Genomic DNA, 67,940 nt, shown 5'->3' with positions numbered 1-67,940 from the left:
ACTGATTTATGCAGCTTAACCCCTTCAAGCAGAGGAGTGTAAGATGGACACAATTAACTTGAGTGGATTCACACAAGAAAATCCAATTACTTGGTTCTGACCATTAGATGAAAGCCCTTCTTGCACACAAAATACATGAATTGCCAGTGTTTGTAGCAGAAAAGGCATTTACAGAGGAAAATTGCACCAGTTTGCTCAAGTGTACTAAACTGTAAAAAGAGCTACCTAGAGCAGTTTTTAGATAGAATGATAGATGGAAGAGTATTCTCTCTTAAAAAACCTCCCACCCAGTTTAAAAAAAGGCCAATTCCACAGCAGCTAGGCACAAGTCTAGGAAATGTTACTATCATGGGCAGTATCCACTCTACTTCAATTTGCACAGCTTCTCACTGGAAAACATATATTTGTTTCAAAGACAGACTTCTTTAAATGAGTTAAGGACCATACTTTATGTGTATTTTCCTTGAATTAGCAGTGAACTGCACAGCCTTCTTGGCAGACAAAACCCAACCAAGTGCAGACTACAAAAAAAAACCCCTAAAAACTTTATAATGAAAAATGTAAAATGAGGTTTCGTTCACCTTTTTTTTCTGACCACTGTAGTGAAAAGATTGGATTACAGGGAGTAAAAGTCTGGTTGGCCAAGTAACATCTATTGTGCCTCCTGGAGCCATCCTGAACCCTGCTGTGTCCTTATCCTCAATATTTTACAGTAGCTGATGAATTGCACTGAAATATGTTCTAGGGACAGCTTCAAATATTGCTCTTCTTTGTTATTGCAAGATCCATTTTCATTCCTCAATATTGTAAAAAGGCTGACAGGAGTTAAGATTCTTTCTTCTTTGTAAATTCATCACATCTTATTTCTCTTTTCATATTATTGTCTTTTCCTCATTAAGCCAATTTCCCACCTCTTAACGATGTAGTTCCTCTGTTTGGGCTCAGCCTTTGTCAATATAAACAATATAACGTCAATATAAACAATAAAAATGTTACTGAGTCAGCAGTGATGAATGCAGAGCTACAATAACCTCTTACCTCGGTCTAACACTTGTAGTGCTGTTAAACCCAGTAATTCCTTTGCCCCAAGAGAGAAATACCCTCAAAAATAAAGACACAGGATTCAAAACGTTTGTCTCCGTTTTGGAACCTTAATGATTTGCTCTGCTCAGGTTTTCTGCGTGGTCACAGGATGATTAACGCATTTGACATAAAACAGGCAGGGCTCCCAAGCAATATCTTGGCTGGGGAAGGCAGAGCAGCACCACGAGCATGGCAATGTCACCCGCTGTAATGCAGCTCCTGGCACTCCCCTGCTGTTACATTGACAAATAGCACAGGAGCTCAGCTCCAGCTCTGCCAGTGTCACACAGCCAAGCACAGCACAGCCTCGCCTGCTTCCCGAAGCCCAAACAAGGCCAGAACATCCTGATCCACAAACTGAGGCAGCAGCTGCTGCTGAGGTGGGTTGGAAGCATGGCAACTTCAGAAGTGCTGGGTAACCACTTTTAAAAACCCTGATCTGGTATAATTTCAGCTTCAAACCACATAAAAAAATGTACAAATATGCATAGCCTGTTTATTTCTGTCTAGTTACTGCACTTTTAGGCATATATATGTGTGTATATATATGTAATGTTGGGCAGTGTATTCATAGATGGTATTCTGAGAAGCTGCATGGAGGCAAGCTCAGCAATAAACAGATGTGTCTCTCACTTAAATCCTAACCAGTGAGTTGCAAATGGTCTTCAGTTTGGTCTGGGACACTGCAGGCTCCTTCCCAAGGCCACCACCCACATCCTCAGCTGCTAAATGACATGTCCCTGCTCACTCCCAGAGAGGGGTCACGAACAAGTCTGACCTTTCTCCTTCTAACTCTGCCTCAAGGCTATTTGTCACACAAAAATTGACAGAGCATGGGGAGATCGATGCTCCCCCTGCCCGTGTGCAACCAGTTCTATAAATATGAAGCTGAACTTGAGGTCTTTAGCTTTCAGATTCACAAGATGTGTTTCCCGGGAAATAAGAAAAACTTCTTTAAAAAGCTACCTGACAGTTTGTAACCATGACATCAGAAACTTTTCAGAGAATCAATCAAAAGCTGTGGCCTTGAAGAACTGCCAGACTGACCTTGTCATTTATATGCCTCCAAAATATTCAATGGGTCTGATGTTGTGAATTTGGAGTGGCTCAACTTCAGACATTAGGAAATAGTTCACCACAGAGCAGGGCAACTACTGTTTGTCACAAAGGTACTGCTCCTTAATAAAAAGATATTGATGAAAATGTTTAACAAATACAAGACAATATTTTAGTTGGTTTTTTTTTTAATAAAAGATACAAGCATTCATACCACATGATGAAGTCAACCAGTAATTTTCAGTGTTGTTTTCCCTTAATTTTTAGTCTAAACAGTTTGTCAGCAGCCAAACTTTGGAGGGAAAACCACATTTCTGGGCTGGAGACATGAATCCAGCCCACATCTCCTATTTACCATGAACCAATGGCAGTATCTTCTCATGTGATTCTTGGTAGGTCTTATGGTCTGCCCTTGCCACAGATTCCTCAGCTGTATTTTGGAACCTGTGACACCTGGCAGTGCCACGGACATGCTGTGAGAGCTCATGGCTTGTGAAGTTCACTGACATACCATAGCCACAGTAAACATTAACAGCAGTTTAAGTATCTAAAAGAATGCACAAGAGAAGCAGCACACCTGAGGAGTTTCTGGAAATCAGAGTATGAATCTGATCCTACTGGAATGGTAAGAAGAGCTTGGCAAGTGATTTTAGCACAAGACATTTAGCCTCAGGTACCCACAAGGTCCCATTAAAAGAAGTACAAAGATCCCTCAAAGATTTAATTCCATGCTCATGGGAAGTGTGGAGCACTGTAAAAATTCTCTCTGGCTTCTGGGGTGAGAAACCTCACGGAGCAGGTTGGTACCTCTGCAGTTATGGCCCTGTTTTCAGTTTCACAACACACCATCTGCCACACCTGTTCCATTTGCTTTGCCCCATCACCCTTCCCAAGCACTACAGAAACACTTCTTTTCAGAGGGAACTGGGCTGTGAAAAGCACCTGTCAAATCTCATTAGACAGAATGGGAAATGAGTGTTCAGGCACCATCCAGGCATAAAGGGAAAATCCAGCAATAAAACTGGCAACATCTTCCTGTTCTGTCACACTTTGCTTGTGGGTCCAGAAAGTAAATGTGCAATACAGCCTAGACTTCCATGAATGTACTACCTAAAAGCTGTTCTTTAAATAGCAGATATTTGTGCCAAGAAAAACAAAATATTATTGTTGTTGGATTGTCAAGGCCAAAGAAAGCAGATGCTGGAGACTACTGCTACCCACAGTGACACGACTCTTTTGGTTACTAACTCTCAGCAGTCGTACAATATTTCTTCTGATTACTTTAGCTCTTATGATGATTCAAGAACTTAAAGTCTAGGGCACAGAATCGGTGCCAAAAAGATTTTATCAATCAAAATGCCTGCAAAGTGCTAAAAAAGCAAAACACATGCACAAAAAAGTCTCTCTGTATTCCTTCTTGGGTTTGTAACACTATTCATTTATAGTAGTCATTTGAAATACTTGGGCATTTTAATAAAGGGCTGCTTTACAATCAGACTTAAATTCCAAACATGCTCCAGAGGCTATGGAGCCCTAACAGAGAAGAAAGACAGAGGTGGGAGGAGGTGAGAAAGAAGTAGGCTGGAAAGCTGGCTTATGCCTCTGCACAGAGACAGGGGACAAGACTAGATCAACACCCCTAAATATAAATTCTCACATGGAAGTACATTTGTATTTAGGCTTTTAAGTTTGAAATCTGGCTTTTATTTCTGTGCATCTCTGAATCCTGCAATGGTAGCACAGGAGAAATAAGTTACTTACTGCAAAGGGATAAGTTAAAACTTAATTCTTAAGAATGTAACTTCGATGGGACCTTTCAGTATTATCCTAAACAGCAGAACCAGCATAAACAGCATCACTTTAAATGACTGTTTTCAGGGTGTGAACAATCTTTTCTTGAATTCTCTGGTTTCATCAGAAAACAGGTGTTTCAAACCACGTGCTTTTGTAAGAAACTCCTTTGAACAAAGACAGTCAGTGTATTTGCTGCATCACTGTTCCCTCTGAGTCAATGTTCACCTTAAGTCACACTTGGAGTTCTGCTTCATCATTTCACTTTTTATGATACCACTTTAAAAGCTTGAGATAGAGGTTTATAAGGTAATAATTTTATTCAAAACTAATGTTTTAGTGAGTTGGTCTCATTCTTACAAATTCTCCAGTGTAAGACAAGCCATGGATCACTGAAAATTTATTAATTACCAAAAACCACTCAAACTTTACAAAGACTGGTGCATGAAGTGTTCCCTAAACACATCCACTTTTGCTCTCATAAAAATGACTTCTCATTCTTATCTCCAATGTGACTTAAAAACAGCATGAATAAATAGAAAGAAACTGTTAATAAAGCAGAATAAATCAACAATAAGTGCGAGCTTGAAACTATTTATTGGTGTAGTCTTCTGACTTGTGCATTCTGAGAGAAGCCACAGCAGCTAATACATCAGACAAAGTGAAATTAAAAGCAGTCTGAGATAATAGTGAATAACAGTGAAGCCAGAGAACAACTTCATTGCTTCAGTGTTCAGACATGGATATCATGGGCATTGAGAAGGCAATGGGAACTTCAGGCTCTCTTAACAAAAAACCTGAAGCACTTCAAATAAATTAGAAGAATAAAAATAATTGAGGTGGGTTTTGGAAATCTGAAACCAAAAAAGTTGCCTAATAATAATGAATCAAACTCTTACTGTGTGAATTGAAATATAATTTGCTTACTGCTTCTCTATTCTCCATTGTGATCTTAGAATCACACTCAGCTTTTTTAAAAATTATTTTTTTCCCTCATTGGCACAGCAATTCCATAAAGCCACTGATGTGAGAAGGCTTAAGGACATTTTAAGAGTATTATACTTGCATATTTTACTACTTGAGAGAAATTTGCGAATGTCTTTCCAACTTTAAACCTTCGTTGTCTGTTTTCTTATTTTTGCTGCATTAATTGTAGAAGAATTCTATGTAGGAAAGACAGGGAAAAAAGCATTCCCTGGGGGTAATATAAACGTGGTAGGAAAAATGGTAACATTAATTAAAATATCAAAAACCAGGTAATTTAAAAAACTCTGTTCACCCCAGGATTTTCTACCACTTGATTAAAAAGGAAACGCTCCCAGCTTTAGCCTATTATTAACTTTTCTTTCCCAATTCTTCAGGGCAAAGAAGACAGAAAGTAGAATAATGGAGTAAAGAAAATGTCTAGGCTAGACAAACCCCTTAAGGCAAAGACATACAGTTTCAAGTTCAAGGTGTTAAACCCACAAAATGACGCAGCCAAATTGTACCTTCAAATGCCAGCAGCAAACACGGCATTTTAATGAGGAGTAGGCATTTTAGTGAGGAATCAGGTACAGCAACTGCAGTTCCTCAAGAGCAAACGCTGACTCACACCTTTTCTCAGCTTATGAGCCCTCTCACATGGCTGTCTGCGAGGCACATCCTCACAAGCCACGGGGTTACACACCTCGCCAGGACCACCTGTCAGCCCCACTGTCGGTGTGCATGCTCAAGCCTGTCCCAGCGGCACAGCAGAACAGGTTAATTAGCATCACGTGCACCACATTAATTTGTTTCGCTCTGCAAGCAGGAAAGGCAGGCGCCTGCACGCAGTCATTTGGCTCAGCTGACTGGTTGCAGCTCTACGTGATGTTCAAACTCTGTTGCTTGTAGTCAGGCCATCGTATTCCTGCTCCATCAGGGGAGGAAAGATGAACAAAAGCTTGGATGATGAGAATATCAGGTGTCTCAAACTGCAGGCAAAGAGCAGCGCTGAAATCCAGTCCCTTTTGGCTGTGGGGCAGCAGGAAGCACAGTCACTGTACAAGACAACAAGCTTAGAAATACACTCAGATATCCACAGAAATTCAACTTAGGAGGGGCAGACAAGGGTAACAGCCTTTAAATCCCCTATCAAATACCCTGGGCTGTGGTATTACAGCACTGTATTCCTACATGAGGAAGGGAGGCTCAACCAGTGAGATTTCCATTTCTGCAGTTAGGTGAAAGACTTTTCTCCGAGGAAACAATATTATAGTAGCATTAAATTTTCATTTTCTCAGTGAGTTTACTCACTGGATATATTTTGAGTGATTTTTGTTTTGTTTTCAAAGCTCATGGGAATGTAAAAAATGAAACACCAAACTGGATTCTGCTTGGAAATAAATGCTGTTAATGCTGGCACTGCATGTTTCCATAAACGAGTTTCATCACTCAAAGCCTAAGAATTTTTCCCCACAGGATACTGTAACAAAAGTTAAGTTACAAGCTTTTATATGTGTCCTTGAACACTAAATTATCACTAATCTGGCTACAACACATGGCTATGCTTGTCCTGTGCTTCCTCCTTCCTATCACACCCACGAGAGCTGGGCAGCCTGTCAATGCTGCAGCAGACAGAAATCAGCTATTCTGCTTTTATCAGAAAAAAAGCTGCACTTATTTAAAGTGTCAAATAATTTTTACTGCAACAAATAGCTCAGGATTTCAGAAAACAAATATTTGTTTCGATTTCTGTGAGCATGGTTTGAACCAACTGTGCTTTGCTTCTTGAAACACACCATCAAAACTTGACTAGGGTGCAACAGAAAGCTGATTCAGTCTATGCTGAGTGGTTGATTTCTTCCAAAGAAGAATCCTTAGGATAATAGACTCTTCCCTTTCCACACTGTCCTGTTTTAGTCCTCCTTGTGCCTTAAGAACACGGTAAGAAATACACCTCCCAACCCTCGCTTTGCAGCCTCTCTGGGGCAGGTTAAGACAAGGCACTTGTCCTTCTGCCCAGCTCTTTTCTGACATCTCCCATGTGATTGTGAGAGAGCAGTTTGTGCAATGTTAGTTTTCAGCCTGCTCCCAGTGCTATTTAAGATGGGTTTGTGGAATATTGGGTGAGAAACATGATCAGTAAATTGGTACCCAAACTCTTTCTCCTCTCCAGTAAGTGAATAAGATGTGCTGAAGGAGGGAAAGGGGGAAATTAAGAATTTATAACATATGAGAGCTATTTACTGAGTCTCAGAAAAGGATGCATGGTTGTAACTACAGATTAACTACATTCCTACAGGTCCTACGTTCCTACAAGGGCTTTTATCTTGTTACCACTGAGTCAAAAGAAACTCCTTACACTAGAACAAACAAAAACCCCAAGGGGAGCATGTGTGAGTTGTGTGATAAACTTATAAAGAATTGTGCCATTGAGTCTTTCCAAAGCTGAAAGTTACTGCTGATTTTGCACTGAAGAAAAGGATACCCTCTGTTCTCACAGATCATCAGACCAGAAAGTACCCATAATACGCAGTTCCATAGCTTGTTTGGCTTGTATGAACTGACAAACACAGCCAACAATCCTTGCTGTGTCTGGCTCATGGCAAAACCTGTACCAGCTCTGCACTAAAAATAAGGGTGTGAGCTACCTCTAAACACTGAGGATTTAAAAAACACTACCCTCGGACTCTTAAATCCCCTTGAAATTTCCAGGACATCAAAGTACTTCTGAAGTTGTTAATGTACCAAAGCGCATCTTGGAGTTCAGAAACATGACAATTCAATTTGGGAAATATGTGAGAAAACCAGAATTTAAACCTAAACATAGTAAGACCATATTGCAACTTTCCCCAAGTACATTCCTTTGAAGAGCATGCATACTTTCCTCCAGAAAGCTGACTGCTTAAAATAGCTGTAGCTTTCTAAAGGGAGTGATTAATTCCACTGGAGTTATTTCTGCTTCCAAGAGTACTACTAAATTTAACTGACAATGGGGAAAACTGCTGCTAATGGATGCTTCACATATTTTAAATAAAGCCCACAGTTATGCATTGCTAAGTGTGTGGTTTTTTTGTTTTTTAACTTGATTTTCATTATACAACTGATCAGTCAGTACTTATAAAGCACTGACCAAAGCCATTCAATGGCTGCTAGTGACCAGTTAGTAACTGCCTTGTAATTGCCTCACAACAAGTAACACCTGTCTAGTAATTCCTAGAAACTCCTAGAGCTAGTAAGCCCCTAGTAACTGCTCAGTAACTACAATAAGAGCCTCTCAGTGACTACTAGGAAGAGTCTAGCAACGCTGCAATAACTGTGTGGTAACCACCAGTAACATCTTAGTACCTAAGAACTGCTAGTAATGACTCTGTAGCTCCCTATTATCTGCATAACCATTACTAAATTACTAATTACTGCCTTGTAGCTGCCTAGTAAATCATAGTTACTGCCTAGTGTCTGCCTAACAGCTGCTAGTAGCTACTTAATACCTGCCTAATAATTACTAGTAACTGCCTTGTAACTGCCTAGTAAATACTAGGCCTGATAACAGCCCTTCTCTTCATCACCCCATTGATCTACCCCTCTTCAGGGCCCAATTCCCCTCAGCCCCCATTCTTTCCATCCCCGGGAGAACGAGCTGAGTAATTTCCCCCCAGCTGTCCCTGCTGTTGCCCCAAAGCAGGGGCTTCATCCAGATCAGGGCATCCCCTCACCCTGTGAGGGGTCGCATTGGGTGGTTAAAGCTGGATTGCAGTAACAGGATGAGTCTGAGGAGCTCCTGCTTGGCACAGGGATTTTTTTTCCCCTTTTTTTCCTCTTTTTTCCTCTCTAATTTGTGACTTGTCTGAGATCTGCTCACAACAGTCCCAAGGCTGCTGCCATTACATTTGATAAAATCGTGCTTTGGGTAATTTTTAGAGGGCAGCAGAGGGTGCTGTTAGTTCTCCTGTTGGGAGGATAGGGCTACTCACCCCTCCAGCCCCGAATCCAGACAGCCCCAAAGCACAGAACAATCTCCTGCTGAGGGGTCAGCCTTCCTCCATGCTCCCAAATTGGCATTTTTCTCCAGCTGGCTTTGAAATTCAGTGTTTTTTCACGGGGCTCAAAGTAGGTTCACTGCTCTAAATACAGATAGAAAAAGAAGGAATCCCTGATATCCTGGACCTACTTTGAAAAAATAGATTCTTTGATATAATTATACTGTTTGTTCTGTTATTCTGTTCTATTCTGTATTATTTGTTATCTGGGAACCAGAAACAGTGCTTAGTGTGATTAATGACTCAGCTCAATATAGCCACACTCCAAGTCATGTGCGTTTGAGAGGAAAAAACCAATCAGCACTGATTTTGAGGTGCTAAAGTCCTTCTGGCAATTTCTAAAAGATGCCTACAGCCAAGGGAGTAACTCGTGAATAACAGATGAGACCAGAGCATTCTGACATCACCTTTCACACATGTAGAGCATTGCAGCTAAAATTGTAATTGCTTGTAGGAGTTAATTGCCTGTAGTGACTTTTCAAGGCTGCTCAGTGTGAGCTGGGAGGCTCATGCTGATGGCTCTGGGACAGCTCTGGCCTTCCTCAGGAGGAGTGGAGGTGTCTGGCTGTTTGTGGAAGATACTGCTCATAATCACATGAACAGCCAGATCACCCTGAATTTATGGAGCTGTGGATTGATACTGTTTGTGCTTGGCACACGCGGGCAGGCTGTAAGACAGGGTATTTGTTATGATACCAGACTTAATTTGCAGGCAAGGAGCATTGCCAGAGGCTTTTAGCAAAAGGTGCTGAGCAGTTCTGTGTCTTGAAGAGCCTAGTGGTACTTCCCACTGCCTTGGAAATGTAAAGGATTTATTTTACTGCCACAGGATGTACAGGATTTACCCTCTTTATTTCTCCGCATCTCACTTTTGCTGTTAACCAGGCAGATTTTTCTATGCAGCACAGAGATGTGGGAAGAGGTTTGCAATCATTCTTATCTGCACAGTGCTTAGAGATGGAGGAGGAAACAGCATCAGGTTTCCTTGAGGTGGAGGGTGAGATTATCAGCAACTAGCCCAGTGAAGTCCTACTAAATGATAACAAAGTGCTGAATGGCAATCTGGGCTGGGTTCAGCTTTCACAGTGAGGTTCATTCTTACATATGATGGCCTTTTCTTGTGTCTCTCTGAACTTGCACTGGAACAGAGAGTAAAGCCAGGGCCTTGCTGCTTGTGACTTTAGTCTCTCTGGTGGACCCTCCTTTTCCACTCAGGTGGCTCAGATGCTCTTCCACAGCTGAGCACTGGAGGTGGGGACAGCTCTCAGGTGCTGTTTCAAACAGGTTTAGTGCATCCAAGATGGTGAGAGGATCTAAGATGTCCTGCTTGTTCCTGCAATTTGTGCTGAACTGTTGGTGTCCTTCCAGCTCCTTCCACACTGCTCTGTACATGTGCTGCCACTGGCATTTGGGAAGTGAATTCCTCTTTTCCTGGTGGTGACAGGATGCTGGGAATGTCAAGGCATGTGTTTCTCTGTTATCCCTGCCTCTAAACACCCTGTCCATCTCTTTGAGGGTAAAAATAAAGCAGCTTTGTTTGATTTCTGGAAAAAGCCAGACAACAGTGCAGGGGTCAGAAAGAGGCATCCCAGCCCTCCCCATCCCACTGTCTCAGCTGTTGCTTCCTGAGAGACAGAAGCATGTGGTCGCTAAAAATACCCTGCAAAGAGAATACACTCTCCCTCCAATGGGAGAGGGTAAATTAAGCCGAGTTGTAATATATACAACTTCTTGTGGTTGGGAGAAACTTTTCCCAACGTTTTGGAGAGGGTTTTCCTAATGAAGCAGAAATCCCAGCCGTGTCCCATCCCCGCATAGGTTGGCGATATTGTGCAGAGCATCTCCGGTTCCTGCCTCCTCTGCTCCCACCCCCTTGCCCTCCTATGGGAATCGATGTGGCCAGGGGTGGGGGGAGACCAGCCCTCCTCTTATAAGCGTGGCCTTGCAGCACGTCCAAGTTGATAGGAGTGACGGGAGATTTGGCTTGCTCCAAGATACCCACCTCCCAAGCCTTGGGGTCCCCTGGGATGACCAAAGGAGGAATGGAGTCAGTGGAAGTGTTCACAACTGAAGGCAAAGGCAGGGGTTTGAAAGCCCAGAAGGAATTCTTGCCTGGGGATGTCATCTTTGCAGAGCCAGCCTATGCAGCCGTGGTTTTTGACAGGTAAGAGAAAAGCGCTTGTAAAACTCAGAGGGAAAGTAATCTCGCTGCAAAATTTCATCCGACTGGTTGTATAAAAGTTTGGAGGTGTCTGGATGACATCAGAGAAGGGATCGGAGGGAAGTCAGAAGCACTTCTCTAAAGACACATTCACAGCTTGTAGTGAATGTCCTTCCCGGGGCTCAGATCAGCTTTTTCACTTTTCGTATGGTGCAGTTTGTTTCCAGGGCGTGACCTTGTGAGGCGCTTGGTAACCTTTTAGAAATGCAGTGAAAGTTGCATGTATTCAGTGCCTCACAAAACCAGCCCCATGCTACACTGCAGTGAACTGCTGGGAGTTAGTGTAATTCAGGTGCACAGGAATCTCAGACTGACTTTGCTGAAGTCTGTCTCTGATGGGAAATACATGATAAAAATGAGTTCCATTGTGCTCTGCTCACGTGTGCCATCCCCAGCTGCACTTGCAGCTTCATCATCTGCTGCCCTCCAGCTAGGAGGTGGTGGGAGTCAGCAAGTGACTCTGTTTGTTACAGAGATTTAGTATTTACTGCTGGCTGAGCTAACTGGAGACAAGTGTCTGCTTTTGCTCTTTCAAGAGACTGGTTTTAAATTTATGTTCACACTGATGTAGCCACACACTGAGTTCTGGTGCAAGGATATTTTTCTTTTCTGCTGCTTGTTTTAATCACAACATTCACTCAACCTGCGCTGCTGGTGTGGCTGGTAGGTGCCCACTTCTGCCCTTTGAATCAGTGGGATTCACTTAAATAACCTGGAAGAGAAAAGATGCAAAGAACCAATTTCTCTGTTGATCTCCTTTGGGCTAAATCTAAATTAAAGCCTCTGACACAAACGGAATTTGTTCAGCATTATAGCATGCTAACTGAGAATAGAATGTGGCCTGAATTTTTAAACTGAGGACTTGGATGGCAGCTGAAGGTTTCATTCTGAGCTTAGGAAAGTTGTAAGTGTTCTTCAAGGGCATCATGGTGAGTCCTGAGGCTGAATTTTTAGCCCCAAACGGCCAGAAACTTTAGTAAATACCCTGTACACTAAGCAGGGCTGTGAGCAATTCTGTTTAACTGAGTTTTCTCTGATTAAATCAGCTCTGTTAGCGAAGTCTGGGACACAAGCAGAGGTCGTGCTGCTGTTTTAACCCCGGTCATCTTGCAGCTGAAGCTGATCAGTGCCACTGTGTGATCTGACAGTAGCAGAGAATTGGGTATTAAATGGAGAGAGCAAGAAATAAGTTTTTTGTGTCTTTCACTGTTTCCTTGTCCTTTAACTGTCAGTGGGTGAACATGATTATGAATCTTTGCCATAGCAAGAATGACACCTTTAGTTTTTATTTTAATATGTCATTACAAGAGCTCACATTAAAAATGTCATTTTTCACTTTAAAATGTTGAGTTCTTGAAGTCTTCACCCTGAGCTCAATTACAGGAGTTGGTGACAAAATCATTTCTCCTTGATGTGTCCTTTTAGATCTCGTACTTCAGTTTCACTCGTGTCACTAGCTGGAATTTTGTGGTGATTTTCTTCGGAAGTGCCTATGGACAATTATTTCTCTCATATGCCTTATTAAAAATACTTTTTTTTCTTAAACCACTGAAACATTTAGACTTTTGATGGTGGGTTAAAAACATTTTTTGTTCCGTGTGAAATATTGCACCATGCATAGAGCAGAGCTGCCCATGCTGAGGAGCTACAGCTTTGCTGCTTTTTCAAATGTCACTTATGTAACATGAGATAAGGGCAGAAGCTATCACTGCATCAGCTCTTAGACTGCAGACTGTGTTTTAGGCTGAGGTTTCCAACAGAAAACCTCAGATGGGGGGAGATGTGTTTCCCTGCTTCCCTCCCTTCCTCCCCATGCTGGGCTTGTTTAGCTCCCAGAGGGCAGGTCTAGAGGTTGAGCAGCAAGGAGTCAAGGTAAACACAACCCTTCTCTGCAACTGTTGTGCAATAATAATGGATTCATACCCTCCTGTGACACATTTCACCCCAAAGCACTGAGTATAGGTCAGTGGTGAAACGCAGTCCCAAAATCTCTGAAAGAGAAGAAATGCTTGTTGATTAGTGCTTGGCATGGCATAGCCTGGGCCTGAGATGTAATGGAAACACACATTTTTCTTGTGGAAATCACCCTGATGCTTTTCTTACACACCCAGGGCTTTGGTTTTAAAGGTACCTCCTACTGCTGTCCCAGGGTATTCAATTGCATCAAGCCTCATTGAATTGATTTCTGTCAAAGAAGGGTTGCCTGCATCCTAGTATTCTTTATTCCTGCAAGAATAAATCCACACCTGGCCATGGCAGCTGATTTTACCCTGAAAGAACTGCTGTTGTCTCTGCATGGATGAAGAGTTCAGGGAAGAGGCATGTGCTTTTCCTTGTCCTCAAACACACATGTATAGGTCCTAAAATTGGTGTCTATTAAAAAGGGCCTCCGCCTGCACAGGCAAACCCAAAATCCAGAGTCCCTCATCCTAACTTGACTCAGTATCTCCCATGTCTTGCTGAAAGCACTGTGTATGTGTACTATGGAAAAGGGATTCAACTATGAATGATTGCTGGGTTTAAGTGTTTGGCTCAGGTCCTACCAAATATGTGACCCTATTTTCCAGAGATCTCAGCTTTCTTTGTGCATAAAGACCACACAGAAGCACCAGAGTGTTTGCAGCCCTTTGAAGAACTCAATCCTTTGGGAAGTCTGTTCCCAGTCTGTGGGTGTTGACCCCCTGATTTTGCTGTTGAAAGCTATATGGAAGGCAGTTGTACTGCAGAGGTCAGTGATCTGTGTGGCTGCATAGGACATGCAGGCAAAGCAAAGGTCATTTTGAGATTAGCAGGAGCAGCCCTACAGAGATACAACACAGTTGTGCTCTCTAAAACACAGCTTGAAATGGAAATCAGGCTGGGATATCAGCCACAATTTACCTGGCCAATAACCAGGTGGTCAAGTTTAAAGTCAGCAACAAGTTACACGTGGGAGCTTTGACAAGCTGCCAGGCAAATAAAATGTGATATCTGTACTTACTGCCCAGAAAGTCAGACCTCAGGGTTGCTGTCACTGCTGGAAGCTGCTTGGAGAGGCTCTTCCAGGGCAACTGGATATCACAGCACAGACTTCAGCCTGACTTATGTATGTAGATGGAGATAGATGCACAGAGAGATGCAAGGAGCTGTTGAAGCAATTTGGACCTGAGGTTGTCACCCCACTGCACTTTATAGGTGTCTGTCCTCCAGTAGGAGGCTGAGTTTGAGAAGGTGTGGAGATTTTATTTTGCTAGGAAAAGGAGAAATGTTTTCTTTGACAAAACTCTATCATCAGATGTCCCTGCAGAGCCTGACACTGGACTCCTGTGTCCAGACAAGTGAATCCAACACTAAATGCTGACATAATCAATGGAACCCTATAATGTGCAGTGAACACAGACATCTACCTTTGAGCTGAATGAATGAATCTACCTTTGAACTGAGTGTGGTGGTGTTACCTCTACTCCGACACAGGGAGTACAGATGAGCACATCTAGGTGTCTAAATCTACAGGCTGCATCCCACTCTGGAAAGCCCCTGAAGGTCACAGGGACCCTGGAAGTCCCTAAAGTCGTTAAGGCTGGTGAGGGCTTGTACTCTTCAGACCAATGATGGTCATCTGAGCAGCAGTTTCTTACACAGTGTCAGAGAGTTTTAATCTAGAAGTACATAAAACTCAAAGAAAAATGAGGTTCCTATAAACATCAGTCAGCTCATAGTTAGATTTTAAGGCCAGGGTATGACTCACTAGGCTAACCCTGGTCATTGGAGGGGGGGTTGGACTAGATGACCTTTAAAGGTCCCTTCCAACCCAAACCATTCTTATTTTATGATTCTATAACTTTGTCCCTTAACCCAGTGTTTACTGGATGTTGACTCCTGTATCAAGCCTGTTACTTCTACCTGAATGAGAGGAGGCTGCTTAAAGAGATGGTGAATACTGATTAAAAGGGGGTGCAGAACTCTGTGTGATTTCCAGGATAAATCGTAGACACAGCCTGATCTCTGTTTGATTCAGCCTTGCTGTTATCAGCTGAAATACTGCTCTGAAAACACCACTGTCAGGCCTGCTTTGCTCTGAAGTAGAAGCAGAAAGCTGGAAATACATCTCAAGCAATTTTTTGCTTTTGTTGCGGTAATTTTTCAACTTGCAAAGCCTCTGAGCCTCTCACTGAAACTTTCTCTAATCCTTCCTCCCTCTTTGCTGTCTCCTTGAAGAACCCAGGTCTCCTTTCCTCTGTCACCTTCACGGTGACAGCATTCCCAGTGCCTGGGCTCAATGTACTGTATGGGACCTTCTCCTCTGACACATCAGTTGGCTCTCAAGCCTGTAGGAGCTTACATTTCCTAAAAGCAAGGGGATGCCTCATATGTCTCTGTCAGCCTTTGCCAAGAGAAGGTTTGCTCTTTAACCCGTGGGGTTTGAGGGACAGTAGTCAAGGAAAACAGTGTCATGTTGTGGAAAGCCAAGATCATCTGAAGATCTGCTGGATGAGTGATCTGCAAATTGCTAAAAACTGACATCATGCAATTTTTGCACTTCTTTTTGATGTATGAAAGAGGCTGAAAACATTTTCCGAGAAAACATGGGGAGCTCTGTTATTGTAGTTGAAATGACCTAGAGATATAAGAAATCCAAAATTTTCCATAACAGCATGACTGAAAAGATTGTGGGAACAAATTCGCTGAGTTGATACTGATAAAAACTGAGAGCTAATGTGATCATATTCACATTTTAAAAAATGTTCTGGGGTTTGATTTCTTTATTATTATCTCATTTGTTCAAAACTTTAAATAAAACCTGGGAGAAAACCTAGCTTTTTTTAAAGAAAACCTCCCCCACACCTCTAAGAAGAGGCTGGGAAATCTTGTAATGAAAGACTAAAAATAAAATAGTCACAATTTATTCTAAAATAAATCCTCCACTCAAATCAGAAAAACTAGGATATGTCATCCCTGACATTTTAAAGGAGAAAATACTAAGGTCAAACCCTTTTTAAAGTAGCAAACCCATTCTTATGCTAATAATTAATCTTTAGGTAGCAGGTGCATTTCCTTAGGCTGTTGTTTTTACTGAAGTGTTACAGCCCCTGCTTTGAAAGCCAAGGAGACTTTGCCTACATCTTAAGCTGTTCTTATGCTGTTCTCTGTAGCAGACTGAGGAGAGAGTTGCCCTGCCAAGCAATAATAAGTAGGACTTAGGTATAAGTTAGGCCATCTGTGTGTATCACCTGTGATGCACAGAATAGCATGAACCCATGTTAAATAGTTTGTGAGCTACTCGCTGTGTCCATCAGCTACGCAATGAAATCCTCCTCTGTTCTTTGCCCTAAAGCCATCTCACCTGGCTTTTCCAGGCCAGTGAATGAGATGTTGTGGGTGCTGGATGGCAAATGTTTGGGTTGTGCATGTCTCAGAGATGAGGCTAATACATTTCCTGTGACAGTGCTCAGCCCTCTGTCCTGGCAGGTCCAACAGACCTTAATCTGTCTGAATCCAGTCCAAGCAGTCACAAGAGATATTTGCTTCTTCTGCTTTCACTGTGAGCCGTGCTTGCAGGAGCCATGGTTTAGTTGTCAGTGCTGTTACCTCTTGCATTTGTTGGCTGGCACACTGAATCACTGCTTTTGTCCTTTAATCCTGCTACACCCAGGATTAGCTGTGGCTGTGCCTCTCACCTATGTAACTCCAGAGAACGTGAGCCCTTCAGAGTTCAGCTCGGCTGATGCTTGGGTGGGAGGCCAAGGAAACCTGAGTCTCCCCAGAAAGTCTTTCAGTGAATCTGTCAGTGGCATCTGCCCTCTAAGTCAGTCCCAAATCCCTGACCTGGCAAGCTTGTGATGGGCTGGAGGCATCACTGTAGTAAGGAAGATCCTGCTTTTGGGCAGGGTGAGAAGCAGTTCTCACTATATGTGGAAGAGGGCAGTGATCACCTCAGAGGCCACGGCGTGCACAGACACAGCAGAAAGCAATTGTGTTGTTGTGTGGTAAAGCAAGGGAAGCTGAGCAGCAAGAGCCAGGGGCTTCAAACCTCCAGGGTTCCTGGGTAGGTGCCACAGCAGAAGTCACCGCCCCAGGGTTCTCCCCAGGAGCTTTGAGGCTGCCTGGCCATGCAGCATCCTGACGTGTGGATGTGGGCTGCTCTCTGTACTGGGAGGAGAGGTCTGGGATACCTGAAGCCATTTTGGGTTGTGTTAAACACTTTCTAGACCAGACAGAGGTTTTACAGACCAATGATTTCCACAGGCTGAGAGACTTAAATTTAATCTCAGGCTGCTTCACTCGGAGAACCTTAACACTGCAGAGAGAGGAGGCTGTGAACACTGCGAGCCTTCGGTGTCTGGGTGTTGTCTGTCTCCAGGACAGATGGTATCAGAACCCAGCCAAGGGAGATCCCCACTCTGCCATTCCCTTTTGGGCCATCCAGCTCTGAGCTCCTCTGACACAGCAGGAGTTTGCACAACTGCCAAGGGGCACGTGGGGGATTTAGGTGCTTGCAAATGCTTAAGCGATGTTAGTTGAAGATTTAGGCAACAGATCTCAAATACTTGTGTCTCCTGACTCTTTTACTGTTCCAAGAGTTGAGCCCAGGTCTCTGGAGTCCTGGTAACACACTGTATCAATAAATCCAGTCTTGTTTGACACCATTTTGGGGCACGGAGGATCCCATAATGGTTTTGTAAGAGATGCAGTATTTCTTACACCTGCCAGTCAGATTAACCACGAGTAATTGTCTCTGCAGTTTCAATACCACATGGGCTGTTCCTTTGCTTTCTCAGAAAGTCTTGTATAACTTTTTTAGTGCATTTCTGCATCTCCTCAGAAATGAGGGATTTCCAGAGCTCGTGGTAGGTTCTGCCAGCCAGGTTTGCTTTGCAAAATCTGGACACCCTGTGCAATAAACAGCAAAATGCAAAGCCAGCATTTCAGTATTTTTTGGTTCTCAGGGAGCAAACTGAGGGGAGAGAAGCACCTGTTGGAGGACTTGGGTTTTTCTGCACCATGCTCCCTTCCAACCTGTCATTCCTCTCTACAAGGAAACTTCTTTTTTTTTTTTTTTTTGCTTTCTGACTGCCCTTAAAACACCCCAGTGGCAGGAGGGACCCCCATTCCCCATGTGAGATATCTCCCTGTGCTTGCTGGCACGACGTAACCATGTGGGTTTTATCAGCTCTCTGGCTCTGCTTTGCCTTACAAGGAGTGTAATCTCTCTTGCACCTCTCTGTCCCCCTGACCTGACAGCTGACAGAGCACAGCCTCACATTTCTCACCAGCTCTCAGCTTTTCCATTTGACAAAGCAGAGTTGGCTGCATCCCCCTTCCCAGACATGCTTCCCCCTGCCCCATCCCAGGTGCTTGCCTTGCATTGGGCTCCCTCCAGCACTGCTCACTTGCCTAAATCTCATTTTCCAAACCTCATTTTTGCACATGGTTTTGTCTGCTGGGGGTCATCCTGCTTTTAAATCAGTGGCCCTCTTTATCCTGCAAGAGCCAAGGCACACGGTAGATTATGTCAGCAGCTCACATATTTTCACAGAAAAGAAAATGCATTTTAAATGGACTGTGATATAAATATGCATATATATGTGTGTATATATATATATATATGGGTATAGTAGAGAGGCAGGACAGTCTTTGGGCTGCATTCTCTGGGACTGTGAGTCTGATTCCTGCTTGTGACATATCCTCCTTATGGGATCATCAATAATTTTTTTATTTCCTCGTGCCTCAGTTTCCCCACTCTGTGTTACGAACAATGATAAATGTGCCCTAGACCATGAAGCCTCTGAGGTCCCTGAGCTTTTTGCAGTGAGGAGAAGCTCCCTTCTGGCACCAGCAGTGGCTGAGTGATGGGAATTTAAATTCTCCTGTACTGTCAAGCCTGGCTGGAGGCCCAGAAGAAGTGGGCGGTTGCCTGGAGAAGCAGACAGCTGGAGACACCAAATCAGGCAGTGAAAAGCCTTCTCTAGCAGCAAGGGGAAAGTCCCAAAATTTTTTGGACAGGAGACGAAAGTGTCTCCTCCTCCTTCTCAGTGAATTAAGTTCTAGGAGCAACAGCTGGACATGTGAAGGGGCTTATGGGGGAGGTTTTCCCTCAGTCTGGGACCCTGGACACTCTCAGAGGGAGGATGTGAGGTCAGATTTCTTCAGCAGTATCCTCTGACGCACCCCTCCCTGGGTCTGGGTTATAGTTACATGCATACAATTGAAATCCTCTTTTGAATCCCCCAAAGATGAAATATCCCTTTTGAAGGAGTCCCAGTTACTCCATGACCATTTAACTTACAGCAACAACACTGGGCAAGAACACAAGGATTAAGCTGGGTGGGATGTTTCTCCATCCTCCCCAAAAATCACGAAGAGTCCGTTTTAGTGGCTGCAGGGAGCCCAGGGGTGCAAAGCTGGCGGGATCTTTGCTGGGCAGAGCTGGCCCTCGCTGATCCAACGTGTCCTTCTGTCCTTCCAGCCTGATACACGTCATCTGTCACACCTGCTTCAAGCGGCAGGAGAGGCTCCACCGCTGCGGGCAGTGCAAGTTTGCCTATTACTGCGACAGGACCTGCCAGAGAGCGGCCTGGCTCAACCACAAAAATGAGTGCTCTGCCATCAAGAGGCACGGCAAGGCACCCACCGAAAACATCAGGTGAGAGCTGGCCCCGGCAGCCCAGGAGAGGACAGGGCATCCCGTGGCAAGGAAGAGCTGGGTGGCCTGATTTGGGCAGGGTGGAGGTGGGAGAAGGTTTAGGAAAGTCCAAGAGCATGCTTGAGTTGAAGGGATAGGGACCTGGAGGAGCATCAATGGTGCAAAGGATGTGCTATTTTTTTTCTCAGTTCTGTGCCCCAAAAACTCTGAACATGGTGAGGCAAACCCACCCTGGATAGTTTAGAAGGTGTGGGAAACTGGGGAGTAGGTGGAAAAGTGAAAGAGGAGATGGGCTCTTCCCCAAGTTGCCTATAGGATACATTAATTTGTCTTCATGTTCTGGCCCTACCATAAGAAAATGAGAGGGATCCTCAAGGAAATGGGAGCATTTGTGGAGGGCTTGGGACCTTGGGGCCTGTTGCACTTCTCCAGGTGAGAACACAGGTGCCGGGACAAAACCCTGCATATCTCCCTTTCCTTCAGAAGGCTGGGGATGGTGACCATCCATCACCCATCTGATGCTGAGCCTGTCTCAGTCAGTCTGCCTGCACACCCTTTCCCGCTCCAGGAGATGAATTTTGATGGTCCTTTGTTCTCTCCTTGTGGTGGTGGTGCTGTAACACCTGTGGCTGTCTCCTGGCCAGGCTGGCTGCCCGCATCCTGTGGAAGATCGAGAGGGAGGGCGGTGGGCTGTCCGAGGGCTGCCTGGTGTCCATTGATGAGCTGCAGAACCACGTGGACAGCTTTGGCGAGGAGGAGAAGAAGGAGCTGCGCATGGACGTGGAGAGTTTCCTGGAGTTCTGGCCACCCCACTGCCAGCAGTTTGGGATGCAGTTCATCTCCCACATATTCGGAGTGGTATGTTAGAGGGGTGGGAGTGCAGATGGGGGAGGGTTTGTAATGCCAGCTTTTGGGAGGAACTCTCCAGCAGGTCTGATTTGAGGATGGGTGACTTCATCCCATTCCCCACCTGCTTCTCCTCTGCACTGACACTGGGAAACTGAGGCATGGCAAGGGCTGAAACATTTTGGCTGTCTAAACATGCAGACAAATGGTTTGCTGAATCATAGGTGCTGCATTTTCATCACAAGTCCCACTGGGCATCTCTCTGCACCTGGGAGAGCTGAGAAAATCTGTTTTTTAGTAAATAAATCTAGAATATATTTGAATATAGCAGATCTGTTTTAGTAAATACATTAATATCTATTGATACTGTGTGCATTCAATTTTTTGCATAGCCGTAATATATAATAAAATCAGTAAAAAATACTCAATATATTTAATAATATCCATTACTAACTTGTTAACTACAAAGTTTTGTTCTCAGTGTAGCAGGGAGGGAAATTCCAGTTAAGGCTGAGTTGCTCTGCTCCCAGCCCTGGGTGTCCCTGCACTATCCCCTCAGCTCCCAACACTGCCAAGAGGAGACACATGCTCTGCTCACCCCTCTGCAGGGGCTGCTGTGCAAGACAAGCTGGCCTTTGCCAGTCCCAGTATAGGGAGAGGACACAGCATCCTTTGGTACCCACACCACAAAGAAAATCCAGTCCACTGGACACAGAGAGACCCTATGTGCTAGTGACCAACACAGCTTCTCTGTGGAGAAGCAAGGAAGTACCGAAAATCTACAGAATCAGTTCACAAAGGAAATAAAACTATTAACCGGGTAAAATAATCAGTGACTGAGTTAATTATTTCCTTTGGTTTATTCTATCACATTTTCTCTTTGCAGATATTGTTTATGCTTGTGACTGAAAACTGTTCTGTTCCTATGTGATAATACTGTATTATATAGGAAAGTAAAATAATTCAGTCTTGGAATATATGTCATGCAAAAGTCATCATTCTGAAAATTCACAGCAAAGACTAGTAGCTGCTTTTTATGAGCTTTGAGGGCAACCCAGCAAACATGACTGATGACCAGGTTGAATGCAGCAGTAAAGGTTAATTTCTAACTGATACCTATTTTCATGAGTGTGAACTTTGCTTTCTGCTGGAATTGCCTCAAAATCATTGTCCTATGACCTTTTTCTGAATTATTTGCAGGAACCAAATATATGGAAATCAATGCACGACCAAACCAAATTTATCTTAGACCTCCCAGGTGAACACTGACAGCAAATACTCCATAATGTTTACTCAGCTCTGCCTTGGGCTGGTCCTTCTGCATGAGTCCTGCTTTGCTTCTCTTGATGTTTTTTCCTGACTGGAGTGTTTCAGCTTTTTCTCCTTTAATGCTTCTTCCTGCCTGTGTTTTGGGACTAGATCAGCTGCAATGGCTTTACCCTCAGTGACCAAAGAGGACTGCAGGCTGTTGGTGTGGGAATCTTCCCCAACCTCTGCCAGGCCAACCACGACTGCTGGCCCAACTGCACTGTTGTCTTCAACAATGGCAAGTGAGTGGATTTCTTTCGTTTGGTGCAGCAGGCATGCATCCTAACAGGCAACTCAGCAGGCTCTGTCACCCCCAGAGTCAGGTCCCTGCCCCAGAAAATCTATTCTTTCTTATTTCCTTCTCTAGCTCAGGAAAAAAAGCCTGAACAGTATTTTCTTGCTAAAGACAACCTGGTTTCTCTCCTTGTTATTTAAAAAATTATCATCTGATACACTGACAAATACACCAGATTTGGCCCCAAATCCAGCAACCAGCAAAGAATTTTTCCCTGGTTTCTTATCAGTTTTGTAATTAGACTCAAAATAGGTAGATAAAGTAGTGAGTAGCTGTTTAACTCACCTCTCATATTGAAGCTTCATTTATAGATAGTTAAGGAGTAATTTCATGGAGTAAATTATTAAGAATTATTCTAAGTCCACAGTCCAAGAGTTTCTCATAACCGAAGCTTGCAATCAGCTGTGTATCAGTATCTGCTGGTGTGTTTATAACCATTCCTAACACAGTCCCCATCCGGTGAGACTGTACCATCCCAACTAATCACTGATTAACTCTTTAGCAATGAGACCTTAATGACAGAAGTGTTTGTTATCTGCAAGCAGAGTCACCTGCGAGTGCAGGATGCTCTCAGCCTCTGGGCATTCCCCATTCCCACCCAAGTCCTGTAAGAAAACCTCTGCAGGACAAGTGAGATGGAATAGCATTCAGTGGGAAATGCAGGGATGTTTCAGCAGAGCTGGGAGTGGAGGTAGCCCACAAGAGGAGTGCTCTGCCCTTCCCAGTTTCCAAGCCATGGCAGGTATAAACTGCTGTTGATTCAGAAAGTTGCAGTGTGTGCAAGACATTAACTGTGGGAAATTGCTTGCCAGAAACTGCACAGCCACAGGATTTCCTCTGAACTTTCCACCGTGATTTTACAGCTACCTGTCTTTACTAAACTTTAGTGCTCTAATTTAACCCCCCCATCCCCAGCCTCTCCTTTTTTGACTAACACATTGCTTCTCCACTCTAGTTATCACTGCTGGTTTTCCCTGATAAAACTACACCAGCATTTACCAAGCAGCTGGTAAATGAGCCAAGAGAAAACAAAACTGCATTAGGATTATTACCTTGGTGGGAAATACGGTCTGATCCAAAGTCAGGTTGGAGTCTGTACTGTGATATCCAGTTGCCCTGGATTGGATCCATAGTGGGGTGGTGGGAGAGCCACTCCAAACAACTTCCAGCAGTGGGGCAGGTAACCAGCAGTGATAACAACCCTGACTTTCTGGGTAAGTACACGAATGGCATTTATTTGCCTGGCAGCTTGTCAAAGCTCCCACATGTATCTGGTTATTGACTTTAAACTTGACCATCTGGTTATTGGCCAGGTAAATTGTGGCTGATATCCCAGTCTGATTTCCATTTCAAGCTGTGTTTTAGAGAGCACAACTGCTGATGTCAGTGGAGACCTTTCTGTGCAGGAGATTTAGTTCCTGCCAAATGTCAGGAGCAGGTTTTGCACATTCCCTGACCTAGACCACTCCTAAACTCACAGTGCCAGGGCAGCTCTTCATCAAGTCCTCTATGGCCCAGTGATGGACAGTTTGGTCCTGGCAGCTGCATAGCAAAAGGGAAGTTCTCACGCAGTGCCGCAGGAGCCAGGAACAGGGAGCTCCCTTGTCTCCTGTCAGTACAATGTCCAGTGCTATGCCATGTACCCATTTTATTCATTGTTGTATGTGTGTAAACTGCAGGTGTTTGTTTTGTCTTTCAGTCATGAGGCTGTAAGATCAATGTTCCACACACAGATGAGGTGGGTTGGTCTTGAAAGCATCATTCTCCTCCCTGTGCCCCTCATGCCCTGTGTTTAATGGAAAAGATGCAAAGACCCCAAGGGGCTCCCTCTGCACCAAATTTCACTTTCCCTGTTTTCTAAACTTCCCTCCTCCCCTGTGTAAAGCCCCACTAAACCCAAACCTCACTTAACTCTGCATTTTGTAGTAAATTAGAATGACAGTGGTAATACTATGACTGTTTTCCCCAGGGTGAATTCCCAGTCTGCCTTCCCACCCTCTCCCTTGGCTTCCTCTCTGTCAGTATTTCCCCTTTCCACTCCTCATTTCTCCTCCCCTGACCATGGCAAGAGCATCAAAATCAGAACAAGGTCTCACTAATCTTGTGCAGCCCAAAATAAAACCTTGCATATTAGGAGATGAGAAATGACTGTGCTACTGACACACTAAATACTCCACGTTTCTTCTGCAACAAACTGTGCCCGAGGAATGCGTTGCCTACAGTAGCAGTACCATGAGATGTAGGTTTCAATTCCTTTTTATCATAATCCATGATTAATGTTCCACCTTTTAATGATGCCACTGTTACCTGATCCGAACTAAATAAATCACAAAAATATGTGCAAAAAAATGTCTCTGCTTAACTCATGGCATTTGGTATATTATAATCAGTGTTCTTAAGGGGACACGGTTGTGTTTTAAAATTTAATTTCAAGCGGGCATGGAGTTTCCCCAAAGAAGATGTGAAATACATTTGAAGTGCTCTTCTTCACAATTGAATCTTATTCAGTACATTATAGATAGGGCCATAAAAAATGGGGCAAAAGTTTCACTTCTGATTAGCATTGCTATTTGGGGCAATTTGAGTTTTGAGCTATCAGGCACTCGCTGTGCCTGTGCATGCAGCTATCAAGGTCCCTGCTGCTCATGGCAGACACTGGGGAAAGAGCCCTGGACAAGCTCAGTGGTGTGCTCCTTGCTGACAGTGGCTCTTTAACTACAGTATTTAAAATATGCCATGTGTTTCCTGGCTTACCCCAAAGGCAATCAATCCCCTCCGCACAAGGGATGGCTGCTTAAAATACTCCTACAGTGCTTGGGCTATCAGGGGCATCATGAAAGTCAGAGGCTTGCTTTTGCTTCTCTGGTTGCATGACTCACTTCAACGAGCATCCTGTTAAGTGTGAACAAGAATGTTTATAGTGTAAACCTTTAGGATGGGAATTGCTCTTTTTTATGCACTTCCTCCTGGAGGAGCAGGTTGCACCTCTCTCTGTCTGGCATTTTCCCGTGGTTGTGACATGACTAATAGCTGCCCTTTGTGACAATGGCATGTTTAGTGATAAATTTTGTACAAAATATGTTGCTGTTATGACAACACCCAGAGAAGGTCAAGACCAGCCGAGGAGAGGAATTTTGACAGCAGCTTTAGCAGAGCTGGAAGACTCAGAGCAACACCCATGGTGCTGAGAGCCTGTAACAGGGATTCCAAGGGAAATAAAAGGGAATTACAGGAGAACTACAACCCCTTTGCAAAATCATGATCACAGAGAATAAGTCATGTCCTCCCCAAAATACTTACTTTTAATGCACCTGGTGATACCTGTGAGTCCTCTGCCACCTCTGCCTTTAGTGAGGCTTTTGTTGGGTTCCACCTAAAGCACCTCATGTTCAGATGGGAGCCAGCAGGTCCCCCTGAGGTCCATCTCAGGGCAGACATGGACATTAAACACATTGTTGAGCTCACTAGTAGTTGGGAGAGGAGATGGACACAGAAGAACCACCTCACAGTTTGTATTTGATGGATTTTTTTCCAATTCTGGCCAAATTCTCCAGCATGTTTAGCCCCTGCAGCTGAGAGATGGCCCAGAGTAACTGGGAGATTCAGTGTGTAGAGTGAAACAGCACAGGAATAGTTCTGAGTGCCCACATTATTTAAGACCTTTTGCAGGGAATGACATGACAGAAAGGCAGGTACAAAGGTCTGGCTTTCCAAATCCTGTCATCAGGGGCTTGCCGTGGATTTCAGTAAGAGACTGGCAATTGAATTGTGGTAATAGGTCAAATGAGCTATTTGAAAATAGACTCTTTCCAGATAATTATTTCTAAGCTTTTATGTGGAAATGCATGAACATGGTGAAAGCATCTCTTATGCACCACCCAGGGGGAATTTGTCTTAACTTTTCAAAGTGAAAACAATACCGAAGGCAGCACAGCTCGGGATCTGGGAGTATAGCCAGGGGTGTGTGGGTAGCATGCAAAGCAGTACTTAAAAAAAGACCCCAAATCCAAACTGAGCATTTTGGTGTGTATTTCTGATCTCAGTGAGGTTTTTTTCTGGTGACATCTCCTGCAACAAAATAAAAGTTGATGTCTAGGTTCAGCCCCCATCTGGATAAATTAATGAAGCCATAACCTGTTTATAGCTCAGACCTTTACATATCCCTGCCAGGGACTTGCAGAGGGGCAGGAAAAACTGGTGTGAGTGTGTTCTTGCTCTGTATTCAGTCAACCAGACTGCTGTTCACCTCTGCACTGCCTCCCTGAAGACTTAAAGCAGTGCCTTAGGGCGAGGGCTCACCTCTGCAAGGCAGGGCAGGACGCAGGATTTGTTCCTGATGGCTCCGTGGCTCCACTTCTGCTTCTGCTGCTTCTCCAAGTGCACATCCCACCTCCTCTGCCCTCAGGATTGAGCTGCGGGCTCTGAGCAAGATTTCTCCAGGGGATGAGCTCACTGTTTCCTACGTGGATTTCCTCAACCTGAGCGAGGAGCGGCGGAAGCAGCTGAAGAAGCAATATTACTTCGACTGCACGTGCGAGCACTGCAAGAAACAGCTCAAGGATGACCTGATGCTGGCAGTGAAGGCGGGGGAAAGCAAGGTATGGTTTGTCCTGCTGTGTCCAAAGCCAGTGGTGGCTGCATCTCCTCCACCAAGGTGTCTGCAGGTCTCCAGGACTGTGGTTTCTCAGCACGGGGACACTATAGGAACAGAGTCAGATTTTGGCAAAAGCATGACTAATGACAATAGGTAAAATGAGAACAGAACTAAACCTTGATTGGACACACCACCAATTCAAGCCCACCATGCAACGCCAGCTTAATCCTTACTATGCAAGATAAGCGCAGTTTTTAATTTAAAAAAGCCCCCAGAAGGTGCCTTTAACCTAAAAGTCCATCAACAGACAGAATGCAAAAATACTGGAAAATTAGGTCTAGAGCTAAGAAAAATGCTGGCATTTAGATCGTGGTTGGGTGGTTTTTTTTTGGTTGCTTTTGTTTGTTTGTTTGTTTGTTTTCTGAGAAACTGCAAGGGAATCTACATTTTGAGCAGCAGAAAGAGAAATGTGTTGCAGGTGATTGTGGCGACAGGACTGTTTGCTGCTGAAGCTCTGTGGTTTGTACCATCACACCAGCTCCAGGAATGTGGGAAGCCCGAACATCCAGTCCCTCTTTGCAAAGGCCTGTCACAGGGAGTTTGCACCATCGCTTGACGTTTTTGTGTGGTTGCTGTGGGCAGATTGACTGTGAGGAATTAACATGTTTAAGTGCTCATTTTTAAGTAATCTCTCTTTTCCTGGGAGGTCTCACAAGTCATCGAGCAGGAGGGTATAAGGCTGCGTCTTGCTGTTGGCAGTGGGAAGTGCTCCTTGGTCAACTGCTCCAGTTTATGAGTGTGCTGGCAGCTCTAGGAGCTTCTTTTTAGTTCCTCTACCCAAGGATATAATTGCTCATAGGTTTGTGCTCTCTGGCAGTGTTAGCTTGGGGGGTTTTCCTCCTGCAAGCCTTATAAAGTGTATAAGGGAAGGGAAAGCGAGGCAGGGCAATTAAATATATCATCAAGTCATTGATCTGCGCTGTTGAGCAGTCACACCATGAATCACAGTGCAGCCCAGGGAATGATGTGGAGCAGGTGGGAAACCAAACAGAAAAGGTGGGATGAGGAAATGTGACCTCAGACCAGCAGTGCCACCAGGAGAGGCCCAGTGAGAGGCACCTTCCTGGAAAGGAGCACAGAACCCTCAGCCTCCCACTCAGGAGGTGCCAGGAAGCCAAGCTCAGTCTTGTAACTCTTCTTTCAGAGAGATGGCAGCCAGGAAAGGCTGATTATTGCAGAGTGTAAATCTCTCCTTGAGAAAGGTTTAGAGAAATATTATCAAGCTGATATAAGGGAGCTCCCTTAAGGGAGATAGGACATGGGATAGAGGAGACCCTTTCCTTGCTGGGTCAAGTTCTCTAGTGCAAAAGACCCTGCTTTATAACTCCATTTTAAATTATCAAGCTTCATCTTACAGCTAATCCTGGCTACTGTACTTCTCCACTTACAATATAAAGCTGTCCCAGAGCTCAGTTCTCTGATGCAGAAGGATTTTTTTCTGGCTTTCTGCAGAAATATTTTTGAACACATTCCCCAGTAGACAGCACAAAAAGATTCCAACTCTCATTCAACACCTGCTATCAAGCCTTGACTGAACAGTGAAACCATAAATCACAGAACGATTTGGGCTGGAAGGGACCTTTTAGACCATCTCCTTCTGTCTGCCCTGCCATGGGCAGGGACACCTTCCACCAGGGATGCACCATCCCCTTTTGGTGAGCATTAGAGGTGCTGTGTGGCACACAGCAGGAAAACACATGCTTCTGGGGGAATGTCCTCCACAACCTGAAGTGCTTGTGCAGAAAAAGCCTGTTAGCATGCAAGGTACATGATTTCAGCTATTAAAAATACACCCCATCCACTGACAATAAGGATCCAGGCTGACCTCACCCACAGAGCACGTCGGCTGGGTCGCATTTCCTGAATGCAGGCACGCTTGCCTGGGAGCAGCAGCACTCACAGCTGCTTGGAAAAAGTGCTAGGAATACATGGGAGATTGACAGCTTCCATCCTCAACAGCTGCTCCGACCTCCAGTCCTTCACCTCTTCCAAAGAGTAGCAAAGTTCCCATTGTTTATAATGGTAACAGACTTACAAGTCCAGTAAAGGCAAGGGAGGATTTTTATTAGACAAAGCCACCATGGAAATGCTGTTTAAGGTCCCTATTCTGGGAGTCTTGACTCAGACAGCCCAGCACTGATGTTAACATTGCCTTTGGATGTACTCTGTGCCCCAGGGTACCCTGTGTGCTGCTCAGACAGCTGCCCAAATCTGATTAGCTACAATAGCTTCAGTATAAGACTATAGAAAAATAAATCATAACACAAACGTATCCATAAATAGATGGGAGGTAAACGGCTCTGAAAACTACTGGTTTTCCCTCAATACTATGAGGAGGATTTCCCAACTAGATGAATTTCAGATTCCTCAAAAGTCTAATTGACCAGGTGTAGGAAAAAAGACAACAGGAGAGTCCTATAGTCCTACAATCTTTGCATCCTTCATTGCAATGTTGGGTCTCTGCTTTTGATCTACACCCAGAGGTCCTTCCTGGCTGCTGGCTCTGCTGTGTGTCTCCACACCAGGCTCTTCCCAAAAATTCCTGGAGTCATGTGATTGTGGGCTGATTTCAGGTGTCTCATTTGTGAAAAGGAAGGTCATGATAGCTAGAATAGATGGAAAATGCAAACTTGAAGGGCTCAGAGAAGCAGAAGATGAATGGTTGTGCTGGATATTATGTTATATTTCAGTATTAAAGCAAGAAAGAAGAGGCAGCTAATTATGAGCTCATTAGTGTTTTGACAGGTGTTCCTAAATGTGCTTCACGTCTCTAAATGCATGGTGAAACACAAATTTCTTTGAGGTGTGCAGGAAAACACATTTCCCTCTCTGGGTGCAGCTGGAATCTGAGCTCAGCCATCTTAGGGTGTTTGGAACTAATGACAGCAATTCTCAGGGTAGGTAAAATTCAGGGATCTTTCCTATTCCACCCATCTCTGACTCAAGAGCTTCATTTCTCTCAAGCAGCTGTACTAGGAACACCTGATACTCACCAGCTGGTGGCTTTCACAGCCTCTTTGGTATCTCACAAGACCTCTCAGTGGCAGGGTGAATTTCCAGAGGGGAGGAGTGGCAGGGAGAGTTGAGGAGCCCAGTCACACTTGTCAGAGACATGGCCACTACCCGGATGGGCAACACTCTCGCTGAAGTCAGCAGGACCCATTTCAGCTCATATCAGCCTTGGGCAGGTCTGAGGGACACGCTGGTACTTTCATCCAGCAGTAGAAATTGGGTGATGTGGGAGACATCCCACTAAGCTGATTGGGGCCAAGCACGCTTTCAACCAATATATTTTGGAAGTGTGAGGCAGTGTGTTTTCCTCATTGGTTTTCCTAATGTTGTCCCCAGCCCTCTGCAGACACGGTGAAGGAGGTGATCCAGCTCTCCAAGGACACACTGGAGAAGATCAACAAGGCCCGCATGGAGGGACATTACCACGAGGTGAGTCCTGGTCCTTTTGCTCTCTTGCTGCACACACACTGCCCAGGAAAGCAGGCCTTGTCCCCCTCTACATTTGGGATTTATGGATGAAACAACCTCCCCATTGCTGCAACCTGAATATCCCCATGTGCTTCCTGCCCTCCTGGAAGCTCAAATTGAAGAAGCTGACACTGGTTTCTGCCCTCTGTAAAGGACAACCGTGTCTGAGACATCCCAGACTAACTTCTTTTGTAGTGATGACACAAGGAGATTCAGGTGACTTCAAGAACCTCTGACTGACACGGGTGTTGAACCAAGGGCCTCCTGGTGAAAATCATGAGTTACAGGGCAGGTGTAAGAAGTCAGCTCTGCCAGGTAGCCTCACAAAAAGAAGGACTGTGGGTTTGAGAGTGGGACAAGACTGTCAGGGGTCTTTGCCTGTGTTGATCTCTTCAGCACCTTGTGTTGCTCATTTGTCAGGTGCTGAGAATAGGTGTGTGGTTTGGTAGAAACATGTCCCATCTGGGGCAACAAAGGCAATGGGTGACAGAGCTCAAGTAATTTCTTTTTTTCTCCCTCTTTTGCTCACCCAGGAAATATTTAATTGTTCTCCTCAGAGTGCACTCGAGGTTGAGTAACAACCTCTGGGTTTTAACTGTCTTTGGGAAAAGGCTGAAGCCTAGAGCAGAAATCAGGACACTGAATCACGGCTAGGTCAGGCATGGAACAGTGCAGCTCTGTGTCTCCAGCCCCAGGGGGTCATTGAGAGTATTCCTGTCACCAAGTGCTTTCAGGAGGCTGGGTGGATGGCACTGGGGTGTAAGAGTCCTGTAGGCACTTGGTACCTGACAGTACCCAGCCTCCTGGAGTCTTTCTTCTGAGCAGAAGACATCACGTTTTCCTCACCAGTTTTACGAGTGTAACCTTGGAGAGAAATCTTTGAGTGCCAATCATTTTGCTCGGCTGATGTTTCTTAACAAATCAAAGCACATCCTCTCTTCCCCAACCTTCACAGAGGCTGACTTGGCCTCTGGGACTGGTAAGGACTGTCCAAACCACAGGGCTTTGGTGTGGCAGCTTCAGGCCCAAAGTTGCTTGGACTTACTCTTCCTCTCCCTGCTTCCTCCACGCTCAGGTTGTGAAGCTGTGCCGTGACTGCCTGACAAAACAGGAGCCTGTGCTGGGGGACACGAACATCTACCTGCTGAGGATCCTCAGCATTGCCTCCGAGGTGCTCTCCTACCTCCAGATGTTTGAGGAAGCAGCTGACTACGCCAAGAGGATGGTGGATGGCTACCTGTGCGTCTGTGCCCTACTTCTGGCAGCTCTCTGTGCTCACGCAATGTTAAGCTGTGTGTTACAGGAATAATTTTCTTAATCTGCTCCCATCAAGGCAGTGGTGATGAAATTCAGATGGGGACTTTTTTGTACCACCAGACAGACAGAGACCCCTTCTTAAATGCACAAGAGCTCCCAAACACCTTGATGTACTAAACTGGAACTGGCAAATGGTTTAGGAACATCTTTCATTAGCCTTTTTGTTTGGTCTCAGAAGCATCTCAAGGCTGCCCTGATAGCAAGACACAGAGCCTCGGTGCAGGACAGAGAGGCTGTGACTGCAGGAGATGGCCTGTTCCCTGCACCCTGCAGGAAGGAGAGGTCAAAGAGGAAAGAGAAGCCATGTCAAATGGCTGTCACTCAAGACATTCCCTCACTCTTGAATAGTACATGGGTTTTGTCTTGGCTAATTCTATAGTCCTGTGCTAAAAGCTCAGTGAGAATAAAGAAATTCAGATTTAGTTCACATAGATCCAGGGTAAATCTCACATTAAAAATTATGTGCTTTATTATTACTGAGGTTTTATGACAGGAATGATGAGTATTTAACAGGAAAAGAAGAAAAATAATGGAAACTGTAGAGAAGAGAGAAAAGCCCAATTCATCGTATCATTCACTCTCCTGCTGAGACCATCTCACACTCATTGCCTGTCTTTTTGGTCAGTTCTACTCCAAAAAGCCTGTGATATTTTGTTCTTTTGCAGAGGGGTGACAGAGTCACCTCCCTGGCTTGCAGGCCTGACAAGCAACTTCATGTCCCAGCCCTGGCACTGAACTAATTGACTGACACAGAGGAAATTCCTTCCCCTCCGTGTTCCTCAGTTTCTCAGGCCACGGTAGTTTCCTTTCTTGCTTTAAGTGCCAATTCAAAATGCCAAATAAGCCCTTGAGGGCAGGTTTTCAGCTAAGTCCAATCAGCTTCTAACTCTGCTTCAGCTTTTAAACTTGGATGCAGAGGAGTGGTTTCAGTCTTCCCGCCTTAGGCACTGACAATTCCCAGGTGTAGGGATGCATCTGCAGAGGGTGAGATGAACATTTCTGGAGTTTCTGGAACCACCTGTTTCTCTTCCCACTTTGAATGAGAAACTGGTGATTTTTGCATTTTCACTGCTCCAAGTGTGTCAAGTTAAGTTGGTGCCACCTGAGCTGTGGGGTCAGATCTGGGTTCTGTTTGTGCCAAAATAATGACAGAGATTGGTGTTCTCTTGGCATAAGATGACAGACCTTGGCTTTCTGCAAGCCAGGTGTTGAACTTTCCCAGTTCACATCCCATCTTTCACAACTTGTGCCCCTGTACAGCTCTGTCCTTGAGTAATGTGTCCCTGACCCTTTCTAAGAAGGGGACATTTCAGGGGAAAAGGCTGCAACAGGCTCTTCACCTGAGTAAACTATCTGCTCTTTGGCAAGCATATCATGTCAATGACACTTTTGGGAACCCAGATTTCTCCTGAACTAAAATTACCCAATGTTTTTCCAGGAAAATATACCATCCCAACAACGCACAGCTGGGGATGGCCGTGATGCGGGCAGGAGTGACTCACTGGCATGCTGGCCTCATTGAAGCTGGCCATGGCTTGATCTGTAAAGCCTATGCCATTCTCCTGATAACCCATGGACCTTCCCACCCAATTACCAAAGACCTGGAGGTAGGTGTCATCTCCTGTCATCTCTGTTCTCTATCTGGACAAGATTAGAGTCAAGCTGTGGAAACAATCATCCGTAAGGGCTGAGAGATGTATTAAGTGCTGACTGCTTCATACTGGTGCTGTGGCTTTATCTAGATTATGTTATATTCTGCTGGGAAATGCATGTCCTTTCTTATTGGAAATTTTCTTCCCTGAAAAATACCTCTTTTTCTGCACCAGAACATACATTAGAAATGGCAGCTGAGCCCCTGACTCTTCTTTGAAACTGCTGTGCCCAAAGACAGAGCCTCCTATTCTTTCAACAGCCTGATTTCACTGCTCACAGATGGATGACATTGCAATTTGAGTACATCAAATTACATATGGTGGATGTTTACCACCCGATTTTCTTTACTGGTGTCCACTCTTCTTTATTTACCACTCCCCATTCCTCCTAAGCAGCAGTGTATTTTTCCCTCAGATGACTGATGGCTGCATTTCCTAGCTTAGAGTCAAGATCTTGAGATCCCAGGGAATTACATCTGCTCAGATGTGAGGAATTACTTACAATTTCAGCTGGGAGTCTATCATTTCTTTAGCCTTTAATTCACTTGATGTGACCTGTTGGCTTTATAGCATTCTCCTTTATTACTCCCGAAAAATTATAGGATACCAGATGAAATCCTTTATTGATGTCTTAGTCCCCATATAGCAGAGCTATAACCTTTATTAGTGCAATTTTATATCTTCAGAAAAATTAATATCTACTACCTCAAGCCAATCTGTTCACTGTTTCCATATGTGTAGCAAAGGATGAGACACAGCACCTCCATTTCTGTGTTTCCTTTCACACTTTAGGAGGAAAATAGTGGATATAAGGCACATGCTTATCTCTGCGCTCCTAAACAAAGGGTTGAATAAATGCACAGAGGGGTGTAAAAATGTATCCTAAAACCCCTTCTGATCCTCTGCTGTAATGCAGCAGTAGGAATGACTCTGGTGATGACGAATCCTGGGGTGTAAAGGGTGCAGCTGTGGGACTGAGCATCCCTCTCCTCCCACCTGAGGTGACCCCCACCCTGGTGATGGGCCAGGCCCAGGGTGTGGATGGGAACTGCACTCATTCCCTGGCTCTGCACAGCATCACCTCTAGGTTCTGCATCGGTTTTGGGAGCATGAGGCTTCCCAGTAGCCTGTGGAAAAGCTGCATGCAGGAAAGGCTGATGCCTTCCTCAGTACACAGGCAAATGGGGTTGGAGAAAGAACAGAATATCTGTGTCCAGTCAGCTTTGGTCCTGCTGGTAGGACACCGAGGGCACGGTGCCTCAGTCATTGCATGGCCTAGGACATCCCCTGGGGACAGTGCCTGCTTTCTGGCAATGTTTTATTCACTTGCTTCGAGGTCCCCTGCATCACAGGGTTTGTAACCTGCTGTGTTCCTCAGGTCATGCGTGTCCAGACGGAGATGGAGCTGCGCATGTTCCAGCAGAATGAGTTCATGTATTACAAGATGAGGGAAGCTGCCCTCAAAAACCAGAAGATCCAGGTCATGCCTGAACCCACCAATGAGAATGCACCAAGCCTCTTCCACAAAAAGGAATAAACCCTGAGCTTGACACCAATTCATGCCTGCTGGGTAACATCACCTGTGGCACTTCCAAACATTGGGAATATGATACAACAGTGTGATATATCCATAAGGACTGTTTCCAAGGGCACAAATCTGACAGCATGGACCTGCTGGGGGAGCATCCTGAAAAATCTTCAGAGGGCTTAAAGCAGAAGAGGTCCTGGCAGAAACAACACTCTTTTTCTATCACTAAGGCATTAAAAATCAAAGCAAAAAACCCTGTTATCAAATTATTTACATTTTTATTGGAAGCCTGTTTCTCTCTAGCCCTTATTCTGAATTCTTTTGTTAAATTTTAATTGATTTTTTCCTAAGGGGTTTTATTGCTTCCTTGGGATAATTTCTTTCCAGTAGTGTCCATGGGATGGTAGAAGTGGGAAGCCAGTTCCAAGAAGTGTTGTGTACACCTGTGGGCAATGAATGCAAACTGAACAAGACCCACCCAAGGTGGTGTTTTGTGTTAAATGATATTTTTCTGATGAAAAACTGCTGGAAAATGATTCTGCAGCTGGCACAGGTACAACATCAAACTGTAGGCTCTTTGCAAGTGAGACTAAGTGGAATTCTGACATCAAGATAAGTTAATTGGGATAAATTATTCTCCTTAGTTACAAATCAGAAAATGTCTGCAGTGATGGACATGGGGCCGTGCCAGAAGCCACTTGTTGTGGTTTGATGCACTGGCTGTGTGAATTGCTCTAACTGGGCAAGCAGTTTCCAAGGAGGGCATCTACCTTTGCTCACCTTCAGGGTGAGCTGGGGGCTCTGATGCATTTCAGCACCTGCCTTTAGACTTAGGTGCCTAATCAACAAAAAACTGAGGAAAAAGGGATAGTCCATAGATCAGCTGCCAGTGGACAGCCAACAGAACTAAGGAGAAGTCTAATGACTAAAGCTGGATTTCTAGATGAAAAAGGGATTTGCTGTCTCACCATCTGTCTCAAAATCCTACTAATTTCCTGCAGACTTTCAGTGACGTCCAGGAGAGGAAAAGGTTTATTCAAGAATCCCCTACCTGCTCTTCAGCAGCGTAGAAAGAAAACAAAACCAGGGCTTTTCTTCTCTGATGTTTCTCAGTGATTTTGCTGATGTTTCTCCAGATCTGAGTTCACTAAAGACCAACATCTACTTTTTAGGCACTGTTCAGCTAAGCCCTTCCATTTGTCCGTGAGGTGCCTCTCTGCTGCCCTGTGTGACAATCCATACTGGTTCAGTTCTTGGCCTGAGGATCAATGTTGATCTGTGATATGAAAACCTTTCCTGGGCAGAGAGGAGTCCTGGCAGAGATGCATGTGAGAACAAATTGGTCCTTTGGTGGCATGTGTTGGGGTTTCAGAAGGAGGTGGGGGAGCACTTGTGGTGTTTTCCTAAAATCCTGATCAGCTTTGAGAGGTTGTAAGAACTTCATCCCAGCTAGATGTATCACGCAGCCATGTATTCATTTCCCAGTGACAATTCCCTATCATCACCCAAGCACCAGCCTTGGAAAAGGCAGATAAGAGGGAAGAGTTTTCTTTCCTGTGTGCAGCAGAAAACTGCATCTCCATTTGGCCTGAAGTGCCAAGCAAGAGCATGGGAGATGAGTTTGCTCCCTCTGTCTACACTGAGAACAACCAGCCCATCTCCTGCCAGGAGACAAAAATCTGTATTTCACCCTGGAAGAAGTGTTTGATTGCAGTTCAACCCAATTTATCAGGAGCAGCTTGGGGTGAAACACACACTGGACACCTGAAGGGAGTTTGTGGCCCTCCTGCTGGTGGGAAGGGGTGAGGAGGAGATGAGGATGGGGTGGCCAGAGCCTATAGGGATGGATCCTACTTCAGAGGTGTGAGGATAAAGACTGCAGCTGCTAGCCCATGCTGGGTGCTTCCTCAAGGCAGCTCTCCAAACAGGAGCACTGGCACTTCCTTGACTCCACCTAAACCACCCCATTCTTTGGCCCTGCTGGTCACTCTGGTCACCTTGGCCATGTCTGTAAGGAAAGGGAACAGAGTCCTTTTCCTGCCCGGTGCTCCCCAGCCAGATCAGCCATGGGTACAGGACCTACTGGGACATCCCCCGCAGGATGCTGGCACCTGTCCCCAGGAAAGGGCTGGAAGAACACTCATCAGCATCGTGAGTAGCTCTGAGCCTGTGCCCTGCCTCAACTCCATTCCCCAACCTCAGCACACCCTTAGCTCAGTTTGTTGCCCAATTTCTACCATTGCTTCCATGAGCTTTGGAGGCTTGTGTCTATTTATAGCAGCAGAGAAGAGGTTGATGACAATGAAGAGCTTCAATAAAATTTTATTTTAATGGACACATTTTACATGGTAAAAAGATTGGCATGTGTAAGGTTTCTAGATTCTCTTGCTGACTCTCTTGAAGGTGAGGTCACCCAGGGTCATTGTCTGAAAAAGAAATGGAAGGTGTTAGCTTTTTATGAATTTGTAGAGTCATTGAATATCTCAAGTTGGAAGGGACAAGTAAGGATCATCATTGTTTTTAGCTCCAAACTGTACTTAGGATGTGGTCTTGCAAATCAAAACAGGACTGATCCCCAGCCTATCTCTTATAAACTGAATTTTTAAAGCTTTGGATTTTTTTCATGGATACCCCAAAGCAGGTAGGGATTATCTGGCATCCCTCAGCTGGGATCAGTTTGCCTCACCTCTCTTCTCTAAGAGTGCCAAGCCCTGGCACATTCCTGTTCCTCTGGGTGAGTGAGAACATGCCCTCATTACCTGAATCTTTGATCAGCTCTGCCTAAACTGGGGTCTTAAAAGTACTTTTTGGATTATACTCTAATGAGAAACTGCCTTCAGTGCCTGGCTGCAGAGCCTGTGTGCAAGCACATGCTCTGCTCCAGCACCTCCCCAAGGTGCCCAGCTCCTCTGTAGTTTCCTAGGGCCAGGCCCCTGAAGGCAGCTCTGTTATTCCAGCCATGGCTCTTCTGCACTTACGTGGGTGATGGTGTCTCCGTTGAGCTCTGTGACAGATTTCATCCCTTTCAGCTGTGTGACCAGCTTGTTGTCACCCTCCATCTGCACAACAGCCTGGTGGAAGACAGAGCATTCATGTTATTGCTGGAGACCACCTCGACCCCTGCATTTTGTCCTTCCCCTGCTTCAGTAGGAGGGGACTGCAGAGCCAGCTGAGCTGGGCCAGGGTGTGTCACAGCATCTCCTCTGCACCACCCACCTACTGCACACTGCTGCAGCAGCCTCCTTTGGGGTGAGGTGTCTGGGAGCTGGATGACAGTAAGGGGCTGGAGCGAGTCTCAGTCAAGGTGGGAAACTATTTAAGGAGCTTTCAGAAACTCAGACATCGGTGGAAAGTTCATCAAGGGACAGGCACATCTGCTGAGTCTCTGCCCCCTGGGAGCTGCACATCTAAAAAGGCTACAGATAGCTGTCCCAGGGCAGCTATCACTGATCAATGAAATTAAACAAATAAATAAGCCAGCAAAGCCTATTTCTGTTTATCTGTCTTGCCCAGCTATAAGATGTGTTCATTTGCCCTTGAGCTGCTGATGCAAAACTCTTTACGCAGAGTGTAAAACTCTTCTAATAACTGTTTCCCCCTGGTTTATGCCAAAGTGATGCTGGAAATCGTGATAGCTCTCAGAGCCCCATTCACGGGGCATTTCTTTGCTGATCACCCTCCTGCTTTCAAAAGTCCCTGCAATACCATCTTCTCCTGAGGTAGAGGTGAGAGGCCGTATTTGCCAGTGGTGCTGCCTTGACGTTCTGTGAACCACTGGAAACTAATATCCAGGAACAGGAGCTGACCCAAGTCCAAAGGTGATAACTCCTCACCTTGCCAAATCATCTCACCCAGCATAACCTGAATCAGTGGGAAAGGCTAGCAGAGAAGTTAACAGCTACTGGGACTTAAAATTTGAGAGATTTATTGGTTTATGACTGATTGTCTGATTTTCCTGCACTACTTTTGAATCAACAAAATGGAGGCAGAGGTATGTTTTGTGTTGCAAAAAGACACAATCTTTTTCCACCTCAAATCTTTCAGAACTCTTCCTGTAAAAAAAAATTTACCAAAGCATCTCTATCCCCCTTTTCCAAATGGGATATTAAAACACTGGCTCCCAGTGCTTTCCAAAGTGACTACTAAAATAGTTTTAGAAATGCAAGGCTTCTTCTGCAGGAAGTGCAGTACATTAATTAATACCTGTGGTATGGTCAGTCCCTTTGCTCATATGCAGAGGGAATGGCTGGAAAGGAAATGTAATGTCCCTGAGCCCCCACAGCCCTGGAAGAGGAGGGGCTGCTCACTCACCTTCACTTTCTCTCCATTCAGCATCTCTAACTCACTCTCCTCCCCAATGGTGAACTCGTTTTTCATCACTTTTGTGCCAGTGGTCACAGTAACCTTGAACTTTTTCCCATCCTGCACAATTTCTGAGATGCTCTTGATGTCCTTGCCCTTCTGGATCTGGTCCTCAGGGAGCCCTGCCCAGGAACAAGAGACATGGAGTGAACGGTGGAGCCATCTGTGGGCAGATTGTTGCTGCTGAGTGAATGAATGTAGCAGGATTTGGGGACCTACAGCTGGGAAAATTTCTATTCCAGTGCAGAAAAACATTTCAGTGACGATGCTTCCCCAAGAGCCACAGGTCCCTGAGTCTGCTGGGGAGGAAGATCAATACTGTCATCCTGGATTTTGTGTGGGAACTAGGCATGTCCCATGTCCACTGAGCTGACTGGGAGAACAAACATCACCTTTGTCTCAGAATAAAGAGACAGGGTCTCAGAATAAATCCTGCTTTCCTTCTTTCACTGACAGGCAAGGAAAAATGGATTAAATGAAGACAGAACAACGGAACAAAGTGGGTTTTTTACGAGCTTCAGGGTTCCTCAGGACCAGTTTATAAAATCTTCTCCCAAAGCCTGAAGGTGATCTGACAGGTAGAGCCCTTCTGGCACATAATTGTGCAGTAATAGTACAAAGCCCCCTGAATCCCTGCAGGACCACATTCCCTGTGACAGACATGAGTGGAAATCTATCAGACACATTCATCATTTAGCATTTAAACAACACTAACTATTTTTCTGATGAACGGTGAGATTTGAGGCTTTGCAGCATCACAGCACAGTGGCTGACCAATGTCCTGCTTGCCCTCAAATTTCACAGCTTGATGGAGCAGATCTGCAGTGCCCCTAAGCCACCAAGGTCCTGCTGGCTTATCATGTGTGTGCAGCACTCAGCCACACTGGCCAGTGGCTGCAGAGCCTGCCAGCACTGACTTCCTGCAAGCCATAAAACTTTACCCATCATCTCTTGACCCCCAGCCCCCAAGACAGAGAGGTGCTTTCTCTTCTATTTTGAGATCATATCTCCACACATATACATTTAAAAGCCCAACAATTACTAGGTGAGAGACAGAAATAGGAAACCTAAGAGATGTCTCAATCTACATCATCAGCACATCAGAACAGTTGGCTGCCAAAAATCATTGGGATCTGAGGGGGCAAAGCAGCACATAGCACATGCAGGCACTTACCAAGGGCTTTCATAAAGGGCTCAAAGTTTTCCTGGGACTGGAGCTCGTACTTTCCAGTGAAGCTCATGGTGGAAAGGGTCTCTGTGCTCCTAACACAAGAGAAGGTGCCTTGCTGGTAAGCAGAACTTGGTTTTATATCATCCTTCTGCCTTAAAAGTTGGCCAGAGGTAAGATGATGTAATTAGTTTATGGGCATGTTCAAACATTAACGTAAAACTGGGCAACGGTCAGTGATAAATTGCCCTACAATTTACAGACTGCAATTTACAATGTGGGGGCAGGGAACACCCCGTAAGATCCATTTCGTGGAGGCCGCAATGTGGCATCCATAAACAAATGATAAAAAAAATAATAATTGTGCAGAGAGGTTCGTTATCAGAGGAACGAGCCAAATCATCTAATGATCTTGCAGCGTGGAAGCACGCACCTGAGGAGGAGAACGTGGTGACTGTTGTCCCCTGGAGCTGACACTGGGGGGCTTCTGCTCGCTGGTGGGTGCACAGTGGGTCTTTATCACTGGCAGAATAGTGGCTGCACACTGCCAGGGACTGACTGGCTCACAGACCTGTTCTGGTGGGGTTTGGTGTAACCCAGATGCAGCAGTAGCCCAAACCCATCATTATCCCCTAAGAAAATGACTCCAGATCAATTGCTGGCCTTGCACTGGCCCACCTGAAGACTGCAGATTGATTCAGGCTCCACCACTATGGCCCTGCACGGATAGAGAGCTGGTGCCAATAGTGATCTGCCAAACCCCTTTCATCTCCTTTCCCCATAGGGGCTACAGTCACTCGTGTACTAAAGGAGCATTCCAGCCCTTGGAGCTGCAACTCTCCCAAGTGCCACATCAGAAGAAGGGCTAGCAGCAGCCTCCAAGCTGAGCCCCATTCCTCCCTCCAAAGTAGGACTCAGAGCTGGGCTCCTCTGCCAGTCTGGTCCCTTTGGCTGAGAGTCCCAGATTGCTTCACGGCCTCTGAGCAGCCATCCTCTGGGTCTGGACTCCCAGGCTCAGCTTCTTGCCTCAATGAATTCCTCCTGCCTCCCAAAGTCAGCTCAGGGATTTTCCACCTTTTCACTCACATTCCTTCTCCTCTTTGCAATTGTTCCGTTTTCCCTTCTCCTAGCATCTTTGTCCTTTCTTGAAGTGAAATCATGGATAAGAATGAAAAAGATCTATCTCTTTCCAATTTGGAGACACTGTCAGAGCCTTCTGCTGCCTCCTGTCCCGCTCCTGCCGGCTCAGCCCCGCTCTCCGTGCTGCAGGAGCGAGCCTCAGTTTCTGGTTAATTAGTACAGGCAGTGTCTGCCAGATGAGGCAGGAGAGGGAAAACCTCAGCTGGTTGGACGGACAGTGGATGAAGTTGGCTGGGAGGGGAGAAAATCTGTAGGGACATCATGCCTACACTTCGTGGAGGGAGCCAGGCAGGTTCAGAGAGCATTCATGGGGGGGTGGATTGACTCAGCAATTTCTCCAAACAGCTTTTTTGCTGTTTTCCCTTTTATCCCCTCAGGAATTACATCACCTTAGGAATTTCATTTTGTTTTTATGCCTGTCTCAAGTGAATACCCCGGTGTCACATGGGGCTGTGCTGACATGTCCCTTTTCAGTGTCCTCTTCATGGGGACAGTGGTGACTGACCTCTTCTGCTGTGTCCTGGCAGCAGCCCAAGTTGGTAGATCCCTGCCTCCTGTCAGCCAAAGTTCTCTGGCCATGGGCCACCTGGAAGCACGTGTGCCTCCCACCTATTCATGCCCTGGACCTCTGGCTGCTCCTCCAGGCAGTTCAGGTCCCCTCTCTTTCCATGATGGGGAGAGATATTAGGCTTGAAAAAACTGCAGAGTTCCCAGGCCCACCGTGTCCATGGAGACGAAGCACCTAAGGGCTGGATGTCACTCATCAAGTGTTGAAAGGGGAATATAATTGTCCAGGATTCTCTTGGTAACTGGGCAGAAAGTTTTCCATTCACAGAAATGGACGGCTTATGGGAGAATTCACCCCGTTTGGACCCCAAGTTGTTTTCTGTAGGCATCCTCTCCTTCTCTGCTTACTGTGAATAGCTATAGCATATCTGTGCTCCTGATTTGCTGCTGGATAAATGGGGACTGTGAATCACTGCTGGAAAATTTGGAAATGTGACCATCTTATTTTTGATCAATGGACAAAAATAAAACTTCTTTGTGTTCTGTTGGGCTCAATGTTCTTTTAATTTTCTTTAGCAAAAAAAAAAGAAGTTAGTATTAAGAAAAGGAGAAATGCTTATTGAATGAAATTTGGCCAAGGTAATTAATATCTAGCCAGGCCTGCTGAGCAAATGGCAGGTGAGATAAACTTAATCTCAATAGCAAAGTTCAGAATACTTGTACATCTCCCCATCAGAATATGGGATCTTTTAAAATACGATATCACTTTAACTCTCCAGAGCCAAGAAAATGCACCTGATTTGAACTAACTCGAGGCCATGTCAATTGATAATTTGATTAAAGTAAATCCATTCCCCAAAACCTAAATCTGGTTTGTATAAAGAGAAAAGGCATGGATCATTTTCAAAAATTATTGAAGAAGCTACATCTTGTGGGAAGTCAGCAGGTACTTCTGTCTTTAATTTGTTTTGAAAATAAAGCATAGGGTCTTAGAATCTTGTTAGAAAAAAAGGAGTGAAGTGTCTTATTACTGCTTTTTGCACCTGAATCAGAGATACGGACATGCAGATCTTCTCAGGCAAAGATATCACCAGTGGATCAGCCATGGTCTGGGCCAAATGTCAAATCCCACCTGCTCTGGCTCCCTGGGTACTCATCCTGGGTCTCCACCACCCACCTCTTGGAAGAAGGTGCTCAACCCAGACCTCCCAAAGTTCAATTTGTGGCTGGTGTCTCATGTTATACCGTCTTCCATAATCAAGAAGAGTTTGGCTCTGTCACCTCTGTAGCTGCCTGTGGAGCAGTTGCATCCTTTTAGGACTTCCCCTCAATTCCCTGGGATTCCTGATCTCAGCTCTCACTTTCACTCAGTGTCTGGGAAGCCACCCACCTACCTGCACTACTTCTTGAAGAGTTGGACATTATATCCAGATTTTGAGATTTAGGGCTCCTACAGAAAAAAAAAAAATCTCTGCCTCCTCCAGTTCAAAGTGAAACTCTTAATTAAAAGTTCTGAACTGCAAAAATGACTTTACAGTCAAAGCGCTGTGTAGGGAGAGGCATTTTGCTGTAGCCCAGGGGAGGGTCCCTGGCAGCCTTGTGGAGGTCTGGGAATGTCTTCATGTATCTCTACTCCATCACCTCCCTTGCTTCTCTTATCTGTCCCACCAGTGACTCCCCAGACTTCAGGGAGCCCAGCACCTCACTGCTCTGGGAAGCCAGGGCTGGGCTCCACACTAGGATTTTCCTGGCCCAAATGTGAAAGGCTGCAAGCCAGGACCTTTGATGATTCAGCCCTGGATTTTTCTAGTGCAGGTCCAGTTGAACACCCCAAAACCCCATGCCATATATTTTAAAAGCTTGGCCACAAGCTTGCCAGTCACAGATCCCCGGGTGGGCTTCCCTCTGTCTCAACCTTTGGTATCATTGGGTAATCATTATTTCTGCTGCCCTTGAACCCGGGAACTTGGTCTCTTGCTGGGTTTTCACATCTCTGGTATGACTAGTTTGAACCTTGAGGAGCAAAGGTTTCTTCATCAGGCCACATGGCTGCATTGTTTTGAAAGGTTGGATGGGATGGGAAAAGGTGCTGTTGCTGCTGCTGTGAGCTCTCCATCCCTCTTGGTTTCCGCCAGGTTTTCTTTGTGCTGCATTACCAAGACAGCACTGAGATGAAATACAACACCTTTCCCAGATTTTTTTCTTTTTAAAACAGCCTTGGCAGTCTGCTGGAGACTCCTGCCTCCAAGCTGTAACTTCCAAGCTGCAGACATGCAAGTACCATTTCACATAGGTTTAGATTAGATATGTCATTATCAGAGCCCTGATAAGACTGCCAAAAGCAGTAGCTTGTGCAGAGAGCTGCTGCTTGATAAAGCTTTCCATCGATGCTGATATTCAGAGAATAGCAGTCCTCAGCCCTTGTCATCTCATTGCAAAGGTATCAAAGGGAGCAGAGGGTTGGTACTGCTTCTTCAAGGTCAAGGCAGCTCTATCACTGATAGCACAAGAGCCTTAGCTCTGCTTACCAATGATCACCTGGGCAGCAGAGCTTACAGAAGAGTTGGACTTTGCTGCTGGGATCTTGCTTTAGAGTAGGAATTAAAGCTGCTGGCTCTGCCTCCCACTTCCCACTCTCTTGCCTCCAACATCTGTGAGGTAGTGATGTGGCCTCTCTCCAGGCACATGGACCCGTCTGTTTATGCCCTCAGAGGACAGGTATTGTCCTTGCATCTTGGCTTTCAGTGGGATGAGGCTGCCCTCCATCCCATAGCCAATTTGTGGAGTCAGGACTGAAAGGAGAAAGGACTGAAAATGGTGCTCATTGCTAATGGAGCTGGTTTGTGCCAGGGCAAGGAAAGAAAATGTTGGGAAAGAAATGGAGCCATTAGCAGTCAATGTTCTTGAGTGAGGAAGGTCGGGAAGAGTTCCCCAAAGCAGAGCCAGTGAACATTTAACCAGTACAGATGGTGCATCTGACCCCACCACACACCTGCAGTGCAAACATCTCCCTCTGATCCAGGCATGTGAAGAGCCCCTGAGACTCAGTGGGGATAAGGAAACCTTCATGTGACCAAGTGCAGGAGACTGGCATGTTGGGATGGAAAGGGAAGCAGCCTCCAAGTGCCCACAGGTGGTCAGATGAACTCCAGTCCTGGAGGGACACCTGGCTGTCACTGTGGGCCAGTGCTCACCTGTCCAGCTGTGCTCCCCTTCATCCTGATTTATCAAGAGCAGTGGCTCACTCAGTGCTGCTCACAGTGGGTTGCAGCTGATTAGTCAAGGAGAGCCTCTCGGGGCCATACAAGCGTGGGGAGGAGCCTGTTCCTATCTCTCCCTGAGGCAAATACAGAACCACAATTTAAATATAAAATGAAGGAAAGTCCAGGCAATAACCCCCAAGACCTTCCCTAGCAGATGGTGCTCTGTGGCTGGGGAAAGCAATGAGCCAGGAGTGATGCACCCTCCAGAGGGTCAGCACTGAGGCAGGAAACAGCTGTGAGGAGGGCAGAGAATTGCACGGAGTCTGACAGCAGGTGAGTTTTCACCAGGTTCAGGACCAGGAAGGTGCTCCATGGGGAACAACGATGGTGCCAGCAAGACCAGAGCTGTGGACAAAGCCCAGGAGTGCCACTGCCCATGTCCCACTTGGTCCTGTTTGGTTTGTGATAGTCAAAGTGCCTCCCTGAGCACAAGTATCCCCATTTTGCACATTATGGAGCCTGACTTTCCCAAAGTCACCTGGAGAAGTTGATAAAGCATCTTCCTGGTGCAGTCCCTAGTGGGCGGTCATAGAGCTACGGGATTGCAGAATTTGAGATAAAATTTGGCTCAGGAGTGTAATGTAAACTTCAGCATAGTTGAACCAGATTGCACAACCTTCTCCAGGTAACAGCTTCTCCAATATCCCACCAGGGAAGTCACCACTGCACAATTCCTTGTGCTCCCTTTCTGCTCTACCTTTATGAGTGGGTCTTGCACTTTGGTGTACAAGACCCAAACCACAACACAGATGTCCTTGACCTGGTTGTGAAATACCTTGCTCTGAGGAAAGAGTTGCACCCAGATGTGGGGAAAGTGCAGATAAGCTGGCAGCTCCTTGCCCTGCAAAATCAACCAAGGTGGAAAAGTCTATTCTATGCACATTTGTAGATGAGGTGTCCCATGTTGAAGTTCTGCCTCATGTCAGCTGAGATACTGACAATTTAGATCAGATTTGAAAGAGGGGGAAAGAACCACCTCTGCTGTAACAAAGATACAGCTTCGTGGATTTAAATTTATTTTCAGTCATACATTTCTGCCTTATATCTCCTTGACATGAGGCTCAGATAAATAATTGTGGGTGCACGTTTGCCTGTGCAGCTGCAGATACTTTGCAAACTTCCTTAGCCCCCTTCCTGCTGCAGATTCTGAGCCTGAATAAGATGTAGATCTGCCTCTGAGAAAGGCAGAACTGTAATACTTTGATTTCTGGCCAGAACCTTGCAGTTTTTACCTGGAATCTCCCTGTTTTCTCTGTGAGTGTTCACACTTCTGTACGAGAGGGCAAGGGACACACAACTTCAACAACCCCCAGTGATAAGCTCCCATAATTTTTCTCAGCCAACATAACACACTTCCCACTGGGATGTACTCTATGCAGGGTAGTAAATGACATTGCAAAATCCCCAATATCCTGGTCACTCCCTTTCTGGACCTGCCTGCTGTTGCCTGGGCCACTTATAAGTCTGAAAGCTTTTGTTTGTATGTGGGTTTCAGACCCCAGACAGCTTGTGGGCAGAGACAGGACTAGGAGATATGGGAACATTTTTGTTCTGCTCAGGGTAATGTGATTTTTTTTTATTAAATTTGGTGCTTTTTGAACCTGGATGAGAGTTGGGGTCCTTTCTGTGTGCCCCTTTCTGAGTGTCTCCATGGGGATAGGAGAGATCCTGCTGAAAAGAAGGTGATAAAATCCCGGAATGGGTTTCTTTGGGGAGAAGATGGGTGAACATTAAGAACCTTCTTCCCACCCCGATCAGCTCCTGCATCAGCTTTGTATCCAACCCTCCCGCCGCAGGACGCAGCCCGTGCTTCCTTTTCCTCAGCTCCAAAACTTTGGAGAGGTGTTTCCCGGCTTGTGTTGGGATAGCTGGGCGTCCGCAGCCTGAAGGGTGGAGGGACCTCTGGGAGGGTGGGAAAGGCTGGATGGGCTCAGGGAAAGGGGCGTGCATCGCCTCCTGGATGCCGGGACACAAGGCACTGCCGCCATCTAGTGCCTTGGGATCCACCGGGGGCTCCGGCAGCACTCCGGGGGTGCCCTGCCGGGGAAATGGGCCGGGGACCCCTACCCAAAGTACTGCTTGTGCTTGGGACACGTAGGGGGGCCCACTTTGCTGGGGAGGATGGAAAAGATGCTCAGCAAACAAGAAGTTGAGAGTTTTGCTGTGCTTGTTTTTGAGTGCTGCGATGCTCGGGGCTGAGACATGAAATTTTAGGGGGATTTGTGCAGGAAAAAATTGAATTTTCGCTGTTATACATGTCTTTCTGCTTCCTCAGTCCTCATCGCGCTTTGGGATGCCTTTGGAAGGTGGAGAGGCTGAGGAAATTCTACCTGGAGGGATGAAAAACTATGCATTACAAAAAAAAAAAAAAAAAAAGTTGGAAAAGTCTGTTAGCAGGAATAGGGAGGCACTGAGTAAGATCAGGTTAATTAGAGGTTATTACATTTTCCAGTTCTTGACCTGTTGCTGCAGTGGATGAGTCCTGACAGGCAGCACAGACACACTCCTCCCCTCCTTTTCTTAAAAATTCAAAATAATATTAAAGAATCATAGAATGAATCATGGAATCACAGAATGGTTTGGGTTGGAAGGGACCTTAAAGATCATCTGGTTCCAACCCTCCTGCCATGGGCAGGGACACCTTTCACTAGACCAGGTTGCTCAGAGCTCCATCCAAAATGAAATGCCACTCTAAACTTGAGTGCATGGAAATTGCAGGACTGAGCACGGGAAAAGCTCTCCAAGTGAACGGCACTGTCATCCTGGTTTGTGTCCCAGGCTGTGTTCTCTGCTCACCTGTGTCTGCCACATCAGCAGCCCCTGCACCCCAGCATTAACCACTGACCTTGTTCAGGAGGATTATCACTGCTGATAGACCCAGGGCACGGACGGACCTGTGGCAACAACCTCTTTGCATATGCAAAGCAGCAGGTATCCTGGTGTAATCCATTTTTTTTGCAGGGTTCCTGCTTTCCAGACAGATGTAATGTTGAATTAATCATCAATCTCATTGTAAGCTCTTCACTTGGAAAAAAAAATTGGATGCATTAATGAAGTCATTTCACACAGCTAAAACACACATTAAAAGAATTAGATGTATGGTAAGTGAATGCCCAGAGGCATAAAGTCCCATGGTGGTGGGAATAGGTGAAGTCTCATTGAAGTGTGCTGGGTGACCCCTGCAAAGATGTATATTGGTGATATTAAATTATTGCATTGGTAATAAAAACTAACAGCTGCTGCAGTTTTCCCTATGGATTTGTTCCTGTCCTTGTTCTAGCCTGAATTAGAGCTGAGCTCGAAGTGTGCTCTGCCTCTGCATGGGCAAGGAAGGAAAGTCCTTAATTCTCCTTGGCACACACCATCATGGGAAAAGGGAGAGGTTAGAATAGAGGAGTCAAATCACATATCCAGCAGCTTTTACTATTTGCTTTATTTCTAAAATTTCACTGTTTTCTCCAGAGATACCACTTGCAGTTTTTTGTGTTAGCTACCACTGGAGCATGTTGAGGAGCTGAGACTCTGTTTTGGAGATATCAGCCACTCATCTCAGCATCCAAGTAAAACCTGGGAGCTTAGTGACTCCAGGGATGGCCATGGGGAGGTTTCACCATCGATTTAAACCTGACCAATCCCTGAAGAACAAGGTCCAGCCTTCCTCTTTTATCCAGCGCCTTCTGGAAGGACCTGGATCCACATCTGGAATGGGGACAAACCTCTATTCAAGGGTGAGCACCCCAGTGTGCCATGAGAATCTGGTGACTACAGGTGCAGGGAGGACCATGGGGTCACAGGAGGTTTGGGTGACTCAGGCTTCATCTTTGCAATGTCATGGGGAATACTGAGCACAGAGATGGTGGGGAGATGCAGGCTGGTTGGTGATATAATTTATATAATTATGGATAAGGAGCTTTCTCCCTAGCTGATTTCCTAGAGGTGTGCTCTGCTCTGGCCCACTGTTTGAGCTCAGATATATTATTAAAAAGCTTCTGTTTGCCTCCTGCTCTACTACAGCTACCCTGTTCAACCTTGAGCAACACCATCACAGGTACCTCTGTCCAGAGCCTAAAATTTACCTACTGCCTCTACCTGAAGAGCCTGCAGAAAGAGTAATTTGGGATGTTGGGTGTAGAAAAGTTGTTTTCCACACCAGTGCCCAGGGCAGTGACTGGACCACTCTCTACCAGAGACTTTTATCATTGCTCCAGTTAGAACCGTAAGAAAAGAAAGAGAGAGGTAATGTATTTAGGGTCAGACACCAATGCTTTGGCAGGTGATGTGTCCCTTGCTGCAGACGTGGGCTCTGTGGCTCATAGCAGGTTATTATCAGCCATTCTTTTTACCTCTGCTCCTGCCTGCCTGGGCTGAAGCCCTTGTGCGTGCTCTAGCACTGAGCTGTGTCCTGGGTTTGTGCAGCCACTGGTCTTGTGCTGACCTTGCCCTTCAAAAAATGCTGATTGTATTAAAATAAAAAGCAACAAAGGGATGCACAGCCCTTCCCTGTGAAGAACTGGATTTTTTTTGCACAACGCCTCCCGTGTCTCCTCTCTCTCCTGTGCCTCAGTTTCCCTGTTGGTGTGACTGGGCTGTTGGGAGGCTGAACAATTTGCTTTGCAGAGCTGAGTTACAGACTGATTTTGCTTGTGAGGGACTTCTGGGTTTTTCTGACTCAAACTCTCCTTTAAGCAGGCTCAATCTTAAATTTAAATCCAAAACTCACAGTCTAATCAGGTGCCTCTGTGTTTTCCCAGCTAAAGTTTGAATGTCTCCAGGGTTGTACAAGAGTCCATAAGGTCTCCATGCCCTGTGCTTGCTCACTCTCAGGTTAAAAGCTCTCTCCTAATATTTAACTAGATTTCCCCCTAGCTGCAGCTTGCACCTGCTGCCCCTTGTCCCCATGCCTGGCACCAGCAGGAGCAGCTGGGCTCCGTCTCTCCCACATATTCCCATTCCCAGGCTTGGATCAGGCCGTCTCTGCTGGCTGCCGCGGCCCTGGGAACATCGGCGGGCGGCAGCGGGGACAAGTTTTCTGTGAGCACAAGTGCAAAAAGGTGGCCGGGCTGGAAGCAGTGGCCGGAGGTTGTCTGGCCACTTGCCCACCGCGTTGAGCCGTGCTGAGGGGCTGCAGCGTTGGCCCAGGGGCCGGAGGTGGGCACAGCTGAGGGGGTTCACGGGGCCAGGGGGAGAAAAGGCCTCGGTCAGCAGCGCCGGCGGCCGCTTGGTGGGATTTGCATGAATCCGGAAGGTTTAGCCCAGCCCTTCCTACACTGCATCAAATCCTGTCCTTAGTTTAACCCCTTTGAACAAAATCAGCTTCCTCTAAAAATACAGTGATTTCCTTCTATTTACTTTTTTTCTCTTTTCTTGAATTTAAAGCTCCGGCTTCTGCAAACGGCCCACAAAGGGACATGACGTGCTTGTGAAGCGACTTCTGTGCCGCCAGGGCTTTTCCTCAGGGGGGAAATGTCTCCCTGGGCTGGGTGGAGGGAAAGAGGGACAAGGAGGCTCGAAACTTGGCACAAATCCCAGGCAGCGTTTCCACCTCTTGCAAAATGCTGTTTGCGCTCCACTGAGCCCGGCTGCTCCGGCTCCCTGTGGGACGCGGTGGTTTGTTCGCTGGGGAGTTCTGTCTGTCCATGGGGGAAGTTTTGGAGATGAGGGCCTGTTCTTGGTGTGGGGATGCTCTGGGTTCCTGGCAGTGACTGTGGTGTCTCCCCAGCAGCCATGGAATACGTCAGCACACGGGGAGGCGCGAGGGCCGTGAACTTTGAGGGAGCCCTTTTGTCTGGCTACGCGCCCGATGGGGGCCTCTTCATGCCCCAGTGCATCCCCTCGCTGGACAGGGACACCCTGCGAAGGTGGAGCAGCCTCTCCTACCCTGGGCTGGTCAAGGAGCTGTGCTCCCTCTTCATCCCGGCCGAGCTGGTCCCGCGGAACGCACTCCATGGTGAGCTGAGTGGGGAGCTGCTCGCAGGGATGTGCACGAGGGTTTGGGGGGTTTGGATGCATCTGCCTGCCTTCCCTCCATCCTCTTCGCAGCCCTCAGAGAAGGGAGCGTGCTGCACCATTGCCTGCTCCTTTCTGTGCCCTGTTCTCCTCTGTCACCTTGCTGGCACTAGTGGAAAAGGTGTCCCCTGTGAATAAATGGGGGTTCTGGTGACTGCAGCAAGCTGATGTTGTGGCCCTGCTCGCTGCTGGGGCTCCCTCTAGGGCTTTCTGCTGCTTCATGCTTGCCATGAGATCTGTTTTTTAATGTTTTTAACACTTACGAGCTATCACTTCCACCAGAGGGCAGCTGCACCCTCTGTCTCAACGGCACATTGAGCTAAAACTCGGCTTTCCTGTATTTTATGTTTTAATACAGTATTCTGATTGTGTGGCATGTCACCTGGGATTACTTAGCACAGAGTTATCAAACACCATTAAGCTCAGCTGGTTCACTCCTAATAGCTACGAATAACTTGTTGGATATCTGTCACTGCACCAGCAACTGAGAGTCTTTGGTTGTGCAGAAAGGTACCCAGGAGCACAAAGAGCACAGATGCATGAAGCCATGGGTGAGAAAAACACTCCTCTACCCAATCTAACAGGCCATTTAACCATTTTCCCTTTAGAGTTGATCGACAGGGCCTTCAGCAGATTCAGACACAAGGATGTCGTGCATCTGTCCAGGCTGAAAGATGGGCTGAATGTTTTGGAGCTCTGGCATGGTGTTACTTATGCATTTAAGGACCTGTCCTTGTCCTGCACAGGGCAGTTTTTACAGTACTTCTTGGAGAAAAAGCAGAAGCATGTCAATATTCTGGTGGGTGAGTATGGCTCCTTGGGGCTAAGGTTCCTCGACAGGCCTTTACCTTAAGAGCCATCATCCCACAGCCCTCCCCAAAGATGCCCAAGGGTGGTATTGCCTCATAATCTCCAGGCAATGCCGAGGTGGGTGCTCTGACCAAAAACATCTCATGGAGCATCTCTGTATCTTTTTCTTAAAGTGCAACAATGCAGGTTTGAGTGACACAGCAATTTTTTGCTTTTCTTGGTGCTTCCTCACTTCGAAACAGGGACTTCAGGGGACACCGGGAGCTCGGCCATCGAGAGTGTAAGAGGGCAGAAGAACGTGGACATCTTTGTTCTGCTGCCCAAGGGGCTCTGCACCCAGATACAGGAACTTCAGATGACCACCGTCATTGAAGACAACGTCCACGTCTTTGCTGGTTGGCACTGCTGTTTGGACTGTCTTCTTTATGGCCTCGCTGTGTCAAAACCTTGACCCTAAAAGTCTGAGGGGGCTACTCAATAGGATTTGCAGCTTTAGCAGCTGCAGCCAGCCGGGTCATTGCCATCACCATGCCCAGACATCTGGCTAACAGATGTTTGGGCGTGGTGATGGCAATGACCCGGCTGGCTGCAGGATGTTCATCCCCTGTTTGACAACCAAGAAGTTTAAGGCTTCCTTTTCTCCTGGCCACAGATCAGAGCTGCCTCCATGCAGGTGGTTGGTATTTGGCTGCACTAAATTCAGCACAATTTTTTGTTGCTAAAAGTGTTTAGTCACCCCTTCCCTCTGTCCTCTCACCTTCATGGGTGATCCACCCACTACCACCATGTTGTGGAGAGAGATGAGATAAAATTGAGCTGCAGGCATGCCATCCCCATGGATTGGCATCACCACAGGGTGCTTGAGCTGCTTGAGCTCCCATGGACTCCTCTGCTCAGCCAGGTCTCACCTTGGCTTCTCACAAGGGGATACACCGTTTGCCTTCCTGTCAAGTATATATTTGGTGGAAGCAAGAGCCCAGAGTGCCATGTCTGCAGAAACCACCTGACATCCACGGGGTGCCACTCAGCACCCCCTGGTTTGTACAGCCCCCAAGGAAGACAGGCAGCTCAGGACACTCCTGGCCACAGCAAATCCCAGGGCTTGAGACCAAGCCTATTTCTGAGCATAAATACCTTGTGCCTGATGCACTGCTGCTGGCAGATCTAATCTTTCCTTTCTCCTTTTGGCAGCTCATGGGAACAGCGATGAAATCGATGAGCCGATCAAGGAACTGTTTGCTGACGTCAATTTTGCTGGAAAATACAACCTGATGAGCTTGAATTCCATCAATTGGTCCAGGATTATGGTGCAGATTGCTCACTACTTCTATGCTTACTTTCAGTGTGCCCCATCCCTGGATACCACCCCGCTGCCAGTGGTGGAAATTGTTGTGCCAACAGGAGGAGGAGGAAATATCACAGGTAAAGGGAAAAAAAAGATGGGTTAGATAAGAGAGAGAGAATGCTGTGATCTGTGGACCAAAAGCACTTTGCAGATACTGGCTATTGCTATTTATTAAAACACCCACTCTCTGGTAGGATTTCTTCAGAACCACTTATATTTTATTACTCATGTCTGGTTATGACTCAATTTAGGTGTCACTGATGATTTGCAAGGTGCAGAAAAACCCAAACCACCCTTTGATGATGACTGTAACTATTTTGAGGATGGGCACGTTAGGAGAGGACAGAATGTGTTTGATGCAGAAAAAGAGGGGAAATACTGTGGCTCTGATTTCTTAAGTGAGACATTAACAGAGGTGTGGAGTCCTGCCTGGTCCTACTCTGGTTTGTGTGGTAGTGCATGGTCAGGAGAACCACTCTTAATTGCATAATCTGGCCTTCTAAATGAGAGTCTTGATTGCCTCAGTCCCAAAATAGGTGTAGAACTGTTTTATGAAAGCAATAAAAGATTTTATATATTCACTGCTCTTCCAGGCTGCCCATCAGAGAGGCAAAAGCCCAAAATCTTCATCTCTCCTGCTTGCCTGGCAGCTGTCTGAGCTGTTGGTCCCCTGCCAATCCATCCACAAAAGTGGAGATGAGCAAGGGTCTGTCTTCAATGGCAGGTGGAGCATTCCATCCCTGGATTTTATAATCTCTGCTCTACCAAACCACTGACCTCAGATATCTCAGAGTCCACTAGGGAATATAATTTGTGTCTGCTTCTGAACTGGATGCTCAATCAATTTGTACAATGACTTCTTTGCTAAATCTCCTTTGAGTGTTTCTTCATCAAGCACACGCATATTTTCACTCTTTTTCTCTAGCTGGCTGTATTGCCCAGAAGGTGGGTCTCCCAATTCGACTTGTTGCTGTGGTGAACAACAATGACATCATTCATAGGACTGTTCAACATGGAGATTTCTCACTGGCAGAGAGCGTGAAGGCTACGTTAGCACCAGCCATGGATATCCAGGTGTGTCGTGAACTGGCCAAAATGCAAAAATAGCAAATATTGTATTTTTTAAATCTTTTACTCTGTTCCACCTGCTGCCACTCGATGATGCATTAGGAGGTGTGATTCATATTGACCACTTATGCTACAGACTGCTGAGCTGAGATAGACCAAACACCTTCCCCCTCACTTTTCAGGGCTTGACTTTCTGATCTTCATTGTTGAGTGCTGGGTTTCCAGGGATTTGTTCTGTGCAAGCTTAGCAAGAGAGGGACATTTTCACAACATGTGACAATTAGAGAACTAAAAATGCCATCATGTCTCAAGGGTTTTGTTGATGCTTCTGAAAGGCTCCACCAAGAGTGAGAGAAGAGACCAGGAAGAAGGTAGAGAAGTCCAGAAGAAATGCCTCATTTGTGGCTGTCTGCAGCTTGGTCAGAGCAAAACAAGCCTCAGCAGGCAGGGGAAGGCCTCAGAAAGAAAAGTCATGGAGGTACAGAAACCAAACACCTGGAAGCTAATACCTCTTGTTTCACTCCCACCCTGTGATCCCCAAGGATTGGATCTGCTTCCAAGCAAGTGATCAAAGTGGGAAACCCTTGGTGTTGTATCTCTGTGGCCTTAAGCTACCTGGATTTTCCAAAAGCTGTTCAAACACACTGGGGGGACCTGGGAGCCTGGAGGGACTGCCGTGCTTTGCAGTCATAAGTCCGTATGCCCCCATCACCACGCTGTACTCTGCAGCTTGGCCTTCCTCCCAAGCCAGGAACTTGTGGGGCTCCTCAGAGCTCCAGGGATAACGGGGCTCCTCTCTCAGCCCATCTCCCTTCAGCAACACTGGTCAGCAGGTGCCAGACTTTGGGATCATGGGGGCAGGCAGTCAGGTGAGCAGATTCCCTGAGGTTCCTGAGGAGCTGGATGAGTGCATCCCTCCGCACATCCCTCTCCATGGCTGCATGGGACATCTCTGTTCAGCTCACATCTGAAGCAGCCATGCCAATATTTCCATAGCTAAATAGACCATTTGCTCTGGAGGGGAATTCAGGAGGTCTCTGTTTGGGACCTGTTTAAAGCAGGATAAGCCTTGAGGTCAGACAGGATTGCTCAGGGCTTTTTCCATTTGGGTGTTGGAAACTTTCAAGGATGAAGAATGCAGTCTCTTTAGGTTGCTGCTTCTGCAGACTAAGGTAAAGCAGAGAAAACTTTCCTGTTAGATGCTGCCTGAAGAGTTGAAGGTGAAGCAGAAAGTCTGGTGTGGATGAGCTTCGTGAGGGCAATCCCAGGACAATCACAGCTGATGCTGTGTCTTTGCAGTGCCTAAAGCAAAGCAGGGGCTGCTCTCTGTCCCTAAGGTTAGGAAGCACGACATAGCTCATGCCCACATGCCCAGACTTTGTCCCCACCATGACCTGTCCTCCAAACTGGGCCCCAGTGTTCTCCTGGAGAGCTCTGGTGGCATGGGACAGAAGTAAAAGCCTTACTTAGATGGTAAGGCCAGTACTTGCACCAGGGTCCTGGCCCAGTTTGACTTTCTGGTGTCAACACAGTGATCTGTAATGGAAGCCATAAGGCTGGTGGGAATGAAGGATGAAGGGGAAATGTGGGAAGGATGTAGGAGTAGCAGAAAGAAGGACAGGAGAAGGGGTGTCAGGAGCACAGTGTTGGAGGCCCCCCCAGGAGCAGGTCATGGAAGTCCAGGCATACTGACCTGTATCTTCTCAGGACAGCCTAAACTAGGGGACAGCCTAGAGCAAAGAGCAGGCTACACCCAGACTAGACTGAAGATTAGAGGCTGGAGGCTCTGGGAGACGATGGTGGAAAGATGAAGAACAGAACTGGGGCCATAAGACACCCAGATAAGGACACAAAAGGCTGAGTAAGTCCTGATGACTCGACAAGGTAGGACAGGATGGACTGACAAAAGGTCACAGCTGCTAAAAGTTATGAAGAGTTCATCCAAACCCAGCATCCAGGAGGTGAGATGAGGACTCTGTAAGTTGGTGCCCCTTGTCCTGTCTGTCCCTACAAGGTATCTCAGCCAAACCACCTGGATGAATGCTACTCGGTGCTTGTAAACATGCAGGAATGAGATGGGGCAAAGAAAAATTGGTTTGGGACCTTCCTGTATGGTCTTGCACAGAGTTCTGCTGCAGTGTTGCAATGCTGATTGCTACACAGCCATATAGGCCAGTCAGGCCCTATATGTGCCCTATAAGTCCATGAAGATTAGTAGCCAGCCCTGCAGCGAGCTGGCTGTCTCATTAAGTCACACAGGAGCTGCATGACTCACAGCAGCATCTGCAACACTGAGTAAACAGCTGGATATTTCTGGTTCTCCAAAACACAGTGTGTTATTAGCCTGGGCTCCTCACGGCGATGGTACAGATGTGGTCATGCTGTTGATTCATCAGTCATCCCTTCATTTTCTGTTTTAATCTGATGGTCACTGTCAGACTGCTCTGACAGGTCAGCAGTTCAAAAGACATTGTGTTCCCAAAGACTTGTCTTGGGATGTAGGTGAGCATAGGAAGACAAAAAGCCCACCCTGGCTTCCACCAAGAAAAACACAGTGGTGGGACCTCAGCCCTAACGAGGCATCAGAGAATCCACAGGGATGCTCTCCCCCTGGAACAGGTGCTTGAATTTCCTCACCTGTTGCCTTGTTATCCCAGGAGCCTTACAATGTGGAGAGGATCCTCTGGCTGCTCTCGGGCTCTGACAGCTGCCAGATAAAAACGCTGATGGAGCAATTCAACATCTCAAAAAGGCTGAAGCTGCCAGAGGATTTGCACAGAAAGGTCAGTTCCTCACACACACAACACTGTACATGTACATGTGTAAGGAGAATTGCTGTTACCAGGTGTTTTCAACTCATTTTCAGAATAAAAAGTCATAGGGGAGAGTATCCAACCAAAAATTTAAGTGTGAGACCAAAAGTTTTATATCAATTTGTGTACATGGACATGTTAAAAACCCCTTTATATATTTTTTTTTGAAGCAGGCTCTTTTTTCTTCACAAAACTAACTTTAAAATTGCCTGCAGTTATTTAGATAGCATATGAAATTACCCTATCCTTGGCCATGCACCAAAGCATCGTGCAGTGGATGCTGGCACAAAGTGGGTGTTTGGGAGTGGGTCTGCTGAATTTGGTGCAATTCAGCCTCACTGTTACAGCAAAGGGGAGCACAAACACAAAGCAGAGAGAGAGATACAAGAGAAAACCAAATATTTGATTTGTGAGAGGGCCAGATGCAAAGTCCTACCTTTTCCTATCCAATTTCCCATGTGCTGTTCCTCACAGAGCAGCCTTTGCCCAGTGCCCACTCCTGTTTGTGCTGCAGAAAGATAAATACTAAAAAATGGTATTACTAAAAGCAAGAGGAGCTATTACAGTGAGGTGGATTTTACAAGTCCTCAGAAGCTCCCTCAGAGCATGGAAATGGCAGCACAAAGCTGAGGAGCTGACTCCTGGCTCCTGTTCACCCACACTCGCAGCGCCTGTGAATGGAAACCCCTTGCCCACACTCCATCCCTGTGGTTTTTTCCAGCAGTGCCTCATCTCTCAGCTGCAGCAGCAACCCATTTTCCTTCAGTCCCTGGGAAAACCCATCCTCCAGCCTCCCTATTTCCACCTGCTTTGGTGTGTGCCTGGCGCAAACCCTGCTGGGAACGTGTTTTGTGGTGATGCCCAGTGCAAACCTCCCTGTTTCCCACAGCTCTCCGAGACCCTGGGATCATGCTCGGCCTCTGATGAGGACATTGTGGGAGCCATGAGACGCTGCTGGGAGGAGAACCAGTACCTGCTGTGCCCCCACTCTGCTGTGGCTGCTCACTACCACTACTCACAGCCACACAGGTAGGGAGAGCCCTTGTTCCTGCAGCCTCTCCAGCTCAGGGCTGGCTCACACCCTAAGTTTTCTTGCTATTCTTTCCTTTCCAGCATCCCCCGGTGTTGCTTGGCTCCAGCCTCTCCAGCCAAATTTCAGGATGCCGTGCTCCGAGCCAACCTGGTTCCCCAGATCCCCCCTGAAATCACTGCCCTAACAGCAATGGAGACCAGATCCAATCCCCTGGAGCGGGGATGGGACTGGGCACAAGTGCTCCGGGGCCGGATTGAAGCCGTGGCGCAGCAGTGGGAGGCACAGGCGGGTCAGTTTGCACCCCAGAGCAGGGTGGGAACACCGGCCAGGTAGTCACACCTGTATGTGTGTGAGCCTCCCAGGGCTCATTCTCCACTCCCAGGAAAGCCCTGTGTTGTGCTGGGAGTCTCCATGCAATGATTTATTAGCAAGAATACACATCCCTGTTGAATTACATGGACTATCTCATAACATTTTCAATAAAGAGCGCTGCAGTTGTATCCCCTTTTTCCTAATAAGTCACAAAAACTGATTTAAACTCTGAGTTAACCTGGGTCATCCACCATTACTGGCTGTTACAGAAAACCTCCTTAGCACTACCCACAGTTGCCTGCTTCTTGAGCATTATCTAGTGATTCTGGCTCTGTGCTGGGATGTTCAGCCCAGAAAATCCCAATAGCACCCAAGATGCTCAGTAGGAAATGCAAGCAGGAGTGGAGTGGATCTGCTTTAGCCATCCCTGTGATTTAAGCAATTTCAGAGATCATTCCCAGGTATTGAAACTTGCTCTGTGATAGTGTTAAATAGCAGATGTTTTCCCTGGACATGCTTATCTTAGAGATACTTTCCAGTACTGTATCTTACAGCTTTTGGTCCTAGTCCTGCTGCAGACTCTTCCCAGGCAACTTCCACTGTAACAAGTAGGAAATGGGAAATTCCCCTTATCTTCTGCCTGAAACTTCAGGTCTTTCAATACCACATTCTCATCATATACATATAAATATATAAATACCTTGTGTGGGAGCTGCCTCCACAAGTCATGCATCTGGCAGGAATCTCTTGCACATAAAAAAGGGGGAAGAAAAATGGGAATAATTATACCGGGGGGAAAAATCCCCCTTTGCCATCAAAAAAGAAATTCCCCCTTTGCCATCAAAGGAAGTCCTGTAATGGGAGGATTAATCTGAAGGTTTAGTGGCATTTAACAGGGTAAAAGTAAATTCTGTGAAGTGATTCAGCTTGGGATGTTGCAGAACATGCGGGAAGAGTGGGAAGTTTGGCCTGGGCTGCAAGCTGCCTTGCTGGCACTCAGGCAGCCTTTTCCTCAGCTCCCTCCGGCACAGCCGGCCCCATGCCACCTCCTTCCATCCCATCAAAACCCTGCAGGAGAGGAGGGACCTGTGCCTCCTCCAGGGTGGGGGCTGATGCTGCCCCATCTCAGTTAACAGGGATGCGGGAAACAGCTTAGCTGAGAATGATGTAAAAACCACAGCACTTGGATGTGTTTGATGCTAACAGCTCTACTTGCATAGATTGAGCAGCTGGGAGGAAAATGATGGTGGGGTGTAGGAATGATGTTTCATGAGGACATCATTCACCCTGCTTGAAGAGCCAAACCAACAAAATGTGTCTTATTTAAGCAACAGCTTCATCTTCACAAGTAACCCTGCCCCAAAGGATGGCTTTGTACTGGGGGTGGTGCAAGACATCACTGGGGGTGGTGATGCCTTTTCCTGGTCTTAAAGTCAAGAGACAAACACGATTAGAAGGGAAAAAGGGATTTTACCTCAGTATTTATTTTAAGGATCCTTAGGTGCACAACGTCCAGGTCTAATGCACCTCCATGCACACCTCCATGTACACCCACAAAAGATCTGGTATAACATTATAGGTTTTACTTATTAGCATATCTATGAAAGATTCCCCAATGAGAGGCTTGAATGAGCCCCCCTCCCCAAGGAACCTTCCCCTGGATGGTTCTTAGTTTACAGAATGTGTTCTGGAGAGGACCTTGGGGTCTGGGCACACTGATCCCTAACTAGGAAGCTTCTAAAATGTTTAGTCTCCCAGCTGAACAAACAAGCCCGAGAATGTAGGCCAAAAAACACCAAGAATACAGAAGTTGTAAAAGGGTATAAAAGGCATAAAAGGTATAAAAGAAAAGGCAAAAAATCATCATGGCATCAGTGGCAATAAGAAATTTCCCAATCCCATTTGGTCCCCGTGATCAACTTCCTGTTTTCATTGATGCAGATATACTCACCCATTGGACCCCACTGCCTTTAACAGCTGCCTCCCCAAATCTGGCAGTTCTCAGCAGGGGATGGCTGTCCAGTTGTAATCTAGCCCTTAATCATAGCTTAAGACACCCTGTGAGAGGGGAGAGGCCTGAAATTGCACCCAGTCCTGCATCCAAGTGAGAGGTTGCAGACCTGGCTGAACGGTCAGGACCAGAGTGAGAGGAGGGGGCAAAAGGGCATGGGACAAGACCCCAATCCCTCGCTGGGAATCCTGTGTAGGATGGGGTGAGTGGGGCTGGACTTGCAGCCTGCCAAAATCCCGTTGTGTTTTGCAAGCAGAAAGCATAAGGAATACATTCATGCTCCCATCCCAGTGCCCTGAAGCAGTAGGATAAGTAAAGAGTCCAGCCTCATTGCAGGGTGAAAAGAAGTTTCATTCTCAACCATCCCTGAGGATACCCTTATGGAGTGAGGATGCTATGTCTTCCCCAGCCCCAACCAGATTTTTTTGGGGCAGGACACTATGAAAACTCTCTCTGCAACCTCTGGAGCAGAAGAACGGCAGGAAAAGCCAGTTCCGTGCCTGGAGCCAAGGCAGAGGGAGAACAGATAGGCTTGGCTTGCAGGGGGGCTGTGCTCCCACAGAGGGTGATGCACAGCCACGCATGCCAGCCCAGTGCCTGGGATGTGGGAATGAACCTGGCCCTGTGGGCATGCTGTGTCCCACCACCTGCTCGGGGACCATGGAATCTGTGGCCACTCTCACACTGGGAGCTCCCACTCTGTCCCCAGAACTGGTGCTTGGGGCTCTGCTCACTCATCCTTGGGTCTCTGGCTCAAAGGGAAGGTCAGCCTGGTTTGATGGAAAAATGGAAAATGGAGGGAGGAAAGTCACACAAAAAGTGGTACCTCCTCACCCAACACTGATGGGTGGCTGCAGGCTCTGGCAGCTTCACATGCTCATGCAGCTTCATGTGATATTTTAGTCACCTTCCAGAGCTGATCACGAACCCAGGACAGGCTTGTCAAATAATTCATCTCATACATCAACTCCTCTTGCTTTTCTCCAGCAAAAACTCCAGTTTCAGCTTCCTGACCCCAAGCATATCTGACCCATGTGATCCAGGAGACAGTGATGCCCACAAACCAGTGACCATGCTCCATGGGGGACCCCATGTTCTCCCACTGAGGGCCATGGCTAGGACATGTTCCTAGCCCCTACCTCAAGGAGAAAGTAATGTCTTGGGATAGAGATGCAATGTGTTGGGATAGAGGAATATGGTCATGGCTCAGCTGGAGTTTCTACTCAGTAACTCACATGTACCAAAGCAACGTGCTGTCCCTGAGTCAAACTCACTTGTAGTTGGCATGTCCAGCAAGGGGTTGGGGTGCCTGTCCTGGTGTGGTTTGGGATCTATTGAGCTACATGTGGGGTCTACCCTCTCAGCCATCTGCCTCTGTGCTCCATGGAGACTTCATCCATCAGCAGAGCCATGCTGTGGTTCAACACTCCAATCATTAATAGTGTCATTAAGAGATCTGTCTGACTGCTGCTCTAGCTGAGATAAAATTGAGAGGAATATAAAATCCCAAATGAGCTGTGGGTGAGGATGTTATTTCCCATGAGCAGAGCAGTCCAGCCTTCCCCTGTGCTTTGTCACAATGTCCATCCCCATCTTCCAGCTTGTGGCCACCCGAAGAATTGATCTTTAGGCAATTACTCCACTGACTGGGCTGTCCCGTCCTTCTGTTCCATTTATGAGCTGGGAGGAGCCCACAACGTGGTGAAAGCCAATGCTTTAAAACAGTTCTGAAGGTTTGGGAGTTGAATTATTATTTATAATGCCCTGGGGGCCCCATGTAATTTATGGACAGGTATGAAGACAAGTAGGCGCTCAGACATGGGGACAAGCCCAGTGTAAATGCTGAGATAGAATGATAGATGGATGGATGAAGATAAGCTTCTTGGCCAAGAGAGCTGGAGATTGAAAAACTGGAGATGGAGAAGCCTGCTCTTAGACATCTACTCTCCTAAGGTGATACCCACTATCCCACTACTCTCATGCTGTAAAAAGACATCTCAAATGTGGTGCAAATCATTTGTTTACTCCTATTTTTTTGAATTTATCCAAAGTGCAAGGAAAAAAAAGTAAAAAGGAATTGCTTTGTTGTTGCAATTTGCTGCTAGGCATTCCTATGTGTGCTAATGATAAGTATTAATTAAACAGCTTTCTGTTGTCTTTTAAATGCAGTTCTTTCAGGCTGTAATTAAACACAGACACCCAGCCCTTTCTGTCTGCATAGGAAGAGGCAGGTAGGCCTCTGGAGCTCGGCACTTCTTTCCTTGTAACACGAGAGAAGTGGAAAATGAGGCAAAACCAGTTTCCATTGAAAACTCACTACCTTGTGCATGTCCTTCACGGGAAAGGCAATCAGCTCAAGGAAATTAAAGGAATGTGACTTCCAAGATCTCAGCCCTGCAATCAAAGTAAGTTTATTTGCCCTTAAGATCTTGCAGCTTCATACATTTTAAAGGCAGAGGAGATCACTTTGTTTGATTTCTGGGCTACACAGGCTGCTGAACATCACTCTGCTGCATTCATAATTGTTGCCTTTTGAACATTTCAGTCTGAGAATCTGGCGATAGGATTCCATCCCACTCACTTGCTTCTTAGTTTCCCCAGTTTTTTTCACTCTTGTGGTGAAAAAACAGGCACTGCCATAAATCCCCATCCCTGTGCTGCTCCTCTGGTCAGTATTAATCTCCCAACTGAGGGTCTGCTGCTCAGGGAAACTGGAGCTCCCACCAGCCCTGCTGCTTTCTCCATTTCCCAGCTTAAAATAGACTAAAGCCCTCTAGAAATGCAAATAAAATGTCAGATGCTCACGTGATGGAAAGCAACCTCCAAGTAAAATTTGCCATGTGCCCACAACACTGAATGACACTTGAGCCCAAATTATTTCTGCCCTTAAAGGCCACTGGGCTTCACTTGTCTGAAATGCTGCTGTTAATCAATAAATACATGGAAAGACACTGGCTGTCTGCTGTTGAGAGTGGTGGGGGAAGATGCAGCTTGCTCAGGATGCCTTGGTCAGAGATGGGCCATAAGAGAAAAGTTTCTGTGTTCAACAGCTGCATATACGTCTTCTTTTTGGTGAATGGAAACATTTAATTATGCATTTGTGTAATTTATAACATGAGATGTGTAGAACTTGTGTAATAAATACACAGAGAATGTAAGACACACACACTGCCTGAGAGGGGATCCTCTGTCTGGGACAGCGCAGCACTTTGCTCACCCCAGGTGATGCTCCTCTGCCTTGGTAACTCCCCACACGGTTCATAAAACAGCCACAGCCCTATGGGGGTCCTATCAACCCAAAGCTGGATTTGCCATGGGTTCTTCTGTCCCCCCCAGCCCCATGGCTGTGTGTCCAGTGATTTTGATGCAGCTGGCCAGGTGCCCACAGGGAGTTGGGAAGGGGTCTGGGGCAGTCTGCAGGCTCCTTCCCTGGTGAGGGGAGCGCAGGGCTGGGAGCATCTTTGGGGCTGTTGGTGGCAGCAGCAACAGAAGTGGCTCAGAAGAGAATTTTTCCCAGTTATTTGCATTTTAGAAATGAGAAATGAGATGGAAAAAGCAGGAAAAAAAAAAAAGATAAAGTAAGCATTCAGAAATTAAACACTTAATTAAAAAGGAGTTTGACTTTGTTTGAATTGTGTCAAAAGATTTTTTTCTTTTTGGCAAACACAAGCTTCTTCTGAACAGAAACTGAAAAAGAAAAGAGCCTTAGAAAAGGTATTTTAAAGGCAAAATTACTCACTTTTAGTCCAAATGGTTAAAATTGTGTTTCTGTTTTGAGAGAAGAAGAAAATGTAGAAATTTTGCAAATTCTAAGAATATTGAAAACACCATATCACAAAAGAAGAAGGTGGTATGGGGGAGACGAAAAGTGGAGCGAGAGGGTTGGGAAAGAGAACAGCCAGCAGCTGCCCTGTGTGGCTCTGTCCTTGCCCTGACACCCCTGAGATCACCCCGAGCACTTTAAGATCACGAGATACTGAGAACAAAGAGTTTGTGTTCTCTTTTTTGCTCTGTAGTTCCCTGCATTTTCAGGCTCCCAAAGCTGGTTCAGCACTTTTAGTCCAGGTTAGAAACCAATTATTAAAGAAAGCAGAGTAGGAAATTGCATATAATATGGTTCCAGGAGGGTGATGCTTTCAGAAAAATAGCAAAAATAATGATTCCTGAAAAAGAAATAAATTAAAAAGTGATGAGCACAGGAGCTCAGTGATATTTCATGCAATTCTTCACTCTTCATTTCACTGCTCTTGCCTTGGGACTCATCAAACAGAGCATCACAGATATTTGCAGAACTTTTTGCTCATGAAATGCAAGAAGGGCGTGATGCTGCAGTAGAGGGTGGGGAAGGGAGCAGGGGCTGTGTGTGAACACGGCTTTATGTTGGTATCTGACACAGGGAATGGAGCAGGACTCACTGCTTCAAGTGCTGCACTGACATGGGAAAAGAAAGATGAAGTATTTTGGTATTGAAGTTTGCAATCAGAGCTTGAACAAAAGGTTTTGAGGATGGGGTCTTTTCTCTCACTGACTTTCTGTGTGACCCTGGGAAGGGTTGAGGTGGGGTGAGGAGCGGGGAGACCCTCCTGCAGCTCCCACAGCCTGGTCACTGCCACCTGGGTGACTGCCGGGGTCCCACACTGCCTGGGGACCAGGCTGCTGCCACCTCACCCTGAGCTTGATGCCCTGCAGCTCCACTTGGTCCCTACCTGCCCGGCAAAGCACCAGCACCCTGGGAACTCCTCGCTTCCGCTCCTCCGGGATGCTTGTGGGGATTAGCCAAGCTATGCTCCCTAAACCCATCACATGTGTTTCAATAGTTTTAATTGTTGCCTTTAAGATAATTACAGGCTGGAGAGCACGGACAGGAAGAGCCCTGTGGATTTGCAGCGGGGCTCGGGAGCACCGTTGTGTACGGAATGGGATATCTGCCACTTGGAAGTGCTTTTCCTGCTTGGGAGAGCGGTTTGCATGCCACCAGCTGGGAAGGAGCACAGATCCCCACTTCCCATGGCTGGAACAACTGGAACAAGGTGTCCCCCTGCCCCCCACTCTACCTGCCCTTGGGGAAAGAATCCCCCAGCACCTGGCTCAGTAGGTACCGACCCTTGCTCATTTAAGGTGCAGCTTTTTCCTCCTTCCCACACCCGCTCAGAAGGGAATGAGGACCTGAAGTGAGCAGGATGCTGAAAATCAGCCTCACAGTGGGGCAGGGAGCATCCAGGGCCCACCTTGCTTAGAGATGGGCAGCAGCAGCCAGCCCCAGCACTCTCCTTGGCTCTCAGTGAGGTGGACCACACCTGGGTTTTTTAGTATATTATGGTTTGTCCTGGTCCCTTGCTGGCTATCCAGCCTCCATCACCAGAGAAAATACTTTCCTGATTTTAAAGGGAGATATCTCTGTCCTTCCCGTAGCCTGGAGTAATTCAATATTGAGTGAGAGGATTGTAGTCACTGCTTTTCCTCTGTTTGCACCTTTCTTGCAACTATTTTGTTGGAGCTCTCTGCTGGAGAGCAGGGCAGGCAGCTCCCGGGAATAACACAACTTCCTAGATGCTGCCTTGCCACAGAAGAGCTGGGGCAGCAGTGAGGACCCCTCTGGGGGCACAGACCTTCCCCAGGGTTCACCATGCAACACAGGATTTCTTCTGAGATCTTCTCCAGCCCCTGTGTCACCATGAACCCAGCAAGGGGTTCTTGCCTTTGCTTTTGCAGTAACCTTTTTACCACTGATGCTTTTTAAAATGAAAACAAGGTTTCATCTACATCGAAGAGTTTGCTCCAGTCCAGCCTCCTGGTTGCAGGATGCCTCATGGCTGATGTGGATCCGGAGGATCCAGCTGGTTGCTCGCAGACATTGAAACTCACAGTTACTGGAGGGGTGATGTGGGGCCTGGCACACCGAGGGTGGGATTAGTTTTAGCATTCAATCCATAGAAATCCATTCAATAGCACTTCTCCTGAGCTGCTGCCTTGCTTCCACCCTAACTCCTAAAATGGAAATAATCACACCAGGGAAAAAATTTGGAAGAAGTCAAATATTAAAATACAGTGGCGGTGAACTGGCTCCTGGGTGGAGGGGACAGGAATGGGCCCCGTTGCTGCTGCCAAGGTGAGTTTTGGGGACCTGTTCAGACCTACATCTGCTGGCAGCAGATTAGAAGTCAAACCCACCTGAAATCCAGAACTAAGCATCCTGAGGGGCTCCTCGAGGACGGGATATTCCCCTCCACGAGCTGCCGACTTTGCCCCAACAGTCCTTCACATCTCTCTTCTCCCTCTCCCCTTTTCCCTTCCCTTCCCCTCTGATATGATGCATTGGCAGAGAAATAAAATAATCAGCTATTGCTTTATTACTTTTCCCACTCCTGCTTCCCTCACGGGCAACTGTATTTCGGCACATGTTTTTAATATTTGCTAATAAAAGCAGCTCCAGTAATGACATGCTCCCTCCCCAAGACAAAATTGCCGGGACTGGCGTTATCTAACAAACTCGTTTTGGCACAAGCGCGTCTGAGTTCGAGCCATTTCTGCCCATTCACAGGATTATCAGCCATCTCTGCAGCCAGCCCCAGCCCTCCTCTCTCATTCCTAGTTAATTGGTGTGAAATTGGAGCAAGTTCTCAGGTGATAATGTGTTTGCATTTACTGCTTCACTGAACCACCCTAGCCACTCAATCCCAGCTTCATTAAAGCCTCAATCTCGGCTTTTGCTCCTGGCTGTGAGCTTCAAACCCTATTTCCTGCGTGGCAGACATACAGCCTAACACATGTCAGGAAGACAGCTTGAGCAGAGCTGCTGGGAACAAGCACGGCTACTGCCCGGGCGCCGCTCCGGGAAAATCACGTTCGCGGTGGGAAAGATGCTTGGAGTCCCCACGATGGCTTCACGCTGCGTTGGTTGGCTCCCTGCTCTGGAAAAAGGCATATTTTATACCCTTTAATTATACTTGATTAATGAATTAATTTTTTTTTTTTCTGCAGCACTTTGAAGATAAAAACCCCTTCGTCTGAATTCCGTGATTAGTATTTAAAGACTCAAGTGAAATATTTGTAGGCAGAAAAACCTAACCGAGGAATGCCTGTGTTCAAGCATTCAATAGGGCCTATTCACAGGATAGATTCCAGGGTTATTATTAGCAATAAGGTTATCTTTGGCATAATCTTTTTATGCACAACATGCTATTGGATTCCACCCTCCTGTTTCGCTCAGGCCCTGGGGCAGAAGGTAGACAAATCAGAGCTGGT

At 46.3% G+C, this 67,940-nt stretch overlaps 3 protein-coding genes across 7 annotated transcripts; 2 read left to right on the top strand and 1 right to left on the bottom strand.

The window, feature by feature from the left end:
* Positions 1 to 10,725: 10,725 nt before the first annotated feature.
* Positions 10,726 to 36,315, top strand: SMYD1 (SET and MYND domain containing 1). Of its 2 annotated transcripts, XM_032109778.1 has the most exons (10): positions 10,726 to 11,097; positions 19,601 to 19,777; positions 20,422 to 20,635; positions 22,043 to 22,173; positions 23,926 to 23,964; positions 26,632 to 26,824; positions 30,229 to 30,321; positions 31,436 to 31,599; positions 33,116 to 33,284; positions 34,708 to 36,315. In XM_032109778.1, exons 1-10 carry the CDS (start codon positions 10,961 to 10,963, stop codon positions 34,864 to 34,866), a joined length of 1,476 nt encoding a protein of 491 aa, XP_031965669.1. In that variant the 5' UTR covers positions 10,726 to 10,960; the 3' UTR covers positions 34,867 to 36,315. The 2 variants fall into 2 exon arrangements, with proteins under 2 accessions (XP_031965669.1, XP_031965670.1); XM_032109779.1 differs by lacking the exon at positions 23,926 to 23,964 and having other exon boundaries at positions 10,728 to 11,097.
* An 846-nt stretch (positions 36,316 to 37,161) lies between these two features.
* Positions 37,162 to 40,535, bottom strand: FABP1 (fatty acid binding protein 1). Its single transcript, XM_032109780.1, has 4 exons — positions 40,394 to 40,535; positions 39,169 to 39,341; positions 37,836 to 37,928; positions 37,162 to 37,283 (listed from the first exon to the last, which is right to left on the bottom strand). Exons 1-4 carry the CDS (start codon positions 40,458 to 40,460, stop codon positions 37,233 to 37,235), a joined length of 384 nt encoding a protein of 127 aa, XP_031965671.1. The 5' UTR covers positions 40,461 to 40,535; the 3' UTR covers positions 37,162 to 37,232.
* Positions 40,536 to 50,257: 9,722 nt separating this feature from the next.
* On the top strand, positions 50,258 to 58,872 carry THNSL2 (threonine synthase like 2). 4 transcript variants are annotated; one of them, XM_032109930.1, is made up of 9 exons: positions 50,258 to 50,445; positions 51,020 to 51,244; positions 51,912 to 52,106; positions 52,356 to 52,508; positions 53,305 to 53,535; positions 54,384 to 54,532; positions 57,184 to 57,309; positions 58,229 to 58,368; positions 58,453 to 58,872. In XM_032109930.1, the coding sequence occupies exons 2-9, from the start codon at positions 51,022 to 51,024 to the stop codon at positions 58,703 to 58,705; spliced, it is 1,470 nt and encodes a 489-aa protein (XP_031965821.1). In that variant the 5' UTR covers positions 50,258 to 50,445; positions 51,020 to 51,021; the 3' UTR covers positions 58,706 to 58,872. The 4 variants fall into 4 exon arrangements, with proteins under 4 accessions (XP_031965821.1, XP_031965820.1, XP_031965822.1 ...); XM_032109929.1 differs by having other exon boundaries at positions 50,674 to 51,244; XM_032109928.1 differs by lacking the exon at positions 50,258 to 50,445 and having other exon boundaries at positions 50,486 to 51,244.
* The last annotated feature ends 9,068 nt before the right edge of the window (positions 58,873 to 67,940 follow it).

The sequence above is a fragment of the Corvus moneduloides genome, chromosome 5 (genome assembly GCF_009650955.1).
Source record: "Corvus moneduloides isolate bCorMon1 chromosome 5, bCorMon1.pri, whole genome shotgun sequence".
In the NCBI taxonomy this organism is placed as follows: Eukaryota; Metazoa; Chordata; class Aves; order Passeriformes; family Corvidae; genus Corvus; species Corvus moneduloides.
This window is presented reverse-complemented; position numbering and strand designations above follow the sequence as displayed.

Bases quoted from the DNA above. Each gene is read 5' to 3' on its own strand.
- SMYD1 (XM_032109778.1), top strand. From the start codon at position 10,961: ATGACCAAAGGAGGAATGGAGTCAGTGGAAGTGTTCACAACTGAAGGC. The intron at 19,778-20,421 runs GTGAGAGCTGGC...TCTCCTGGCCAG, and splicing joins GCACCCACCGAAAACATCAG to GCTGGCTGCCCGCATCCTGT. The intron at 22,174-23,925 runs GTGAGTGGATTT...TTTGTCTTTCAG, and splicing joins GTTGTCTTCAACAATGGCAA to TCATGAGGCTGTAAGATCAA.
- FABP1 (XM_032109780.1), bottom strand. From the start codon at position 40,460: ATGAGCTTCACTGGAAAGTACGAGCTCCAGTCCCAGGAAAACTTTGAG. The intron at 39,342-40,393 runs GTAAGTGCCTGC...GTTCCTGGGCAG, and splicing joins GCCCTTTATGAAAGCCCTTG to GGCTCCCTGAGGACCAGATC. The intron at 37,929-39,168 runs GTGAGTGAGCAG...GTCTTCCACCAG, and splicing joins TGAATGGAGAGAAAGTGAAG to GCTGTTGTGCAGATGGAGGG.
- THNSL2 (XM_032109929.1), top strand. From the start codon at position 50,977: ATGCTCTGGGTTCCTGGCAGTGACTGTGGTGTCTCCCCAGCAGCCATG. The intron at 52,509-53,304 runs GTTGGCACTGCT...TCCTTTTGGCAG, and splicing joins CAACGTCCACGTCTTTGCTG to CTCATGGGAACAGCGATGAA. The intron at 54,533-57,183 runs GTGTGTCGTGAA...TTGTTATCCCAG, and splicing joins CACCAGCCATGGATATCCAG to GAGCCTTACAATGTGGAGAG.